The following is a 72,089-nucleotide window of genomic DNA, read 5'->3' as shown; positions in this document are numbered from 1 at the left end:
TCACACCTACTAGAATGGTAACCACTAAAAAACCCAGGAAATTACAAGTGTTGGAGAAGATATGGAGAAATGGGGATAATCACTCAGTGCTAGTGGAAATGTGTAATGGTGCCACCAGCAATGAATGAGTGTTCCAATTTCTCCACATCCACTCCAATACTTGTTATATTTCTGGTGTTCCTTTTTTTTTTATCACAGCCATTCTAATGGATATGAAACAGTATCTCATTCTCATTTTTATTTGCATCTCAGTGATAGCTGGTGTTGTTGAGCATCTTTTCATGTGCTAACCATTTGAATATCTTCTTTGTAGAAATGTCTGTTCAAGGCCCTGGCTCATTTTTAATTGAGTGTTTGTCTTTCTTGTTATTAAGTTGAAGTATTTCTTAACATATTCTAGATATTAATCCTTTATCAGATATGTGACTTCCAAATACTTTCTCCTATTGTATAATTTTCATGAGAAAGTCCTTGGGCCAAAAGTTTTAAATTTTGATGAGGTCCCATTATCTATGTTTTCTTTTGTTCCTTATGCTTTGGGTATAAAGTCTAAGAAACCATTGCCTAACACAAGGTCCTGAAGATGCTTCCCAACAATTTTCTTCTAGGAGTTTTATAGTTCTGGCTCTTACATTTAGGTCTTCCACCCATTTTTAGTTGATTTTTTATAAGACGTGAGGTAGAGGTTCTTCTCTCTCTCTCTCTCTCTCTCTCTCTCTCTCTCTCTCTCTCTCTCTCTCTCTCTCTCTCTCTCTCCCTCTCTCTTTGCAAATGGAGATCCAGTTTTCCCAGCACTATTTGTTGAACAAGCTATTCTTTTCCAGTGGAGTGGTCTTTGTCCAATTGCCAAAAATCAGAAGGCCACGAATGTGAGGGTTGATTTCTGAGCTCTCAATTCAATTCCTTTGGTCTATATGTTGCCCTTGTGGCAGTACCAAGATGTTTTGATTACTATGGCTTTCTAATAAGCTTTAAAATTGGGAACTGTGAATGTCCTAACTTCATTTTCAAGATGGATTTAGCTTTTTAGGGCCTCTTTTCCTTTTATGCGAGTTTGATGATTAGCTTTTCCATTTCTGCAAGGAAGGTTGTTGGAAACGTTATTCAGGTTATGTTGAATCTTTAAATTGCTTCGGGTAGTAGAGACATTTTAATGATATATAATCTTTCAATCCATGGACACAGAATGAATTTACATTCTTTTAGGTCTCCTTTGATTTCTTTTAGTTTTCTCTATACCAGTCCTTTACATCCTTGGTTATATTTATTCTTAGATATATGATTCTTCTAGTTGCCATTTTGAATGAATTTTTAAAAATTTCTTCATCTAATTGTTCGTTGCTTGTGTATGTAAATACTGCTGATGTGCAGATTGTGCCGGTTTGAAGCTATTATGCACAGAGAAGCCATGTCCTTTAATCCTCTTTCAGTATGGCTGGGTGGGACATTTTCAATTGTTCCGTGGAGATGTGTTTCCACAGATTCAAGGTAGGGTTGCTTACTGGAGCCCTTTAAGAGGGAATCATTGTGGAAAAAGCTCAAAGCCAACAGAGTTAACAGAACCAAGAGAACCACACAGCCAGAGATCTTACAAGAAGCAGAAGGAGAACACCCTGGGGGAATCTTTATGAAATAAGAAGCCAGAAGAGAAAGCTAGCAGATGTCACCATATGCCTTTCTAGCTGACATAGGTGTTTTGTACCCATCCACCTTTCTTGAATGCAGGTATCTTTCCTTGGGTGCCTTAGTTTGGACATTTTCATGGTCTTAGAACTGTAAACTTGCAACTTAATAAATTCCCTTTTTAAAAAGGTTTCTGGTATATTGCATTCTGGCAGCTTACAAACTAAAACACAGGTGTTGATCACGTACCCCACCACTTTGTTGAATTCATTTATTGGCTCTAGGAGCTTTATTGTGGATTTTTAAAGAGTTTTTGATATACAATTATGTCAATTACAATTAGGGAAAATTTTACTTCTTCCCTTCCAATTTGGATGAAAGAAATTTTTATTTCTTTTCCTTTCCTAATTGCTCTGGCAAGGACTTCCTGAACAATGTTGAATAACAGTGGTTACAGTGGGCAGCATTGTCATGTTCCTGATCTTAAATGGAATGCTTTCAGTCCTTCATCATTAAATAGAATGCTAGCTGTGGGATTTTCTTATAAGCCTTTTATCATGTTGAGGAAGTTTCCTTCTATTCCTAGTGGTCTAAGTGTTTATATAAAGAAGAGGTGCTAGATCTTATCAAATGCCTTTTCTGCATCATTTGAGATGATCATGTTTTTTTTCTCTTCATTGTGTTAATGTGGTATATTATATTAATTGATTTATTTTTATTTTTTTTATTAACGGAAACAAAAAAAAAAGAAATTAACACAACATTTAGAAATCATACCGTTCTACATATGCACTCAGTAATTCTTAACATCATCACATAGATGCATGATCATTGTTTCTTAGTACATTTGCATTGGTTTAGAGGAACTAGCAACACAACAGAAAAAGATATAAAATGTTAATATAAAGAAAAGAAATAAAAGTAGTAATAACAGTAAAAAACAACAACAACAAACAAACCAACAAGCAAACAAAAACAAAAAAAACCCTATAGCTCAGATGCAGCTTCATTCAGTGTTTTAACATGATTACTTTACAATTAGGTATTATTGTGCTGTCCATTTTTGAGTTTTTGTATCTAGTCCTGTTGCACAGTCTGTATCCCTTCAGCTTCAATTACCCATTGTCTTACCCTGTTTCTAACTCCTGCTGAACTCTGTTACCAATGACATATTTCAAGTTTATTCTCGAATGTCCGTTCACATCAGTGGGACCATACAGTATTTGTCCTTTAGTTTTTGGCTGGATTCACTCAGCATAATATTCTCTAGGTCCATCCATGTTATTACATGGTTCATAAGTTTATCTTGTCTTAAAGCTGCATAATATTCCATCGTATGTATATACCACAGTTTGTTTAGCCACTCTTCTGTTGATGGAGATTTTGGCTGTTTCCCATCTCTTTGCAATTGTAAATAACGCTGCTATAAACATTGGTGTGCAAATGTCCGTTTGTGTCTTTGCCCTTAAGTCCTTTGAGTAGATACCTAGCAATGGTATTGCTGGGTTGTATGGCAATTCTATATTCAGCTTTTTGAGGAACCGCCAAACTGCCTTCCACAGTGGTTGCACCCTTTGACATTCCCACCAACAGTGGATAAGTGTGCCTCTTTCTCCGCATCCTCTCCAGCACTTGTCATTTTCTGTTTTGTTGATAATGGCCATTCTGGTGGGTGTGAGATGATATCTCATTGTGGTTTTGATTTGCATTTCTCTAATGGCCAGGGACATTGAGCATCTCTTCATGTGCCTCTTGGCCACCGTATTTCTTCTTCTGGTAGGTGTCTGTTCAAGTCTTTTTCCCATTTTGTAATTGGGTTGGCTATCTTTTTGTTGTTGAGTTGAACAATCTTTTTATAAATTCTGGATACTAGACCTTTATCTGATATGTCGTTTCCAAATATTGTCTCCCATTGTAAAGGCTGTCTTTCTACTTTCTTGATGAAGTTCTTTGATGCACAAAAGTGTTTAATTTTGAGGAGCTCCCATTTATTTATTTCTTTCTTCAGTGCTCTTGCTTTAGGTTTAAGGTCCATAAAACCGCCTCCAGTTGTAAGATTCGTAAGATATCTCCCTACATTTTCCTCTAACTGTTTTATGGTCTTAGACCTAATGTTTAGATCTTTGATCCATTTTGAGTTAATTTTTGTATAAGGTGTGAGATACGGGTCTTCTTTCATTCTTTTACTTATGGATATCCAGTTCTCTATGCACCATTTATTGAAGAGACTGTTCTGTCCCAGGTGAGTTGGCTTGACTGCCTTATCAAAGTTCAAATGTCCACAGATGAGAGGGTCTATATCTGAGCACTCTATTCGATTCCATTGGTCGATATATCTATCTTTATGCCAATACCATGCTGTTTTGACCACTGTGGCTTCATAATATGCCTTAAAGTCCGGCATCGCTAGACCTCCAGCTTCGTTTTTTTTCCTCAAGATGTTTTTAGCAATTCGGGGCAACCTGCCCTTCCAGATAAATTTGCTTATTGGTTTTTCTAATTCTGAAAAATAAGTTGTTGGGATTTTGATTGGTATTGCATTGAATCTGTAGATGAGTTTAGGTAGGATTGACATCTTAATTATATTTAGTCTTCCAATCCATGAACACGGTATGCCCTTCCATCTATTTAGGTCTTCTGTGATTTCTTTTAGCAGTTTTTTGTAGTTTTCTTTATATAGGTTTTTTGTCTCTTTGGTTAAATTTATTCCTAGGTATTTTATTCTTTTAGTTGCGATTGTAAATGGGATTCGTTTCTTGATTTCCGCCTCAGCTTGTTCATTACTAGTGTATAGAAAAGCTACAGATTTTTGGATGTTGATCTTGTAGCCTGCTGCTTTGCTGTACTCATTTATTAGCTCTAGTAATTTTGTTGTGGATTTTTCTGGGTTTTCTACGTATAGTATCATATTGTCTGCAAACAGTGATAGTTTTACCTCTTCCTTTCCAATTTTGATGCCTTGTATTTCTTTTTCTTGCCTAATTGCTCTGGCTAGAACTTCCAACACAATGTTGAATAATAGTGGTGATAGTGGACATCCTTGTCTTGTTCCTGATCTTAGGGGGAAAGTTTTCAATTTTTCCCCATTGAGGATGATATTAGCTGTGGGTTTTTCATATATTCCCTCTATCATTTTAAGGAAGTTCCCTTGTATTCCTATCTTTTGAAGTGTTTTCAGCAGGAAAGGATGTTGAATCTTGTCAAATGCCTTCTCTGCATCAATTGAGATGATCATGTGATTTTTCTGCTTTGATTTGTTGATATGGTGTATTACATTAATTGATTTTCTTATGTTAAACCATCCTTGCATACCTGGGATGAATCCTACTTGGTCATGATGTATAATTCTTTTAATGTGTTGTTGGATACGATTTGCTAGAATTTTATTGAGGATTTTTGCATCTGTATTCATTAGAGAGATTGGTCTGTAGTTTTCTTTTTTTGTAATATCTTTGCCTGGTTTTGGTATGAGGGTGATGTTGGCTTCATAGAATGAATTAGGTAGTTTTCCCTCCACTTCGATTATGTTGAAGAGTTTGAGGAGAGTAGGTACTAATTCTTTCTGGAATGTTTGATAGAATTCACATGTGAAGCCATCTGGTCCTGGACTTTTCTTTTTAGGGAGCTTTTGAATAACTAATTCAATCTCTTTACTTGTGATTGGTTTGTTGAGGTCATCTATTTCTTCTTGAGTCAAAGTTGGTTGTTCATGTCTTTCCAGGAACCTGTCCATTTCTTCTAAATTGTTGTATTTATTAGCGTAAAGTTGTTCATAGTATCCTGTTATTACCTCCTTTATTTCTGTGAGGTCAGTAGTTATGTCTCCTCTTTCATTTCTAATCTTATTTATTTGCATCCTCTCTCTTCTTCTTTTTGTCAATCTTGCTAAGGGCCCATCAATCTTATTGATTTTCTCATAGAACCAACTTCTGGTCTTATTGATTTTCTCTATTGTTTTCATGTTTTCAATTTCATTTATTTCTGCTCTAATCTTTGTTATTTCTTTCCTTTTGCTTGCTTTGGGATTAGTTTGCTGTTCTTTCTGCAGTTCTTCCAAGTGGACAGTTAATTCCTGCATTTTTGCCTTTTCTTCTTTTCTGATAAAGGCATTTAGGGCAATAAATTTCCCTCTTAGCACTGCCTTTGCTGCGTCCCATAAGTTTTGATATGTTGTGTCTTCATTTTCATTTGCCTCTAGGTATTTACTAATTTCTCTTGCAATTTCTTCTTTGACCCACTTGTTGTTTAAGAGTGTGTTGTTGAGCCTCCATGTATTTATGAATTTTCTGGCACTCCACCTATTATTGATTTCCAACTTCATTCCTTTATGATCTGAGAAAGTGTTGTGTATGATTTCAATCTTTTTAAATTTGTTAAGACTTGCTTTGTGACCCAGCATATGGTCTATCTTTGAGAATGATCCATGAGCACTTGAAAAAAAGGTGTATCCTGCTGTTGTGGGATGTAATGTCCTATAAATGTCTGTTAAGTCAAGCTCATTTATAGTAATATTCAGGTTCTCTATTTCTTTATTGATCCTCTGTCTAGATGTTCTGTCCATTGATGAGAGTGGTGAATTGAAGTCTCCAACTATTATGGTATATGTGTCTATTTCCCTTTTCAGTGTTTGCAGTGTATTCCTCACGTATTTTGGGGCATTCTGGTTCGGAGTGTAAATATTTATGATTATTATGTCTTCTTGCTTAATTGTTCCTTTTAATAGTATGTAGTGTCCTTCTTTGTCTCTTTTAACTGTTTTACATTTGAAGTCTAATTTGTTGGATATTAGTATAGCCACTCCTGCTATTTTCTGGTTGTTATTTGCATGAAATATCTTTTCCCAACCTTTCACTTTCAACCTATATTTATCTTTGGGTCTAAGATGTGTTTCCTGTAGACAGCATATAGAAGGATCCTGTTTTTTAATCCATTCTGCCAGTCTATGTCTTTTGATTGGGGAATTCAGTCCATTAACATTTAGAGTTATTACTGTTTGGATAATATTTTCCTCTGCCATTTTGCCTTTTGTATTATATATATCATATCTGACTTTCTTTCTTTCTACACTTTTCTCCATGTCTCTCTCTTCTGTCTTTTTGTATCTGACTCTAGTGCTTCCTTTAGTATTTCTTGCAGAGCTGGTCTCTTGGTCACAAATTCTCTCAGTGACTTTTTGTTTGAGAATGTTTTAATTTCTCCCTCATTTTTGAAGGACAATTTTGCTGGATATAGGAGTCTTGGCTGGCAGTTTTTCTCTTTTAGTAACTTAAATATATCATCCCACTGTCTTCTAGCTTCCATGGTTTCTGCTCAGAAATCTACACATAGTCTTATTGGGTTTCCCTTGTATGTGACAGATTGTTTTTCTCTCGCTGCTTTCAAGATCCTTTCTTTCTCTTTGACCGCTGACATTCTAACTAGTAAGTGTCTTGGGGAATGCCTATTTGTGTCTAATCTCTTTGGGGTGCGCTGCACTTCTTGGATCTGTAATTTTAGGTCTTTCATAAGAGTTGGGAAATTTTCAGTGATAATTTCTTCCATTAGTTTTTCTCCTCCTTTTCCCTTCTCTTCTCCTTCTGGGACACCCACTACACGTATATTTGTACGGTTCACATTGTCCTTGAGTTCCCTGATACCTTGTTCAAATTTTTCCATTCTTTTCCAGATAGTTTCTGTTTCTTTTTGGAATTCAGATGTTTCATCCTCCAAATCACTAATTCTATCTTCTGTCTCTTTAAATCTGTCATTGTAGGTATCCATTGTTTTTTCCATCTTTTCTACTTTATCTTTCACTTCCATAAGTTCTGTGATTTGTTTTTTCAGTTTTTCTATTTCTTCTTTATGTTCAGCCCATGTCTTCTTCATGTCCTCCCTCAATTTATCGATTTCGTTTTTGAAGAGGTTTTCCATTTCTGTTCGTATATTCAGCATTAGTTGTTTCAGCTCCTGTATCTCATTTGAACTATTGGTTTCTTCGTTTGACTGGGCCATATGTTCAATTTTCTGAGCGTGATCCGTTATCTTCTGCTGGCGTCTGGGCATTTAGTCAGATTTCCCTGGGTGTTCGACCCCACAGGTTGAAAGATTTTTCTGTGCAATCTCTGGGTTCTGTTTTTCTTATCCTGCCCAGTAGGTGGCACTCGTGGCACACGTTTGTCTATGGGTTCCACCAGTGAAAGTTGCTGTGGGTCCTTTAACTCTGGAAAATTCTCGCCGTAGGGGAGGTTCGGCAGCCGAAGCGTCTTGGAAGAATGCCAGCCGGCCTGGGGTTCCGAATGCGGGGAGGGTCGCCGGCTGCCGCAGCACGGGAGAGCGTCCGGCTGAATTAGCTAGTCGGCCGGGGGCGCCAAGCGTGGCGGGAGGGCGCCAGCTGTCGGAGCCCGGGAGAGTGCACTGTTCCCAGCCGGACGGGGGAGTCACGTGTTTGGAAGGGATCCCCCGGTCACTGTTCTCCGCAGTCTGGGGATTTCCGACCCAACTATCTCAGTTGGTCCGGGGGACCTTGCGTGGTGGGGGCACCAGTCGCCGCAGCCTAAGGGGACCGCCTGTCCAATTCTACCAGCTGGCCTGGGAAGGTGGAAGGGAGGGACTCTGGTCGCTTGCCGTCCCACCCAGGAAAGCCCGTGCCCCTTGGTGATCTCACCGGAGCTGGTTCTCCCAGATAGTCAGCCATTCCAGGATGGGGTACGCCGTCCCTTTGATCTCCCTCGTGGCTCCGGGAGCTGCTCTGTATTATCTCCACTCCCCCAGTAGCTGTTCTGTAGGAGGAAAGGTGAGGGCGGCAAGGCTGTCGAGGCTGGTAGCGGAGGAGCCGGTGAAGGCGGGGGAAGAGGGCACCGTGGTGATTGGAGAGCCGCCGGAGCAGGAGGGGAAAGAGGGGGGAGAAGGAGGGCAGGTGGGTCGGCTGCTGCGGGGCGTGGGTGCCGCGCCGCGGACCGGCGGAGAAAGAGGGGGGAGAAGCAGGGCGGGCAGGTCGGCTGCTGCGGGTGGGCTCCGCGCGGTGGGCTGCGGAGAAAGAGAGGGGAGAAGGAGCGTGGGCGGGTCGGCTGCTGCGGGGCGTGGGCGCCGCGCAGCGGGCCGGCGGAGAAAGACTATTAATTGATTTTTTTGTGCTGAACCAGCCTTGTACATCAGGGACAAATCCCATTTGGTCCTGGTGTACAGGTGTGTAATTTGTTTTATTGTGTTGTTGGTTTGCTAGTATTTTGTTGAGTATTTTTGTATCCATCTGTGTAAGAAATATTAATCTGAAGTTTTCTTTGCTTATAGTATCTTTATCTTTCACATAAGGGTGATGTTGACTTCATACAATGAATTGGGAAGTGTTACTTAATCTTCAATTTTTGGGAAGTGTTTGTGCAGAATTAGAGCTGAGTCTTCTTGGAATGTTTAGTAGAATTTCCCTGTGACGTCATCTGGTTCTGGGCCTTTCTTTTTTTGTTATTAATTCAATTTATTTACCAGCAATTGGTTTGTTAAGATCTTCTATTGTTTATTTTTCTTTGAAGGGACTATTGGTAGAAATCTAAAGATACCTTCAACAAGGCTTTAGATAGAAATAATGCATATGTTATTGTAAACCGGAAGAAAGGTATCTTCCCGTTTTTAAAGTGTGTTAAAGTGGCAGAAAATCTGGCAAAGTTGAGTACTACTGTTGGATGGAAGTTAAAATTTAAAGGTGATGACCCGAGATACTTAGCTGAGGAAATTTCCAAACTAAATGTGTAAAATGCAATCATAGGTGGACCACAGTGACACAATCAGCTAAGGGGAGTATCTTTTGCAATGAGTGATGTTTAATCTAATTACAGGAAGGCTTTTAAGAAAGATTCAGAAAAGACAATCACTCTTCCTTCTTCAGCTAGCCCACCAGCCTCTCCTGAGCATTCACTGAGGACCTTCATGGGAGCTGCCAGCTTGCCTCCTGCCCTATGACGTTGGACTCTTATCTCTTCACTGTTATGTGAGACACTTTGATACATTTTATATTTACAGATATCTCCTGCTGATTCTGTTTCTTTGCAGAACCCTAGCTAATATGGTCTGCTTGGTTTCTTTTAAAATTTTCTACCTCCTTACTAAAATGCTTCTATTGCTCATTCATTGTCTGCCTATTATATTTTAGATCTTTTTCTTTGTTTTCTTTCATCTCCTTGATCATTTTTTTAGATTATTTTTTATAAGAGTTTGTTTGGTTTGCCCACATTTGGGTCTTCTTTGTTGGTATTTTATGGATTTTTATCCTCTTTCTTCATATGGACCATCATGTTCTATTTATTTATTTGTCTTATGCTCCTTTGTTGCTCAGTATACATTTTACTCTTTTAAAATATTAACTCTGGGCTTTATTCTCTGAGATGTCTGTGTCTTGTTTTTGTAACCAGTTGTGATAAGACAGAGATTTTATTGCACTTCAGCCCTCCTATCAGGAAAGTCTGCCCAAGGTTAATGCAGTGTACAGGGTTTTCCCCACCTTATGGGGCCAATTTCCTGTCCTGGGCTTTTGCTTGTTCATTGCTTTGGAGTTTCCCTATTTACAGGAGTTTGGTTGTCACCTCTGCTTTCTATATTCTCATAGACCTCCCTTTCCTAGGTGTGTGAAGCCCACAGGCCTTTGCCCCAGACTTTCTGCCTCTATAGTTTATTATACTTCTTTCATGATCTCAACTTCCTTTTGCCTGCTGACAAATGCTGGAAGAAGAGACATGCTGGAAATGACCCACCGGGGCTCATACCAGCTCCACACTGTCCTGAGGAGGGAATCAGGAATGGAAATGATGCTAAGAGCTTATTCTACAGCTCTCCAAAGGTGAGCTTTCTTGTCTTTCCCAGCAGATGCAGCCCTTCAACTAACTATGCCCCACAGTCCTGAGAAAGTGTAGCATCCTTAAGTCTCTACCCTGCTGCCCCTGTCCAAGTGATCTGAACCAGTGGTGGCCGCAGCAATTGGCTGGGTGGGCTGAAACAATGGCTACCCTCAGAGCCCTCACCCTACCCCAACCTACCACAATCCAAAGATGCTAATCAAAATCTGGGATCGCTTGTCTGCCATGCCCATACCTGGTCTTTGGGAAGAGGATTTCTATGTCCCTTTCTGTCACCAGTGAATTAACCAGGGGCTGGACCCCAGTGATAACCAGCCATGAGAGTGAGGGTAGGCACCAGTAGCCTCCACATGAAGAGAGCAATTAACTGTTATTTGTCATAACTTATTAACCTCTTCTTCCCCTCTTTCCTGGATGCTGTGCATGTTCTTCTGGCCTCTAGAACTTCAAAATAGTTTTTTCAGACAGTTCTTTCTAATTTAGTAGTTGTTCTCATGGAAGAACTGAGGAGTTCCTTACACCAGGAGTTCCCTATACTGCCATCTTTCCCACAAACCCTTTCCTCCTAGCTTCTTTTTCACAGCATGTGAGCTAAGAAGAATTTTTATGTTTTAAAAGAGTTGTAGGAAGACAAAGCAGGAAGCAAAGGAGAAGAAGTAGGAAGAAGAGGAGAAGGAGAAAGAGCAGAAATGGGAATGGTGTGTGGTCTGTGAAGCCTAAAATATTTTCTATCTGACTCTTTACAGAAACAATTTAATGATTCCTGGCAGAACCACACCAGAAGAAATATTCTGTCATTTAATTATATGTCCTTAGTGAGATATAGCTTGTGATAAAAGAACTACAAAAAATTAAACCATTTTTAGTAATCTTATTTTTTGTGTTAACAGTGGTATTGCTATTCTGAACATTTTTATAATAAGAGAAATAATAAAGGTATAGATCAAGGAGGTAAGAAAATTATATAATCTTGAACTTGATTAGGACTTTCACGATAACTTCATTTTATATTTTCACTCACCGTTTTTCCAGCTTCCTGAGAACAATAACCACTCAGTAGCCTAAATGAATACACTGTCCATGCCCCAGGTTGGGAAGAATCAATATAGTTAAGTTATCCTTTCTCCCCAAGTTGATCTAAGATTCAATGTGAATCCATTCAAACAGCAGGAAGTTTTCAGAGATTTATAAGAAATTTCTAAAAGGTATATATAAATGTGAAGGGACAAATATAGCCAAATAAATTTTGAGGAAGACAAAGTCAGAGGATTTACACCACTTGTGACAGTTTTTCAGAACAGTAATGACAAATACCACACAATGGTTTGGCTAAAACAACAAGCAGTTATTGTCTCACTGTTTTGAAGGCTTAGAGTCCAAAGTCAGGTTGTCTGCAAGGCCATGTTTTCTCCCAGTCACTAGTGATCTCTCTCTCTCTTCTCTGACTCCTTCTGGTTTTTAATGACTGTGCCAAAATTTCTTTTCTTTGTAAGGCTTACAGGCATATGGATCAAGGCCCAACCTGATTCAATTTTACCTCACACAAACTGATTATCAAAGATTTTATTGACGAATGACATGACATCTGTTCTAGTTTGCTAGCTGCCAGAATGCAATATACCAGAAACAGAATGGCTTTTAAAAGGGGTAATTTAATAAGTTGCTGGTTTATAGTTCTAAGGGTGTGAAAATGTCCCAATTGAAGCAAGTTTATAGAAATGTCCAATCAAAGGCATCCAGGGAAAGATACCTTGGTTCAAGAAGGCCAATGAAGTTCAGGGTTCCTCTCTCATCTGGAAAGGCACATAGCAAACACGGCATCATCCGCCAACTTCTTCTTCTGGCTTCCTGTTTCATGAAGCTCCCCGGGAGGCATTTTCCTTCTTCATCTCCAAAGGTCGCTGGCTGGTGGACTCTGCTTCTCGTGGCTATGTTGTTCTGCTCTGCTCTCTCTGAATCTCTTTCATTCTCCAAAATGTTTCCTCTTTTATAGGACTCCAGAAACTTATCAAGACCCACCCGAATGGGTGGAGACATGTCTTCACCTAATCCAATTTAACAACCGCTCTTGATTATGTCACACCTCCAGGGAGATGATCTAATTACAGTTTCAAACATCCAATGCTGAATAGGGATTAGAAGAAACAGCTGCCTTACAAAATGGGATTAGGATTAAAACATGGCTTTTCTAGGGTCCATACATCATTTTCAAACCAGCACAACACCTTAAGTAATTATAATGTCTTCAGAGGTCCTATTTATAAATTAGCTCACATCCACAGGAATTTGTATCAAGATATGAACATGTCTTTGGCAGCATATATGATTCAACCCCCAACAACCCTCTTCAAAATATATATAATATATCGTGATATAAAGCTATAATAATCAAGAAAGACTGGTGTTGATATAAGGAAATACAAATAAATCAATGGAAGAAAATAAGAGAGTCCAGAAATAGATCCACACATGAATGGTTCTATGATTTTCAACCAGGGTGTGAAGGTAAGTCGAGGTGGAAAAGGTATTCTCTTCAACAAATGGTGTTAGAACAACTATATGTCCATTTGGAAAAAATGAACCTTAACTCTTACCTCACACTGAATATAAAAATTAACTCCGAATGTTATCATAAACCTAAATTTAAGAACCAAAACCATAAACTTCTGGAAGGCAACATAGGAGAAAAATCTTTGCCGCCTTGGAGTAGACAAAGATTTATTTTAATAGAAAACAAAATGTATAAACTGTAAAAGAGAAAAACTGATAAATTGGGCTTCTTCAAAATTAAAAATGTCTGCTGTTAGAAAGACACCAAAAAGAAAGATAAACGAAAGTCAGAATTTTGGAGAAAATGTTCTCTCAGCACTCATTTGATAAAAGACTTGTATTCAGGATATATAAAGAACTCTTCCAACTCAATAATAATAAGACAAACCATCCGATATATTTAAAATGAGCAATAGATTTGAACAGGCATTTCACTAAGGAATATAATAAATGACAAATAAGCACATTTAAAAATCTATAAATAATCCAGATGTCCTTCATCGGGTGAATGGTTTAGCAAACAATGGTACATCCATAACATGGACTGCTACTCACCAATAAAAGGGAATGAATTATTGATATATGTAACAACATACATGGGTGAATGGATGAATCTGCAGGGAATTATGCTGAGTAAAAAAAAGCCAAACCCTAAAGGTCACATACCAAATGTTTCCTTTTGCACATCATTCTTGAAATGACAAATTGTAGAACTGGAAAACCAATTAGTGGTTGACAAGCATCAGGGACTAAGAGGGGGGTGGGTTGTGGCTATAAAAGCAACAGGAAGCTTCCTTGTGACGATGGAACTGTTTTGTATCTTGACTGTATCAAAGTCAATACCCTTTCAAATATCGTACTACAGGTTTGCAAGAAGTTATCATGGAGGAAACCCGATAAGGGATACACAGTATCTCTAAATAACATTTTTGAAATTGCATGTTGCTTTTGCTGAAGCTGCCGGAAAACAATATACCAGAAATGGAACAGCTTTTCAAAAGGAATTTAATAGTTACAAGTTTATAGTTCTAAGGCCATGAAAAAGTCCAAATTAAAACACCAACAAGAGGTTACTTCACTCAAGAAAGGTTGATGCCATCTGGAACACTTCTACCAGCTGGGAAGGCACATGACTGGTATCTGCCAGCAGCCGGTGTGGTTGCTTCCAGATTCTGATGCCAGTGGTTTCCTCTCTAAGTATCTGTGGGCCTTCACTTAGCTCCTCTGGGACACAACTCCAGGTCTTCACTTGCTTAACATCTCATGGGAAGGCACATGGTGATGTCTGCTGGGCTTTGCTGATGTCTGGGCATCTGCTCTCTTTATTGGCACTTCAAGCATCTCCAAACATCCGTGTCTCTATCAGCTCAGAAGCAACTGTTCTCTAAGTGTTTACATCTGAGGTTTCTCCAAAATGCTCCCCCTTTTAAAGACTCCAGTAAACTAATTAAGACCCACCTTCAATGAATGGAGTCACCTCTCCTCCATCTAGTCAAAAGTTCAAACCCACAATTGGGTGTGCCACATCTCCATGAAGATAATCTAATCAAAGGTGACTACCCTAAAGGAAAACAGCCGCTCCCCACAAGATTGGATCAGGCTTAAAACATGGCTCTTTTGGGGTACTTAGTAGTTTCAAACTGGCACACATTTGAATCCAGAATTATCTCAAATGTAACGTTTAATTTTAAAAGATGGCAATTAAAGGGGGGAAGCAAGCATTTTTCTGCCTTTTCTATATAAATGGTTTCTCAATGTAACCACATTGTTGACACAGGGAAATTTTCTTTCTAAACACATTCCAGCTAACAGACAAAGAAAACATGGTGAAATTAGAATATTATCATTTGTAATCATTTGTGAAATAACAGATCTTGGCATTGTCATCAATGCTGCCAACATCCCATACAGGAAGATGTTACGTCATTATGAGCCTTCTCGAAAAACCACCTCTGAAGTGGTTTTGCCAACAACATCAAACCTGAATCTGATCAATCAGCTAGACTTAACTACCAACACTAAACTCTCTAGGTCAAAAGATCCATTTGTTCTTCAACAACAATGACAACAAGAACAAAACTTGCAATGTAAAAACATTACAGAAAGAGGGAAAGGTAAATCAAAAGATACCCAAAAGATCTAGCAGCCATCACAATGCCTGGATTGGTTCCAGATCCAGATTCAAAACAGATAGTAGAAGCAAGAACTGTTTCATAATTTTAAAAGTATCCATATGACAATTGCAGAAATATGAATAATCACCTGATGCTTGATGTCATCTAGGGTTTATTATTAATAATTTAGGTATGAAAATTGTATTGTAGTTATAATTCACAGAGCAAGTCCTTTTGTTTATACAGATTGAGATATTTATAGATAAAATCATAGACACCTGAGGGTTGCTTCAAAATAATCTGGGTATGGGAAGTAAGTGGTGATAGAGATGAACTAATATTGGCCATGAGTAGGTAATTATTGAAGCTGGGTAATGGGTACATAGCGGTTTGTTGTATTATTCTCTCTACTTTTTTATGCAATTGAAATCAATTTCTAAGAACAAATAAATAATCCATTCTATCCCATATTGGTCTCTGCTGGAACAATATCATTTGAGCAGCTTGACTGTTCTGGGATGTACTGTGCAGTACATGAGACTCTTCATCTATCTCATTGGAGATATGATTGAGCATAGAATCCTCAGGAGTCAAGAAATCCATTCTCAAAAGTAGAGGGATCCATTATGCCCATTTATAACTTATGCTTTAAAGTTAATGTAAAATAACATATGAGTGACAAGAGCCCCATAAAGAGAATATGTCTCTGTACAGTTATCATCTCTGCTTACCTATTCAATAACTTTTAAATATGACTAGAGATTTAGGGCATTCTCCTGAGGCATTGTAATGAAGGATTTTTTTCCTGAATCAATCCCTTTATTTCAAGGAATAATTAGAGACAAAAGAGAGTGTTTCTGTCTTCACCAGCACTAAAAAAACCACACACACACCCCAGTAAAAACCAACACCCTACTTTGCACATCAGTGGGAATAAGACAAAGGGATACACGGCCCCCAAATTTCTTAAGTTCAGAAAGAAGTCAAGGTTTCTACAGAGGAGCAGGGAAAGTAGATCTTCCTCTATCTTCTGATGCTCACAGCAAAAGGATTAAGACATCAGAGTCAGTTCTTAAGACTTCTTTGAAGAGAGGGATGAAGGGAAGTTATGGCAAACTTTCCATGAAGTCTTAAAAGTTTTGAAAGAAAGAACAATGAACTCTATACAAAGCAGACTGACCAGGATGTATGGAGTCCAAGTGGGCAGGGAGCAGAAAAAGCAGAAATGTCTGAAATTTCAGGCAGTTGCACCACCTTGTCCTTTGTCTGAGTATGGCCTGGTACTACCCATAGGCCTCTGGACCTGAAGATACCAGTCAAGGGGCAACCGATTTGCCAAAAGGCATATCTGCCCTCTTCTCCAGGCACTAGCTCCTCTTCCATGCATTAGGGACTCATGTTGCTGTTTAACAGGCAAGGAGATATTTCTGATTCCATACCTGGCTTTGTCCCCTGGGCTACTCTAGCACGATGGTGACCTTTTCTCTTTCCTTTCTATTTCACCCACACTTACATCATTAAATTAGAAGCAGAGAAGAACTTTTAGGACTATGTCCTCACCCTGGGTCCCTGAAGTCAGGACTATCCAAGCAATCTTGGCATCCCAAAATATGGAGAAGTGTGGATTTTATCACTGACAACAGGTTAAGAGACCTTGTTGACACTGGATCTTGGGAGGACGGAATTCATTCTGTGTTTCTACAACTGTGAGCTTATTCCTGCCATTCCTTTCAGGGCAGATAAGCAGGAATGCATAGTGTGCAGAAAAGTTCCCTGAAAGCCCAGTCAAGCCACAGGGTAGCTATGAACAGTAGACAGGGTAGTTCATGCTGGGGAGCCCAGGTTTACCCAGATCTAATTCTCTATCACTTTCTTTAATGACAATTGGACCCAACAGGACCATTCAAAATCATTTTTCTCTCTTCAGTTATCCTTCAGTTCCATCCAAAGGGTCAGATTAGGGCATAATTAAGTCAATTGCTTTCTGAAAGGCGATCACCATAACCATAGCAGAAAGTGAAAGCAAGACCAACTCACACTGCAGGGATTGTTAGCCTGTCAGCCTCAAGGCTCATGGGGACAAAGAATCAGAAAAGATAGATGGTTTGAGTTGTTCATTTATTCACTCATTTATTCTTCCATCATGTATATGTGTGTGTGTGTGTGTATAAATCTATTATGAATCAGAGAGTAGGAAGTAGAAACAGAGCAGTGAATAGGGCAAACTCATTCCTTGCCTTCATGAGGCCTGCACTTAGTAGAGAAACCATAATCAATCATCATACTAATAAATATGCTGCAACAGATAGAGGAAGGTAATGAGATGAAATGAGAAACAGTACAAGAGACTTATTTTATGTTTGGGAAACAGGAAGGTCTTTTTGAAGCTGAGACTAGTGGGATGAACAGGAGTTAGGTAGGAAAAGAGGCAGATGTGTCTTTTAAGCAGGCCTTCAAACAAACTGCTCCCTTCATTGGGAGCTGAAACGAGGACAGCGTGGCCAAAGACCATTAGGTGAGAAGGAGACAGGCATATAAAAAGACCTGAAAAGGGTCCAGGGTCCAGAGATGGGGTCTAATAATTTGATAGAGAACATGGAAGATGACATAAGGATATCTAAGTCTGGAACCACTGGCCAGATTTTTTTCATGGGAACTCATCGTGATTTTGTAGGGGCTGGGATTAGTAGTTATGTTTTCCTGCCTATACTGGGAAGGTATGATCCCTGAACCTCAGAAAAAAAAAAAAATTATGGAACTAGGGAAGGGAGATGAAAATGAGGAAGAAATTGGTCAAAGACTTTGAAGACCAAAACCCCTGGAATATTTCTCAACCAAGATGCCAAAATAGGCTTTTATACCATTTTCCAACAGCACTGGAGCCAGTATATGAGTCACTCCAGATCCATTCAATAATTCCAGTTTCCTGAGTTTTGGCCACTTTCTATGGCTGTGCTCCCACAGATGTAAAGCTCCAGCAATCACTGCCTGTCACTTTATTGTCTTATACTCAGTCTCCCTTAGGGAATGTAGTAGGCTGGCACATGGCCTCCAGTGCATTTTCTGTGGCAGAAGCTGAGCAATTCTGGTGCCATAGTTCAATTCAATTCATCTGTATTCATGGAGGCTTTGGCATCCTCAAAGTGTCCCGGGGGTGGCAATAAATTCAACCTGGACATTAGTGGTCCATGAGGTAGACTTTGACCAATGAGAAAGAGGGGATGGAAAAAAGTAAGCAGATGTATTTCTTGACTTTCCTCCCCTAAGATAGACTGTTTACAGATACAGTGTCGTCACATGTTCTTCCTGGAGATATCCCATATGACTAAGCAACCAGCTGGATTTCTTGAAAAAACTTTGCCAACTTGGTAGCATATCACCTTATATTTGTCTTCTTTCCTTCTATTTGGTTTTCTAAAGCTGCCAGAAAGCAATATACCAGAATTGGGTTGGCTTTTACAGTGGAATTTTATTAGCTTTCAAATTTACAGTTCTAAGACTGTGAAAATTGTCCCAATTAAGGCATCAACAGGATGATGATCTTCTTTGAAGGCATCTGGGATTCCTCTGTCACCTAGGAAGGCACATGGCTGGCATCTGTAGGTCCTTCTCCCAGGGTCCCACTCCTTTCAGCTTCCATGTGTCCTTACTTGCTTCCCAGGCTTTTCTCTTTTAGCTCTCTCTGAGCTCTCTGAGTGTTTCTCTCTTTTTAACCTCATAAAGGACTCCAGTAAAGGAATAAGACCCACCTTGAATGGGTTGAGTCACATCTCAATTGAAACAACCTAATCAAAAGATCTTACCCACAATAGGTCTGCACCCACAAAAGTGGATTAAAAGAACATGGCTTTTTCTGGGGTACATAATAGCTTCAAAACAACACGGCTTTTGAACTGCTTCCCTCTATCCTTCACTATTGCTTGCTGGAATTGCACCACCTAATATAGTGCTTCTATTCAGCTTTGCCGTGGGTTGTTTTGGGGGCTAAGACAAGGTCATTTATCTACTGCCTTTCTAGGTAGTGTGTTGAGAAGGGGTCTGAGCTGGACCCTAGACCTGGTGAACAAGTATGCTGTGTCCAAGGTCTATCAGTATTTATCATCTCTGAACTATATCCTCTCCATGCTCGATATCTACTTAACATCAATGGCTCCTGAAAACACAGGAGAGCACAGATGAGATGAACTCAAATTCCAAACTGCAATGTCACAAGAGGAAACATTTGGTGCTCAAAACATTACAGCTAAGAGTAAATTAGGTGTTAGCTTCACATGGAGAAGTCACTTTGTGGGCCTCAGCATGCACTATGATAGAGGTTGAAAGCAAAGACATTGACAACAGTTTTATTTCAGTTATTGTGTGTCAGGCACTGTACTAAGATCTTCAGGATTCATCTCATTCAATCATCATGACAACACTTTAATACATGCTCTATTATAAAACCTCATTGTAGAGATAAGGAAATAGACTCAGAGAGGTCGACTGTGTAGCCCAAAGCTACACAGCTAAGAAGTATAAGAGTCAGGCTTTGAGCCAAGGTGGTCTGGGTCCATGGCTCAAACCCCTTAGCAGAGCACTGTAGTGCTTAGTGGAGCTCTCTGTTAGAAGACAGTCCCTGACTTACTAGCATAGATGAGCTTTGTTCATATTTTGTGCCTGTTCTTCGGAAGCTAATGACAAAAAGGGGGAAAAATCTTCCTGCAGCTTGTCCCTTCCATGACTCTTGGGGTCATAACCTTGATGCCGACCAAAGTAGAGAATGAGCACCAGGCTTCCTTAAGTGCTGTTCTTTTCTTATTTTAGAAATTAAAGAGCTATTACTTCCAATTTCCATTAGAAAGTTTCCTGTATTCTAGATCATACACCTTTAGACATTTTATTACCCTTTTCCGAAGTTCAACAGATTTGATTCCTACAGACTTTTCATTAACATTGGCTCCAGTGGAAGAGAAAAGCTTAATAGAGAGTAACTTTAGGCATCTGTAAGGAGGAACTCTTTAAACATCCTCTACAAATATAGGCTCGTAATTGTCATTTTAATACAAAGACATTAGCAATTTCGCATCATCAAAATCTCCAGAGCATGGTCAACTGGCCAGGTTACTGATAGATGAGACTTCATATAGGAAGGACTTAAATGGTTAATTCCTTACTTCTCTTGTTGCTTATAAACATGGGATTCTGACTAGCAGTTGTATCCTCTATGAGAGATTCAACTTACAATTTAAGAGCTTTTGCTGCACAACCATTGCAAAACAATTACATAAAGATTAATTAGCAAATTCCCGAAACAGTAGTAAACAGCAAAGTAGTTTAATTAAAATCATTATCCCCAAAATCTGAACTTTAATAACAGCTGTAGCCTAGGGAGGAAAGAGAGGCAAGAAGACACAGTGTGAGAGAAAGGGGAGAATGTCCTTCTACACTTATGCATTTGGCCTGCCGAAGCTTCCACATCTGCTACCACGGTTCCTCTTGAGAACTCTTGTGACCACTTAGCCGTGCATGGTCCCAAGTTCCTATTCTCCTCCTCTATGGTTTGGCCTTGAGATTCACTGCAGACAAATTGTTAAAATCAATCTGTTTCCAATAAGAGAGGCCTTTAATCTTCAAAAGTGGGGTGCCAGAGAGGGAGGCAGCAGGTGGTGCAAACAATAAGATTTTCTAGTGGGGAATTCATAAAATTTGGAATTGCCAGAAAACATCTGTAATAATGACTCTCATCTTTCAGAAGACACTGATGAATTTTACCTCAACCCACATCCTTTATCAAACTCTGAATTAATTATTTGCCAATCAAATGAAATGTAACAATAACAACTATTTAGTGAGCACAAACATTTGCCAGGCCCATTTCCTTTATGAGCTCAAATTGTCACAAGAATCTCACAAAGCCACATTACCTTTATTCTTAAGCAGAAGTAACTTGCTTAGCCTAGGACATGGGGAGCCTGGAATTAATGCCTGTTTTTACCACCTCCAAAGCTCATTTGTTTTCCTCTGTACCACACAGATCCTCCTGGTAGTGCAACAAGGGTAAACAGTGAAGCCATTTAAGGTAGAGACTTTCGTCACTCTGTGAGCCTGGTGTGATTAACAATGTAGGCTTGACAATGATTTATTTGCCCACAGGACTCCATCAGTAGATGAGTCCCAATTCAGAGACACTTGCTTTCAACCAGGACAGTCAATGTCTATGCAACTCCATGCTGAGCACCTGCAATTATGAAGGTGTTTGGCTGCCTCCTATTTATCCCTTTGGTGAGGGAGGGATACTCTTCAATAAATAGTACAAGATGGTCAAACACATGATACCCAACACTAGACAGATGAAATCAAACAGAAGTTTATTAATCACAATGCTCACAGCCCATAAAAGAAGACACTGCATGTCATTAAAGGCCACATGGGGGTTGCACTAGGGGAATAGAGGGAGCTAATAGGGACTGCGATGCAGCTTGTGTGGTAACAAGATGATGAGAAACCCCTGGTTCCAATGGGAGGATGTTATTGGCTTATCTGAACAATTTTGCAAGCTGGTGGGGAGGTAAAGCCCATTAAGTTGAGAACCAGGTGGAGTGGGGCTGGTCCAGCTGATAAGGGAACTACCTAGTAGGGAGCTTTTCCTATTGGATGAAGAGCACATCTGGTGAGAGCAGGAGAATTCACAGTCAGACCTTTGGAATATGTGAAGTTCAAAGATGTCAAGGAGGCATATGAAATTTTAGGCCTGGGTCTGGGCCTGGAGTCCCTCAGAAGCAAGCAAAGAACTGTCCCAACCTCTATCCCTAATTTAGATATTTTGTCATAGGCGTGTGGCTGAGAAGTGCTTCTGGCTCACTGTACCCATCCTATCCCACCCTGCCTAATCCTCTCAAGTGTTCAAAGACTGACATATTTATTTATCTTTTTCCTAATACAAGGCACTGCTCCACACCAGCAGAGTCAGACTGTCTGCCTGCAGCCTAGCTTTTTATTCCGCTGCACTGTAGAAATTATGCAAATCACAGCTATTAGTGTAACCGCTTTTGCAGATTTCAGAAGGAAAAGGGAAAACACACACACACATCACCACAGAATTGCTGTGCTTGGTTAAAAGACCATGAATTTCCCCATTCTTCTCATTCACTCTCTTGTCAATATGATACTTATGTATCTAAAGCCTGTTTTTAGTCATATGAATATCTATAAAAGAGACATCAGTCAGCAGAAACCTCTGGAACTGCAATCATGAAGGAGAATAAGGGAAAAGCCCAACTCAAGCCAGGATGGAGGGAAAGAGAAAAGAAGGCTGACATGCAGGATGCTGCCCCAGAAGGCCTAGGTGGGGATTTGCTTTAGAGGACCTCAGGGAGGGCTGACTGGATGCTGGTCAAATTTAGCCCCAAATCCACTCTGAGCACCTCTGTTGTTCTTCAAAAGTGCTTTGATTTCATTTTTGTTCATGTTGCTCACTAGACTGGGAGCTTCCCAAAGGCGAGAACTGTGTAAATTTGCTGCATTCCTTCCATGGCTGTGAGCCATGTGCAGGCAGAGGCTGGTGTCTGCAGAGGGTGCAGTGAAATCCAGCACCCGCAAGAGCCATCTATTCAATGCAACCGTGGTGGTCCCAGTCCCTCTGAAAGACTGAGCCCCATGTATCAGTCAAGGACATGAAGGAAACAGATGGCATAACAACCTCAAAGGGTCTAATAAAGTGAGATTTTACAAAGGTTTAGGTGGAGCTGTTAGCACACATGCCTAAAGGGATGAAGGAAATAATGGCTCCCAATTCTCAGGAGGATGTAGACACGGCTCTCTTAAGAGAAGCAGTGATCCTCAGTTGAGGGACTCAGTTAGTGAGAAAGAAGCAATAGGAGTAAATGCTCTGATGCTCTTCTCCCATGTCCCTCTGCTCTTCTACTGGGGGCTCCCCATTAGTAGACAGAGAGCAAGGAAGACGGTTGATACCATCTTATAGCTCACCTCCTGAGGCATAAAGCAAGGTGCAGAAGCTTCTATGGGTCAGTTTCTGCACAGGAACACTTGGATCTCCTGTGTCAAGTGAAGAAAACACAGTCTCAGGAGCACATAGCAGACAACTCTGGTGCCAGGTGTCATATCCCTTCAACTCACCTTTAATGAGAGCTGCAGCTAAAATGGACAATTCCATGACATCTTGTTCACCTAGCACTGGGGTTGTCCCATTTCAAGGTCTTCCCACTTTCTGACCTTGTCCTTTGCCCAATTTCATGGAAGACCTCTAGATTTATATTTAGGAGAAGCACAGAAGGGTGGGGTTAACACCTCTGGGGTAAAGATCAAACAAGAGAAAATGAGAGATGGTGGACAAATTATCATGCTTCCCATCTTTCAGGTGGACAAGTCTAGAGGACATTCTGTTCACATCTTGCTATGTCCTGGTGGAACCAAACCTGTTTTTCACAGTAACAACCTTATTAATGTGTCCTCCTTGTCTCACTTTCCTCATACCTTCATTCTGGATTCCTGCAGTCATCTCCAAAATAAATGACCCGCACCCAAGATATCATCTGAGGCTCTGTTTTGGAGAACTCAACTAAGACAGACTGACTATCCAATAAAATGGCACTTAAGACAATTGATTATCTAGATAAAGAAATATGGATTTAGATTGTTATCTTATACTATACACAAAAATCAATTCCTGATGAATTAGACTTTAATGTAAAAGACCAAGAATTGAAATGCTTAGGAACATATATTTGTAACCTTGTAGTAGGGAAGGATTTCTTAAATAAGACATGAAAACTGCTAACCATGAAATACTCATAATTAAGAATTTCTGTTTATCAGAAGACACTACACAGAAATAAAAGACAAATCACAAAATAGGGAAGGTATTTGCAACACATAAAACAAGTTTAAAGGATTATTATTCAAAATGTCTCAAGACAAACCAATAAGGGAAAAGAATGTATTTTAAATAAGGTAGGAATGCAGTCACAGAAGAGGATATACACATTACCATAAAAAGATTCCCAACCAAATTATGAATCAGGAAAATGCAAATTAAAACCACAAAGCAATTGTCAGGAAAGGCAATAAAACACGGTAGTTGAAAGAAAAGCCTAAATGGTTGGTGGTTTACACATCCTGGCTACCTCACTAGGCCGCATGTTATAGTGCTCTCATGCATAAACTTGGGATAACAGTAGTTTCTGCCTGCAGTATAATGCTTTATCAACAGTAAACATGAAGATTATTTCCTGAAACAATCCTTCATCTCCTCATAGATCACATCATTGCTGTTTAACAGGAGTACAACAATGCAGGTCTTTATTCTGTGTGACCCCAAAATACTGCCTTTTAGCAAAACTTGGGTAACCTGTACAGGAAGGAGCAGTTTTTTAAGCAGTAGATGTATTTACTATACTGCAGCCTTAAATGCAGAAGAATGTTTTAGCTGTATGCAAAAGTCATCATGATCCAAGATAACTGGAACTAAATTTTATATTTAATCCAGAGTGACTCCAAGGGCTGCTGCTATGGGACTACAGGAGAAATCCTGGGAAAAAGGTAGGATTCAGGATTTTACATCTTTATCACTTGCATCCGCACAAAAGGGCTCCCAGGGCCCACAGCATGTAGAGGGGAGTACTGACAGGAATATCGTCAGGCCATTCTGCAGTGGCCAACTATTAAGACTCCCCCAGCGAGGTGGCATCCTGACAACAGAAATGAGCAGCTAGGTCCCTAGTGGTCTCTAAAGGACTTAAAAGTGAAAGTATATTTATGGCCTAATAAAATTCTGGCAAAGACATTCATATGGACATTAAAATCCTCAACATCAAAGGAACCCTGTGAAAGGAAGGAACACTGGCCTTGGGGTCTGGATTTCAGCTCTACCTACTTATTGCTGGGGTACTCTGTGACAGCTTCCTCATTTCTAAATTAAGGAGATCATCTCTGTGCACTTCATGGGGTTGTATTGAGGCTTCACGGAAGCAGCCAATAGATACTGGAACATGTGATAAATGATCTATGTACATTTTTTGATTCAGTCCAAAAACAGCTGTATAAAAGAAGCCCCCAGGCACTGAAGGTCTGCAGATTTAGCCTGGGTTAAAGCTGATACTCAGACCCAGACCCAATTAAATCATGTTTGATCAAGAACACTGCAAACTGGATAAAATCAGAAGACTGTTTCCAAAGTTAGTTTCAAGTGCACCGCTAAGAACAGGCTTCACTGTTAGGAATAAAACAAAGCAGCGTTCCTTGAAGTTTTGAGATGGAGCCCAAGTAAATCTGCATGTGTGAGGAAGGGGCATGGCCAGAGGGAGAAGTGTTCTCTTCAGCTGCTCAGCCTGTCATTTTTGCACCAAAGGCAATACAAGTTTGGAAGACATACATGCCTTTAAGAGCTCCTCATAGAATCCATAAAAGCAGGGGTACTTCTTCCAGGCTCAGTGGCCCAGAGAGGGGATTTCCCACCGTGAAAAGTTCACCTTTCAGAGCAAACACTGGCTATTGCTCTGTGTTCTCTCAGACCTCAGTTGAGAGCCATAAGCCTGCAACTCTTGGGCCTCTATCCCACCCTAACGCCCATGGTTCAGAAGCAAAAGATAGTCAAGTTCAAAGGCAGAGTTTCATGCTTACCCTGAGAGAGCTAAAAGAAAAAAATCACCAAAGGAAGTATGTGCCTTTGGCTTCCAACAACAGCAGTGCAGATCTGAAACAGTTAATAAAGTGAAGTCCCAAATGTCTCTAGGGATAATAATCATAACCAACTTAATCCTTATAAATCAGTTACTACATGCCTGGTACTGTTTTAAGCATTTCACATGTTTTAATTAATTTACTTCTCCCAACAATCGTATAAAGTGCTATTTTTATCCTGGTTTGTCTTATGGAGAAAGTAAGGCACAGAGAGATTTTGTATTTATCCAACATTGCAAAACTAGCAAGTGCCAGAGTTGAGAATTCAACATAAATAATCTGGCTCCACAGCCCCTTATCTAAGATGGCAGAGTCTCTGTACATCACCTACTTCCATATGCCTGAGTAATGGGAAAATTGGGGAGGCTGATTCCACTTGTATTCATTGTGAATATAGAGTATCTGTCAAAATTGTAACAATTCAATTTAACATAACAAACATCTATGTGCAACTTGCTGGCATATCAGGTATTGTGGAAATAATGAGCAAGATACAGATATTGCCCGCAAGAGATTTAGAAGAACTTCTGGAGTTAGGTGTCCTAAATGACAACAGGATGACTCTAGGAGTCCTACTGAGAGAGAGGGCACCCCTGGGTCCCAGGCCCCAGGCCTCCAGAGTCCAGCCCAATCCCTAACTTTCATAGCTACAAAGAAACCTACAGTCAAGGTGAAAGGCCAAGGATCTCCAAGGACAAGGTTCTCTACTTTAAGATGGGGTTGCTCATGTGACTCCAAGCATACCACCACCAATCAAGCACCATGCTGATGGCTGAGTATGGCTCCGAAAAGGCTAAGAAAGCCTCCTGGAGGTGAAAACTGAAGAGACACTCTGATAGAAGGACATTATCATGGTGAGAAAGAGAGGGATGGGAGGACAGGAGGGAAGGAACAAGAGGAATGAAGAAGCATCCATTTTGAGAAGAGCATCTGAGACTGGCCAACTTGATCATTCATTTATTCAGTTAGTCAACTCTTTACTATCTACTAGGTTCTGAGCTCTGGGAATCTCGTAGTAAAAATAAAAAACAAGCAAACGAAAGAGTCAAGTTCCCTGCTTTCATGTAGCTAACATGCTAGAAAAGAAAATAGACAATAAGTGGTCATTCTTTGTATCCAGCTTGCCAGAGTCCTGTCTGCCTGCCCACCTACTCCTTTCTGTGGATATGGTCAAAGACTGTAACTCTCAGACTGCAATACAGCAAGAGGTAGAAATACAGGCAGCAGCACAGCCGATATTTAGACACCAAAGAGAATGTGTTACAAATCGGGAAAGAAAAGGATAGCATCAATAATACATACTGCTAAGAAGTGAGCACTAATCATGTACTATGCTATGCAAAGAAAAATTCCAACTTCATCCTACATACCTTACTTCCTAGCAGATGCAAAAAGTTTACCACTACCAAGCATACAATAAGCAACAGATTATTAGTTCCATCAGTTAAAAAGCTATTCTGACCAGGGCTTCTGGCTGAGATGGGAAAGCTAACACAGGAATCCTCCTTCTGGTGAAGACTGGAATTTAGCCAGTCTGTCCTGATACCACTGTGCTGGTCAGATGAGGCCTGATTCCATTCTGATTTTTTGGAACCTGTGCCATAATGGTTGATAAATGTTTTGAATATCACTCTGGTTTTATATTCCCAGATTTTCATGGAAATGGTCAGTGAAATTAATAAAGGTGGGGATCAAAATGAGCATCAGAAACTGATCATATACCTCTGCTATAATTTTAAAGGAAAATCTATTATTAGCAAGATATAGGACTCGATTTTATAAAGCATTTGGGCTGAACCCATGAACCTTTATGCTAAGAAAGCTCTGAATGTGAGAAGCAAGGAATCCTAGGAAGGACTCACTACTACACTCCTTCTAACTCCAAGAAGCAAGGAAAGACTGTGGAGTTTCAAGGACATATTCCCAGACTGAGGGTTGAAGAGTTTAGGAAATTGCAGTAGTGAGCACCCAACCTCACCTCATAGCAGAAATTGAGAGGGAAAATTGTTGGACCAATAAAAAGATACTGTAGTATAAAGAGAGGAAAATTAAAAGAAATAGCCTATCTGTAAAATACATTTGGTGCAAAAAAACATTTTTTTTCCTAAAAGACATTGGTACTGTGAAATAAGAATAAGAAAACTTGAAGAAGAGGCATCTGAGCATAGAGCAAAGTCCAAAGTGAGTGTTCAGTAAAGATTTATTGAATAAATGAATGAACAAATTGCCCAATCCCAGGTACTCTTCTCAAAATTGGTGTTTCTTCATTCATCCTTTTCTTTTCTTCCTTCTTTCCCTCCTCCCATGAATGTTATTTTTTCTTTCTCTCCATGATACACTCTTTCGCAGTGTCTCCTCAGTTCTCACAGCCAGGAGACCTTCCTACTTTGCTCTGACTCTGACCTAAAAGACTCCTAGTTTGTGATCTCCAAGTTTCTCCTCTGACATCCCCCTGTCCAGCCACTCCTGCTTCCTTTACCTGCCATTATCTCAAACACTGGATTTTGGGTACCAGAGAGGGGAAAACATAAATTTAGCACTTTTTCCCACTTTGAATCCTTAGGTATGAGGATTATATTGAGGCCCAAGGTCAGGAATGTCATGTTTAATTAAGGTGCCCTAAGCAAACATCTGTGAAGCAAAGGAAGAAAGGAAAGCCATCTTGTCCTGAGGTTCCATATTTCTGACCCATCTGTGTGATGCTATTTTAGTATTACATCTCTCAGGGGCAACTGAGAGAAAAGAAAACAGACATGAGAAGCCAGCCCATAAGTTTCAATCTTCAAATAGAAGGAACTTAGAAGGTTAAAACAAAATAGATGATATAGGAAGAATATTGAAAATATGAGATATTTTATGTCTTCAATTTTAAAATAAAGCAGATGACATAGAAGCAACATTGAAAACTTTTCTGAGCTGAAGGTTACTCCACTGACTGAAAGGGTGGACTGAGCACCCAACAATTGGGTAAGAAGAGGCCACTACCTCACTTAGGAGGGCAAGTATGTGCCACCTCCATGGCCAGCTTGCCTTGAGAGACCCTGGAAACCTCGGGCGTGGTCTCTGCGACGAAATAGGGCTGTGGGCAGCTCAGTGCCTGCGATGGAAACTCAGAAAGGAGGGCTGCTATCAGCTATGTGCCACGTTCCAGAAAAAGCAACATTTTAGAACCTCAAACAAGAAAAAAATGTCCATAAACTTGTGGACAGGATAAAAAGATTTTTAAGGAAACGGAAATCCTCCTGGCCTCAGGAGTCTCTGCAACACTGAATGCCGAGAGGCAGTGAGGTCATCTTCCAAGAACTGGGAGGGAAAGATGTAGTCAAGCTGCCAGGTAGTGTCCTGCTGTCCAAGGAGTAAAGAAAGTTACACAAGACAAGCCTGTGGCAAGCAAGAGGAATAATAGAGATAAAGTGAGAAATTAACAAATGTGGAAAAGAAAACATGAACATTGTTAAGTTTGAAAGCTGACCCAATTGAGTTTATTGAGAAAACCCAATAAAATAGAAAACTTTAACAAATTAAATGAAGAAAAAATAAATAAAACTGTAAATAAGAGGACATAACATATCTCCTAAAAATAATTATAACTATGAGAATATTATGCATAGCTTTATGCTAATAAATTTCATCAACATGTAAAAATGTAATATTTTAAAAATTTATTTATTAATTAAAAAATAAAGAAACAAAATAAAACAACATACATAATCAGTAATTCACAATATCATCACTTAGTTGCATATTCATCATTTCTTAGAACATTTGCATTAATTCAGAAAGAGAAATAAAAAAGACAATAGAAAAAGAAATAAAACAAACACAGAAAAGAAAAAAAGATTATTACATTAAATGTAATATTTAATGCAAATAATATATTAAGAAAAATAGCTCGAAAGGAAGGTATAACTCGAAATGGACCTATAAGCACAGATGTAATAAAAAAGTGCTGTCAGCCCACTGCCTTGGAAATTAATTGGGGGCTATAGGACTTCACTGGTAGATGTATTCCATCTTATAAAATCTCTAGAAGAATATAAAACAACATGAAAGGCTACTCAATTTATTTCATGAAGAAATTCTATTAGTCAAATTTGACAAAAATGGTGCAAGACTTTGATTTGCCAGCACTTGCCAAAATATAATAGTGGGGGGGGGGGGTAATTTTCTAAGCATAATGACAAAGCAAAAAAATCACAAAGATCAAGACAGATGAATGAACTTAAGTAAAAATCTAAACCCTCTTCATATCAGAAAACACTATAGTGAAATTGAAAGGGAAATAACAAACCAAAAATCATTTGTTAAGCCAGAAACAAAAGAGCAAATATTGTATGGTCTCATTTAGAAAACACTCATAAGAAAACAGAGGCCTAGATTGTAATCTTTTATTGCAGTCACATTTAGTCTGGAGTGGTAATTGTTATTTCTGGATTTTGAGAGGTTATTTATGTACGTATAACATGATGTTTAGAAATAAGAATGAAGTTGATCAGGTTGAGATTAAAGTAATTCAAAATACTGGGGTAAGGTAAGGCATTATCTATATTTTAGCACCTCACCTACTTTTTGAGACCAAAAGAAGAAAAGTTTATTTCATTCAGATTCTAAATTTTGCTGTAGCATGTAATCTAACTCAACCTGTTTGGATAGATCATTTAAACAATACAAACACAGGGAGCCCAGAATAAGAATGAGAGCTTTTAATCCATATAGCTTAATGTAATGCCTGGATACATCCCAGAATATATTACAAGATAATCAAAAGGTATTGGCAAAACCTCTTGAAGTATGGGAGAAAAGGTATTGAACTACTAAACTTTATCACCAGGGAAGCACCAGATACTATGTCAAACATTAGGGACACTCAAATCAATGGGCCAAGCCCTTGATCTTGAGGCTTCCTTTTGTGAAGCTTATAAAAATAGTGGAGAAGCTTAGCCTACCTATAGGTATGCCTAAGAATTATATGCAGAGGACCTCTTTTGTTGCTTAGATTTGGCCTCTCTCTCTCTAAGCCCAACTCTGCAAATAAAACCATTGCCCTCCCTCCTATGTGGGACATGACACTCAGGGATGAAAGTCTCCCTGGCAGCATGGGAGATGACTCCCAGGGATGAGCCTGTTCCTGACACTGTGGGATCAACAATGCCATCCTGATCAAAAGGGGGATAAGAAGTGTAACAAATAAGGTATCAGTGGCTGAGCGAGTTCAGATAGAGTTGAGAGGCTACCCTGGAGCTCACTCTTATGCAAAATGCAGTTACACATTGCTACCTATCATAACTTGCCAAACCCCAACCAAAACCATTCCAGTCAATCCTAAAGAACACCTAGGGCATGATATAAGATTCTACAAATGTTCCACGCACTAGGATAATGTTTCAGAAACCTACAACCTCCAGATGGGTCCCCAGATGAGATAAGTCCTGAAATGCAGAGGGCCAGCCTTTCCAGAACATCAGCTAGCTCCATCCCCCATTCCATATTATTGACAGCCACTTCCAAAGTGAAAATTTAGAATGGGCATAGTCCAAATACCCCTGAAGAGTGGGATAAAAATCAAAGGCGATGGTGGCATTTATACAGAGAAGGTAGGTTTTAACAAATGAATATGATTGCTAAATCATTATATTGATATTTATTTTAGTTTTCAGTATCTTAGAGTAGCTAAAAGTAAAAACCTAAAATTGTGGAATTGTAACCCATACCAAATCTGAAATCTGTTCTACAACTAACTGCTGCAATGTGCTTTGAAATGTATTGCTTTTTTGTATATATGTTATTTTTCATAAAAAAGAAAAAAGTCTGTTGTAGTGATAAATGCACAGCTATATGATGATATTGTGAACCACTGATTGTACTCTTTGGATTATTACATGGTATGTGAATATATATTAACAAAAAAAATAATAGTTTTAAAAAAACAAAGGAGAAGGTGAAGTTATAAAAGCGAAGATAGGATTTAACAAGTATGATTCCTGAATCATCATATCGATATTTTTTTTAATCTCCAGTGTCCTGGAGCAACCAGAAGGAAAACCCTAAACTTGTGGAACTATAACCCATACCAAACTTTGAACCCTGTTCTATAACTGATTGTTGTGGTGTGCTTTGAAATTTATTGATTTTTTGTATATATGGTATTTTTCACAATAAAAAGTAAAAATAAATTAATCATTTGTAAGAAATAAAGGATTAATTTATTTTTAAACAGTTTTGTTCACACACCATACAATCCATACAAAATGTACAATCAATGCCTTTTGGTGTAACTGCAGAGTAATATATTTCAAAGGATTAGTTTTTAACATATAAAAAATCTTCTAACAACTACAAAAATATTATGTGACTGGGGCAGGGTATGATCACCTGCCACCTCTCCCTATATCCCATAAATTAACCCTGTGATCAGGAGTGTGTTAGTCTGGCACCTAGGATGGGATGAGAAATATGTGCTAATTCCCTTCTTGGGTTTTACCTTGAGGTAAAACACATCTACTAGCAGATAACTGTCTGCAGAACATTTCTTTCCATGTTGTATAGGTATATATAATATTAATTAATTAATAACAACTTGTTACTAATTAATAACAGCTAAGTATATATAAATAGTCACTGGAGATATCCTGGCTAAAGTATATTCATTTTATGGCACCTGGTTCACCCCTGCTGATACATCTACTTCTGGCAGTGAAGAAGCAGGCTCCTTCCACTATGATTAAAGAATGGTGCAATGTACGCATAGACCATGTTCCTGCATTGGCTGCAGATTGAGACCTGCTGACCTTGGGGGACCAATGCCCATTATGGAAGCTAACCTTGATCTGTCTTCCCTAATCCAGTGCTTATGTGAGTCATGATTTTGTTGGCAACCCTGCCATCTGCAAACTATAAAGTGGGTTTGGACCCTAGTACTACTGTTACTGGTGGTAGACCTCCATATGGTGAGACCCCCTCCATACCGTAAGACCCCTCCATACTGTAAGACCCCTCATTGATTGCTGGGTCAAGGAGCAGGACACTGACAATAATGGAAACAGACATTAAGGGACAATTTGTACAAGAAACACAGATAGGCAGTAAACCTGGAAAATTAGAAGGGTTCAAGCTCATTAGCAGGCAAAGAATTACAAATTAAATAAGAATGTCATCTTTTTTTTTTGGCCTATGAATTGGCAAAGATGTAATGGTTCTCTGCCATGCACTGATAATGGAAATATAAATTGCTGCGACATTTTTGGAAAACGATGTGGCAATACTTAGCAAGAGCTATAAATTACTTTGACCTAGTAATTCCGCTGCTAGGAGTCTATTCTAAAGAAATGATCATAGATGAAGAGTAAAATAGATCCGCAGGAAATCCTTCCCTAGCAAGGTCCATCTCATGTGGCTTCCCTTTGGGTTTTCCTCCAAACTCATGGGCCTGTTCCAACCTCTTCTCCCTAATCTTTAATGTTGGGGACTCTAGGACTCAATACCTGAGGCTACTTTTTTGTCCACACTCCCTTCCTAAGGGATTTCATATTATCCTATTGTTTTAAAAACCACCTGCACCCTGATGACTTCCAAATTTATGTATCCAGTCTCAGCTTCTCCTCTGAGCTCCAGTCTTGCAAAACCATCTGCTCAGTATTTGAATATCTAATAAACATCTCCAACTTAACAGGTTCCAAACTAAACTCCTATTTCTTAACCCCATCCCCCCATCCCCACCTATGTTTTATCTGTTTCATTAAAGGTTGCTACTTAGTTGCTGAGACCAGGGGAAAAAGGAAAAAAAGCAAAACACAAAAAACGGTCTTAACTGATTTCTCCCTTTTACTTACACTTCACCTCCAAGCCACCAATGAGTCCAGACTGCTCTCTCTTCAAAATAAATCCTGAATATATCCACTCCTTATCAACTCTAATGTTCTTGCCCACACCATGACTTCATCTCTAACCCAAATACTTCTCTGAGCTCCTAACTGGCCTTCCTGTTACACTCTAACCAGCTACCCCCAGCCAGGCTATTCTGTCTTTATCCAGAGGGATCTACTTAAAAGCAAGTCAGACCACATGACTTCCAAGCTGAAAACTCTCCAGTAGTTTCTTCCACACTTAGAATAAATCTAAGTCCTTGGATTGGCCCACAAGACCTTCATTACATAGTCTTTGCTCGATTTACCAAAATGCTCCTAAAACATGCTCTCTCCACCCACCATACTGTCCTTGATGTTTTTTTCCCACCTTGGGGCATTTGCTCTTGCCTGGAACAGTCCTTTCTGAGAATTGGTCTCTTGTACGCTTCATCTGGGAGGACACTGCTTGCTACTCCAGGAATTTGCATCTCTCCCTTTTGCCCATTTCCATTATCCTCAACTCCTTTGCTCCATTTTATTTTTGATCATAATACTGACCACAACCTGAAATTTTATATTTTACTTACTTACTTTTAATTATATATTTATTTATTTTTTCACATGGGCAGGTACCGGGAATTGAACCTGGGACTCCAGCATGGCAGGCAAGAATTCTGCCACTGAACCACTGTCACACCACCCATATATTCATTTTAGATTGTCTTTCTCAGCTCCCTGAAGATGGGATCCCATCAGTTGTCCTCACAGTTGGAGGCCAGTACCTGGTACAGAGTACACAGCAAATAGTTGTTTAATGAAACCAGCAATAATGAAAACCAAAAATAACCTTAATGACCAAAAGTAGTGCAATAATTTTTAAGAAATATGGAGAAATCACTAAAACCATGTCTTCAAAACTGTTTGAAGTAAAGGAAAAATTTCACTCTTTTACAAATAATGTAAAGTGGGAAAAAAACAAGGTGCAAAATATTTTGGTTACCATGAAACTACAATGATAACCTAAAAAATGGGAGAAAATATTTGGAAACCACATATCTGATAAAGGTTTACTATCCAGAATACAGAAATAAGTCCTCCAACTTAATAACAAAAAGACCAACAGCCCAATTAAAAAATGAGCCAAAGGGCAGGCTATGGTGGTGCAGCAGGCAGACTTCTTGCCTGTCATGCTGGAGACCTGGGTTTGATTCCCGGTGCCTGCCCATGCAGGAAAAAAAAAGCCAAAGACTTGAATAGACCTCTCTCCAAAGAAGATATAAAAATGCCAGAGAACACATGAAAAAGATGCTCAACATCATTAGCTATCAGAGAAATGCAAATCCAAACTACAATGAGATGCATTTGACACCCATTAGAATGACCGTTACAAAAGACAAACAGAAAATAACAAATATTGAGAGGTTGGGAAGAAATAGAAACACTTTCATTGCTAGTGGCAATGTAAAATGGTGCAGCTGCTGTGGAAGAGACTTGATTTCTCCTCAGAAAGCTAAGTACCGAAGTACCATATGACCCACCAATCCCAGTACTTGGTATATACCAAAAGAATTGAAAGCAGGGGCATGAACAGGTATTTGCACACTGACATTCATAATAGTATTATTTACAATTGTTAAAAAACTCAAATGCCCATTAACTGAGAATGGATAAATTAAATAAATAAAATGGAATAAACAATGGAATATTATTCAGCCTTAAAAAGAAATGAAGTTCTGATACATTTGACAACATAGGTGAATCTTAAGAACATAATGTTGATAGAAATAAGCCAGATACAAAAGGACAAATACTGTATGATTTCAGTGATTTGAAACAATTACAATAAGACTAGAGTCAGAATCTAGAATATAGATTATCAGGGGTGGGGTGGGGATAAGGAATTGGAAGTTAAGGCTTAATATGTATAGAGTTTCCAGTTGGAATGATGGAAATCTTTTGGTAATGTATAGTGGTATTGGTAATATAATATTGTGAATGCAACTAACAACACTGAAATATATATCTGACTATAATTAAAAGGGGAATGTTAGATTATTTATAAAGTAACAGAATAAAAATTTAAAAAACAGCCATGGAACTACTCTACACAAACAGTGAAGCCTAGGTAAAATTGTAGACTTTAATTAACAGAACAATTATAAAAATTTGCTATCATCAATTGTAACAAATGTTCCACAGCAATGCACAGCTTTAGTGGTGGGGCAGTTATAAGAATCTTGTATTTTGTGCATGATTGTGTAAACCCAAAACTTCTCTAGTAAAATATATATATATTTTAAAATACCAATATATATGAAAATTATATATTTTGGTCAACCTAATTTTGTGAAGATATCCAGCTAGATATCCAAAAATAAAGAAATTCACTAAAATAGCAATGATGGTTATAGCTGTGTAATGGAACAACAGGTGGCTTTATTATTTATACTTTTGGATTTCTCAAGTCTTATTAAAATAAATATACATTGATAACATGGTTTTTAAAAATTATGGACTATGAAGAATGAAAAAGGATTCCTACTAGAGGTGTGTGTTATTCAAGGGAGATTTAAATTGCAACCTAAGAGCCCAGGGGAAGCCTGGGGATCTGGCCTGGTGATCACCGGTTGTTGAAGAGGAAGGATGAAGGGAGGAGTGAAAAGAACTCTAGAGCTTACAGCCTGGAAGTGGTAGGTATTTGACAAAGAGAAGGGGAGTGAGAAAGGAGCACGAGGAAGGGATGCTTGGGGCTAGGTGCTGGCACAAGAGCTTTCCAGCATTCTTACTATTGATCACAGCACTTAAAGAAAGCCAAACTGGAACCAAAGATGCACATCATTGGTGCTTGGCGAATGAACATGCAAATGAATGTATAAATGAAAGGATAAAAGAATAAAAGTGTGGCCTGTAATAGATGACAATCCAGAAAACGAGTGTAGCAGAACAAAGCAAATGCAGTGCTTCCGTGCCTCCCTTATGACTGACCTCCAGGACCTTACAATCAGCATTTGTGCAAACGCTGCCTCACCTACTGTTCACAAAGAGGCAACAAATGACTGTGACCTTTCCTGAATCCCTTTTAGCTAAAAATAGCATACTCACAGGGTTGAAAAAGAGGCCTTTTGTGCCCGGTAGGTAACTTCATGAAGAGGAGGAGAAAAGGAGGAGGAGAAGGAAGGTGGGCTTTGGAAATGCAGGTTAGATTCCTGAACCCTGGACCATTAGGAAAGTTTCCTAGAAGGTGGACTGTGTTGTTTCTGAAAAGTAAAATAATTCTCTGGGGTAGGGGAAAGGTAAGCAGAAGAAATTATACTTCTGAGAGTTGAGGACAGGCTGAAGCTATGGACCTTTTCAATAAATATTAAGGTGACTTGGTAGCCCAGGCCCTGAGTATGTTTCAAGGGTTAAGGGTTGGGCAGAGAGGGCCAACCAGACAGTCACAGTGCTGGCTTCCATTTACTGACAGGCCAGTTCTTTCTGAGAGCCATGTGGCAAGGAGGAATGATGGAGGCAGAAAATAAGAAGAAATGGAAGAGAAAGGAACAATGAAATGAGGAGAGAAAGAGTGGGGGGGGGGAATCATAGTATCGCTTAAAAGAGATGTAGAGGGCAGTTCCCAAATTATACAGGGTGCCTCTCATGTAAGCCCAAAAATCTCTATGGGGTAAATGGGATTTTCTGCCCCATTTTGCAGATAAGAACTGAGATTCTGGAGAGGAAAGATGGATCACATGGCTGTACAGGACAGAGCCAGCATCTGACATCCCACAGAACCCCAAGTACGTAGATGTGGACAGGAATGGGCTATGAAGATCTGGAGAGCATTCAAAATAGCTCAGAGAGCAGAGCAGGCACCAGGAAGGTCACAGCCTAACCAGGTAGTGTGTATCATCTGTGCAGTTCTGCAGGGTTGAAGTGTTTGTGCCTATGGGTGGGTGGGTGAGCCCCACAGTTTCCAGAGCACTCTGCAGCCTCTGAGCAGAAATTGCCACGAAAACTCACGATTTAGAGGGTGATCTGTGCAGATATCTAAAAGACATTATCTCCCAACTCCGAGGCAACCAGCTAGGACTTCAGAAAATACCCAATCAGCTGAGCTTGCTGTTTTGACAAACCCCTGTTTGACAGAAAAATAGGCTGTCCCTGGTAGTATGTAAAGAACAAAAGTCTTCATGAATATGCATAGTCTTCTTTCCCGAGACAATCACTGCAGTAGTTACTGGAGCAGCACAGACTGGGTAGGAAGATAGCTTATCCTTGAAACTCTTCTACCTCCCTGGAGGGAGTTTGTGGATGGTTAGGATCATTTTCTGGGAATCCAGGACCTGGTCCTTAGAGCTGGCCAGACCCACATAGGCCTTGAAACTGCAGTATCTCCCTTGTCTCCACCACGCCATGGTTGGAACAGAAAAGTAGAGCCCAGAGAGGAGAAGCAGCTTTCCTAAGATCACAAAACAAACACTGCCAGTGATGCCACCTCATCAGCCAGGCCAGGCAACGCCCACATTATAGGCCTCCGGGGAGGACATGAAAGTTGACCAGAGTTCTGAGCAGCTCACAGGCATTCAGAAGCCCTTACAGGGTATGACCTTCCCTAGCCCAGCACTGGGGTGGAGGGGTATTCCAGTTTGCTAGCTGCTGGAATGCAATATACTAGAAATGGAATGGCTTTTAAAAAGGGGGAATTTAAGAAGTTGCAAGTTTACATTTCTAAGGCTGAGAAAATATTCCAATTAAAGCAAGTCAATAGAAATGTCCAATCTACGGCATCCAGGGAGAGATACCTTGATTCAAGAAGGCCAGTGAAGTTCATGGTGTCTCTCTCAAGTGGAAGGGCACATGCTGAACATAGTCACAGTTTCTCTCTCAGCTGGAAGGGCACTTGGTGAACGCAGAATCATCTTCTAGCTCCCTTTCCAGATCCCCGGAAAGTGTTTTCCTTCTTCATCTCTAAAAGTCACTGGCTGGTGGACTCTTTGCTTTATTGTTCTGCAGCCTTCTGTTATCCTTCTCTGCTCTCTCTGAATCTCCGGCTTTCTCCAAAATGTTTCCCCTTTTATAGGATTCCAGTAAAGTAATCAAGACCCATCTAGAATGGGTGGAGACACGTCTCCACCTAATCCAGATTAACAAACATTCTTGATTGAGTCACATCTCCAGGGAGGTGATTTAATTACAGTTTCAAACATGCAGTACTGGATCGGGATTAGAAGAAATGGCTGCCTTTACAAAATGGGATTAGGATTAAAACATGGCTTTTCTAGGATACACACATCCTTTCAAACCAGCACAAGGGGGCAGCAATATTCCATGGGAAAAAAAAAACTTTGATGGCACTTTCCTTAAGCACCTGCTTCTGCCTCTTAGGTGCCCAGCCCCTTTCAGGTTGTCTGCAATATCTTTCCATAGGAAGGAAAAGATCGGACAACACAGTCATGCTAAACTATGAGTGACTATGTGTATCATCCTTCCCAGGTGGATTCTTTCCTTTAAGCAGAGGACTCTAGAGAGGGCAGCAATTGATGCAATGGGACAAATCAGATTTGGGATTAGGCTTTCCACAGACCATACAAAGCACACCTCTGTCTACCCAGGAATGACTGTTCAAAGCCCAAGATAGCTTTGGCAATAGCTGCATGTGTCTGAACCTTCATGTAGCCTCCTTATCTCAGTCAAAAGGAGCAAGGCAGGCATGACCCCAGTTCAACACAGGCAGCTGGACATTTTCTAAAGAAAGTCAAGTATGTTCAGACAGCTGAATCCAGCGGACGTCAGCATCTGTTGCCCTATGCACTGAAGTCTGCAGAGAGTATTGGGAGGGCTGGGTAGGCAGTAACATGCTTGCTTGTCATGCTTCTCACTTTAAAGAAACAGAGGAGAGTGGGTTCCCTTTGAAGGGCTGGGCACAAATGAGGTCACTAGAAGCAGCAATCACCATTTCATCCTGCTTTTGAGAGGGGCTGAGGTAAAAGGCTGGCTAAAAGGCTAAGTCATGCTGAGCACAAGGGCCACTCATTTGCAGCCTGCTGTGAAGTGGAAATTGAAGTTCACTTTTCTGGAGCAAATGGCACTTTACCGACTCAAGGACAGGAAAAATCACTTGGAGTTCATAGGCATTTCAGACCCAGAGAAGATACATGGCAAACACTTACGTGAGGCGGTTTGGCACCATGACACCCTACAGACATGTGGCTGAAGCCCACTATATCATTTTTTTTCTTCTCTCTTAGCCTCAGTTTCTTCCTCTGAAAGTGAATGTTAAGAATATCTAGCTGTAAATAGATATTTCTCTAAAGATATACAAATGCCCAATGAACACTAGCCATTCTGGAAATACAAATTAAAATTACAATGAGATACCATTCCATACCCACAAGGATAGCTATTATTAAAAAAAAAAAGGAAATTAACAAGTGTTAATGTGGAGAGATTGGAACTCTAATGCACTGTTTGTGATAATGTAAAATGCTGTGGCCACTGTGGAAAGCAATATTGTGGTTGCTCAAAGAGTTAACTACAAAATTACCATATGACCTGGCAATTCTATTTCTAGGCATATACCCAAAAAGAGTGAAAATGGGGTTGCAAACAGATACTTGAACACCAATGTTTATAGTAGCATTATTCATAATAGGCAAAAGATGTAAACAACCCAAGTGTCCATCAACAAATGAATAGATAAAATGTAGCACAAACTCACAAGGGAATAGCATTCTGCCATAAGAGATAATGAAGTATGAAACATGCTACAACATGGATGAAACTGGAAAACATTATGCTCAATGAAACAAGCAAGGCACATAAGGAGTCAAATTATATGAGATCATGTACAAGAGATGACTAGAAATAGCAAATTCAGAGACATAGAAAGCAGATTAGAGATTAGTGGGGGCGGATGAAGGTGAAGAGGGAAGAGGAGCAGGGGAAGCATTTGCTTATTTAAAAAAAGAGCACAAGGCTCTCTACTTCACAGAATTATGGAAGAGATTAAATGTGATAATGGCACAAACTGTTTTCGTACAGTGCATCCTGTAAACGATCACTTCTTTATGGTGGAGGTTGTGGATTTTGTCGCTGTTACTGAGCTAGGCACGGGGTATACTAAGATGAAAAGTCCTCAGGAAACCTGGAGACTTCCAGAGGAGAAACACCAACAAATAAATATCATGAAATAGGACCATGGCTGGCGCAGAGGGATTATCAAATTACAATGGAGAAAAGGGGAAGGAACTTTGCAGCTTCTGCATGGAGCCTTAAAGGTTAAATAAATTTCCCATGAGAACAAATGGAAAGGACATTTCAGGCAAAGGGAATCTCACAGACCACAGCCCAGGATCATCCCTCTGAAATCCCATCTCAGGGCTTTGGAATTTGCAATCCCTTAATGCTTCAGCTACAACCCCACAGGCCTGCCAAGACCCCTCTCAAATAGGCCTCACAGGGTTTTTCCTGGTATCCCAAATGGCCTCTGACCTGCCTCTCTAAAAAAGGGGCAATACAGTGACCACATAGAATGGGATAAATAAAAAACAGGAAGCAGCTTGGAGATTCCTTTGATTCCAGGAATGGGGCAGAAAAAATACAAGATGAGCCCTGGAACATCTTATGGTACCCAGCAAAAAGCAAGCACTAAAGCAACAAAAATCTAAACTGACATAAAATGAAAATATATGTCTGTGTGTATGTGCATGTGTGTATGTGTGATTTTAAAAGGGCACAGGAACCAAGCTGAAAGAGCTCCCAATGTCCAAAATTGGAATAATTTAAGAAAAATAAATAACTTCAGTTTAAGGTTATATCCCAAAGAATAATGTAAACATCCATGAGTTCATACTCAATAAATGCATATTTGAATAAATAAATGACATTTCTTCCTGAAGAAGAATTCTAATTAATTCATATAGAAGAAATGGACCTACTGATAGATACTAAAATGAATGGGCAAAAGTTTAAGCAGAAACAGGATATCTACATAATTTCAAAGTAGCTCCCTTCAAATATTTAGTAAGTTCAAACGGAAAAAGAGTAGCTTTACAGTGGAGAATCCTGGTAGACAATACTTCAGCCAAGTGATCAAGTATCATCAGGAATAACACATATCAGCATCACACACCCCCTGGTATGAGACACAGAGAAAGACATGTCACGCCGTGTTATTCCTTCCCAATAAAGCAAAGCCTCGATCTAATTAGGAAAAAACATCAGAAAAATTCAAATAGAGGGACACTCCACAAAATGACTTACCAATACTCTTTCAAAAACAACAAGAAAAGACTAAGCACTGTCACAGATTAGAGGAAATGAAGGCGACATGTTACCAAAATACGATGTGAGGGTCTGGATCAGATCCTAGAACAGAAAAAGATCACAGGAAAATTGCAAAATCCGAGTTCTGTACTTATCTTAACAGCATGCTCTAAGGTTAATGTCCAGAATTGTGATAAATGTTCCATGGCTATGTAAAATGTTAACATACAGGGAAGCTTGGCGAAGAGTATAAATGAACTCCTTACTATTTTTACAACTCTTTGGTAAGCTTAAAATTATTTCAACATTTTAAAATATATTAACCTTATAATTTTTTTTTTAAATTATAATGAAAAGAGGAGGAGAGATAAGTCATATAATTGTGGACAATTCTGTTTGCCATTCTACTTCGCACGCTTGAGATAAGAGTGTGAATCTGCTTTGGTAGGGCAAGAACCTCATGTATTGTGTCCCTGACACAAAGGCCAATCTGGATCTCCAAAGAAGAGTCAGTGAACAGTTTAGTCACAAGAAGGAAAATCAGTTGTCTGGATGCATGGTTTCCAACAAGGGATCTGTCAGGCAATTTTGGCCAGTGCCTCACCTGCCAAGTTTGAATCTTAGTGCTGTATTAAACGTGACTCCACACCATCTCTGGGTGTCCCTTTTCTTTCTCCCTCAATTCTTTGCCTAAATCTGGAACTCAGGCTTGGAAATGGACTATGAAAATCATGAACATGCTCTGCCTGTCCCCTCTCCTCTCTGGTCCCACGTTTTCCCCACTTCTGTCCACTGACACACCCTGACACTTTCAGCTATTTGCCGCTACACTGTTAATGCCCAGTGAGGATGTTTTCCTAAGCCACCTCCTTACCAGTCAGGAACTAAGAGGGCCATATTCTGTTCTTTCTTCTCTGGCTGAGATAGGTGTTTTTGTCCTGTTTGGGCAGAGGCTGCAGAGAGAAAAGTGGAACCGACTTGGAGTCCTGTTCCTACATGCTCTTAAGAGCCAAAGTCAAGAGGCTACTCAACCAGCCCCAATAACCACCAGCCCCAATGACACCAGCCCTCTTCACTGTGGCCAGACTTCCAAAACCAGACTAAATACAACATCTGCTCAACAGGTGCAGGGCTTTGGGATGCAAAGCACATGGGTCAGAGCCCAGGGGAGTTGGGAGTTTGCAGAACCCAACAGTTCCAATAGCAGCACAAAGCTGTGACATCTTTAGGGCTGTCAACCACACAGGGTCCCTCATCAGGAGAGAGCAAAGTCATCATTTTGAAAAACTGGCCTGCTTTCTGCCTGTGCCACTTAGCTGGCCATATGGTTTGTAAAGGAAACTTATGATCTCTCCTTCATCCCAGTCAGTCTTACTGTAGGCACAGGATTTGGTGACAGCAACAGCTGGTTCCTTCTAACAGAGCCATGGGTATACTGGCTGTATATCTGGATGGCGGGGACAAGTCTTGAGAGTATGGTGGGGAAGAAAGTTAGCAGGCAGGTGTCTCTTAGCCCCTTAGGGTCCAGGAAGCCACCCTCCACCCTGGAATCCTCCAGCCAGAGGCATCTCCAGAGCATTATTTTGTCAGTGGAAAGAAATTTCCTTGCCATGGAGGTTGTACTTAACATTTAAGGCTTCCTCTCTCCTAGGTGAGCCTTGAGAGACTTCCTTAAAATCCCACTGCTGGGACTGAAAGGTGAAAAGATAGAATATTTTCTGATCAAGGACAGGTGTAAAAATTAAGCTAAAAGGTTATTCACAACAGGAAAATACCTTTAAAGGGACTGGCAAATTAATGTGCAATGCACATTTGTTTCTTACTGCCCAGCACCCATTTCTTCTTCATTCAGAAAATTGAACTGAGAATGGGGGGACTGTAGTAATGGAATACAAAGAGAATTCTGGATACTCTCCATGTGATTTCACCTATCCTCAATTACAGAGGTCCTTAATTGACTGTCACTTCACGAATCACATCTCCCAGGCCACGGGTTTAGTGGATTGTATAGTGTTTCTCAAAAAGGCACTCCCTGTTACCTATACCCCCCCTTACCTATGAATGTTGTGAACTTATTTGGAAGTAGGGACTTTGCAAATGTAATAAAGTTAAGGATCTTGAGATGAGATCATCCTGGATTTACAATGGGCATTAAATCCAACGACTGGTGTTCTTATAAGAGAAAGGAGAGGGAGATTTGAGACACAAAGACACAGAGGAAAAGGCCATGTGAAGACAGAGGCAGATATTGGAATGGTGCATCTATAAGTCAAGGACCCTGAAGGATTGCCGACAGGCACCAGTAGGAGAGGGTCATGGAATAGACCCAATGCTGCCAACACCTTAATTTTGAAATTCTGGCTCCTAGAACTGTGAGAGAATAAATTTCTATTGTTTTAAGCCACCAAATTTGTGGTAATTCAGTACAGCAGCATTAGGAAGCTAACATAATGGGTGAGCAAGCTAATCTGATAAGAATAAAACCCAGAACTTTTTACCTAGAATGCTGGGAAATATTTGTCCTCCCGCTGCTGGGCTACCACAAGGATGTTGTAACTTCAGAAATCATGATTGGCACCAGGAGAGAAACTTGTCTGAATTGATGCACAGAAGAGTGAACCTCGGAGCTGGAATTCTGATGATACTTTGAATCTCTGGGTCAAACAACACCTTAAGCTAATCCAACTCCTGAATATGTATCATTTGCATAGATTTCTTTTTTTGTCAGTGTGGGTTGGGTATTCTAATTTGTGCAACTGAAAGAATTGTTCATCCATACAATGGACTATAACACAAAGTTTCCCCATTGATTATCTCTAGGTGGTATGACCCTAAAAGTATTGTTTTATAACTTCCTGTTCCAGGTCTGAATTCTCTAATTTTTCTCCAAGTATAAACAGTAAAGGATCAGTAAATATCAGTAAAGAGTTAACTCAGCAGACTTGGGTTGCTCAAGCCCTGTCCATTCCACAGAAAAGTCTGCATTCAGGATTGGCCCTTGACTAGCTCCTGGAAGATGCTCTCTAGCCACTGGAATATTCTGCCTGATAAGAATGTTTTTGTATGCCTAGGGCATTGGGTCACACTGTATAATGAACATCTATTTGTGCTCTAGGATAAGGTAGAGGGTGGAGTCTGAGTAGCTGAAATCAGTCATGAGAGTACTACATGCCTATGTGACTACATGACTTACCCCAATAAAATCCCAGGACACTAAGGCTCAGGTAAGCTGCCCTGCTTGACAAACACTTCTCACATGTTGTCACACATTATTGCTGGAAGAATTAAGCATGTTCTCATGAGACCCCACTGGGAGAGGATTCGTGGAAGCTTAAGCTTAGTTCCTCCTGGACTTCACCCATGCATGTTTTCCTCTTGCTGATTTTAATCTATAGTCTTTTGCTTTAATAAACTATAACCATGAGTATAAAAATTTTTCTGAGTCTTGTGACTCCTTCTAGTGAATCATGGAGCCTGAGGTTGATCTTGGACACTCCCAGCACAACTATATTTTAGGAATGAAAAATAAAGTTATTTTAAAGTTTTAAATAATATTATTTATTTTCCATACTGTGGTACCCTCAAAATCAGGAGAAGTTCCAGCCTGAAAACTCTAGTGTCTCTGATCTGCATGGTCCTTGCCTGCTAAAGCCCAGAGCAACCTTTTTTGGAATTCTAAAACCTTCTCTAATACTGATTCATCAATTATAAAACACACACTCAGCAGGGTACACAGGAGACTCTGCAAAAGTTACTGATAATATTGTTACTGGAGCTCCACTCTAATGGAGCTCTGTCCCCAGGTTTGGAGTTTTATTGCAAGAAGGAATTCAGGGTTGAGACAAGCAGTTAAGTGAGGATGAGTTTGCTAACATGAAAAGAAAATACATGCTCAAGAGGTAAGTGCAGGTGTGCTCAAGGGAAAAATACATCCCATGTTGCTTGGTACATGGGTTTTTTGGGAGTGAGCTGTGAGTGAGACTTGGGGACTGGAATTTTCCATACCTCCCCTTCCCCTTGTTTTTCTCCTTTGTTCATTTTAACTTAAGCAACCAACTGTTTTAGGAAGCTGCTGTGCATGATTTGTATTTGAGGAACATATCTTGTTTTGCTCGTGTGCTCCAGGTTTCAGGAAGATGATTGTCCTCTCCAAATGCCCTGCCTTTATCTGGTCATGAAGACACCTCAAGGTCTGCTTAGGCCTTTTCCTACATCTAAGTTAGATGTAGGAAACATCAGGGCTACATGTTCAGTCATGTGTGTTTTTTTAGACTCCCCATTTGCAAGGGAAATCCTAGACTTATTTAGGTAGTTCCTATATATTTTTTTCAACATATAATGGTGAGTAAACAATAAGCACTTAACCAGTGCTCCTGGGTTGTTTGATGAAGCAGACCATGCAAAAGCTGTAATCACTGGGGAGTTGGGGGGATCTCCAAGAGCATCTAGATTAGAATTTACAAACCAAATCTGCCAAGAGATATTAATAGATACTATCTTAAAATAGACACCCCCCCTCCCACAAGCAGACTATGAAAGAAAGATTTGTGTGATAAGTGGTATATTTGGCAGAAGATCCAAGAAAACACCAGTAGGGATGTGGGAAACTGAGAGAAGAGAAGGAAGCTGTAAAAATAAATTTAGTTTTCACACAAAATGGCACAGAATTGGAGGAAGAAACTTACTAAACAAAAGGCTGCAAAACCAGCCTAAACTGGTTTCACAGTCAGGGAAAGGAGAAAGCATGAAATAAGCTTAGGGATTGGCACCAGTTCCTTATATAGGAAAAATTAAATAGGGCTAGGGTCTCTGGAAGGTGGAGAATGGGACTCATGTGAGTTAGTTAGACCTTTCAGGTAGGCTGCAACCTCTGGAGTATCCATCCCATGGAGAAACAGGGGAGGGATCTGCATGCCAAGCTTAGGGAGTAAATGTGATGCTTCCTGTCACTTGGCACACCAACCACCACATTTTGGTTGTGTGCCCATTCTTGCAAGATTGTAAATAAATTATGTTCTTCTCCACAATCAGGTGAGTGTTTGTTCTCTTTCAGATATGGCTTACTTTTCAACAGAAGCCAAAACAAGGTAAGTTCAATCCCCTGGGACCTCTGAAAACTAGTGGAAAGCAGTGTTTATCAACCCATGGAACACATCAGAATCACTTGGGGGGATTGTTAAAACAGAGTGTAGGCTGTACCCCCAGAGTTCCTGGCTTGGTAGTCTCCCAGGTGACACAGATGCTCCTGGTCCAAGGGCCACACTTTGAGAACCACAAATGCAGATTGGGATAATGCACATCAGAGTTGACCATCCTCCACTTCCATCACAAGGAGCTGAAAGTAACTCCCAGGGGCAGGACCTTCAGTACTTGGGGCCTGCTTCTGCATGGATGGAGAGAAACCCTCGGACAGAGTCTAGCACTTGCAATAGAACACCATGAGCATGCACGGGAATGGTTAGTGCTAAGGGCTTTAGGCAGGATACTTGTAGTGCCTGCTATGGTATCCACCCCAGAAGAAGACTCTTCTGGTCAAAAAAGATAGAGAAACTCTCCACTCTATATCCTGTTTTGGAAAACTTTAATGTTCATTCCATAGTAAAGGTTCTGAAAAGTCCTGAACTAAAGAAATACATTGAATTCAGTATTTACAAAATTTATTTGAATCTCTGTTAAAAAGGAGAAAATTTGGGAGTTGCTGTTCTACACCAGGGGTTAGCAACTAGGACACGCAAGTCAAACATGATCATCCATTTATTTTTATAAATAAAGTTTTATTGGAAAATATAAAATGTGGAAAATAGCCATGTTCACTTACATATTATCTAAAACTGCACACTATCAGAGTAGAGTTGAGTGGTTAGAACAGAGGCTTTATGGACCACAAAGCTTGAAATATTTACAATTTTACCAGTTGTAGAAATGTCCATCTACCTATGTTCTAAACTGACCTCTGCCTCCCCACTTTTTTTATATGCTATATGGCGAGTTCACATTTCATTCTTTTTCCATGTGAGTATCTTGTTATTGCAGCACCATTTGTTGATTTTGTTTGTTTTTTATTTGTTTGTTTTGGGGGAGAAATGCATGGACCAGAAATCAAATCTGGGTCTCCTGCATAGTAGGTGAGAATTCTACCACTGAACTACCCTTGCACCCCCCTTCCTCCCCATTTTATAGACAGTTTAACTGTGACCCAGAAAGGTCTTGCTCAAGGTCACTGAGCAGAAGGTGGCAAAGTTGGGATAAGAACATTGGGTTCCTGATTCTGAGCACTTCCTACTTCTCACAAAGCTCTGCCTCATGGTTTCTCTTCCTTAATGTCCTGATCTTTTTCCTCCTGGCTCATGAGTGGGAGTGATGATGGAGTCTCCAGGAAAAAATCCTCATGCCTCTGTTGTATTTCCTATATGCCACTGGATGAGTCACTCACCAAGTCTTTATGATGGGCCACGCCTATTCCAGGCAATGAAGATATGCCCTCAGGAAACAAGAACTAGTAATGTTTCCATCTTGCATGGAGCTTATTTGAGTAAGGGAGAAAGAAATCATCTTTAAAAAAAATGTGTATTTTCTGAGCTGAGTGCTTGAGAGGCTACTCTGAAATCAATGGCCACGGGAGCACTCTGAGAGAGACATGACATTCGAGCTGAGACATGAATTACAGAGCTAAAACACGTTGGGAAGGCATGAGGGGAAAGCACAACAGGCAGGAGAAAGGGCAAATCTGATGACTCAAAAGAGAAGCATTCTTAAGACTTGAGTCTAGAGGAAGGGAAGAGAGATGACATTTGAGGCAAGGGCCAGGCTATAGTAGGGCCTAGCAGACCATGTTAAGGAATTTGGATTGTGTTATGAGATGGGAAGGTTGTAAATACTGGAAACAATTTCCAGGAAGTAGGCACTGAACTTTTGATAAATGTGTAAGGTTCTCTAAGACACTTATGTTCACAAAGGCTTAGATTACCCAAGAAAGAGCATGTTCCTCAGCTGGGCAGATGCACCCAGGGACGGGTTAGATACATGCACATCCACACCATATATGAAGAACATACACTCTCCTTGGCATTCCCATACATCCCCAAGTCAGCCCCCACCCCTTACTTCTATTATCCTGGCTTTGATTGCAAAGAGCATCCCCCTTTTACTTCCAACAGTGTTTCAGTGTGAATGATAAATTATATGATCACCTTAATTAAAGCACTTGCTTCCAAGTAATTTAAGCGTTGTCTCATGAGGCCCAGTACTCCAGGGTTGATGGTTTATCCTACCTTGAAATATGAATTCCTTATAATTAATAGAAGCCATCACATATTTATGCCTTGTTTCTATACATCTACTATATATTCTCAGAGGGCAGGACCCATGAGTTTATCAGTTCATTCATATAAAGAGCAGCTGCCTTGTCTAATATGAAAATAATACATAGGCTTTAGCACATTACTGCTCATATGATCTTTACAACATAGTGCCAGGAGGGTTAGGAGTCATTTCCCCATTTATGAATGGAATAGACCAAATGACTTGCCAAGGTCTCACAGGCCCTACGTACCCTAATTAGAGCTCAAACCTGGGAGCCTGGCTCCACAACAAGGCATCTTCCTATGCCACCATCCCATAGCCTATGGCTGGGTTGACCTACCTTCTAGGGCAAGCACTGAAAGCCTAATAAGACAGAGGAGAAGCACAATAACCTTTCCTGTCTGGGATTTGCAAACATAAAGTACCCTGTAACCGCTGAATAATAACAGCCATTGGCATCAGCAGTGATCAGCACATACTCAGGCTGTTGACGGTGCAGAGACTTTTATGACTATCTACTAATGCATGTCGGGTCAGATATAATACCCTGTAATGTCAGAGCTTATCAGTCTCTTTCAAGGCAGTCAGGCACAGCACATGCAGCCAGGGCACTCTTGGCACACATCCAAGCCCAAGCTGTCAGAGCCTCTCAAAAGAGGATTTTCTGAACACTAGCCCCTGGGCAGTTAGTTGCACAGAGAAGATGTAGGTCTCCCCAGGGGCTGGTGAGCTGAGGCACACAACTGTACCTTCACCAGTGCCTGCTAATTTGTAGTTCTGTTAGGGTCAGAGAAACAGCTCGGCTCAGGTAGACTCCAGGGACTGGAGAGTCTTTCACCTTCCCTGGAGCTGGGGCCTCCCTCCCTCCTTAAACTGTCTCTGAGCTGAGGCTGCCAAATCTGGTTCCTGCACTGGCTCAGACTTGAGCCATCTGGGTAGGGCATGTCTTCTAATAGAAGACACCTAAGAAACCTGGGTTCAAATCCTTCCATGGGCCAGTCCTCAGTCCCTCTGAGCCTCAGACTCCTCCCCTGTGAACCCTGGTGAGGGTGAGTGACCACCTTATAAGACTGCCATGCCCACTGTGCTAGTTTGAAAGGATTTATGTACCCTAGAAAAGCCATGTTTTAATCCTAATCAATCTTGTGGGAGTAACCATTTCTTCTAATCCTTATTCAGTACTAAGGATTGGCCACTTGATTAGATTATCTCCATGGAGATGTGACTCAATCAAGTGTGGGTATTAAACTTGATTAGGTGGTGATGTGTCTCCACCCATTCTATGTGAGTCTTAATTAGTTTACTGGGATTCTATAAAAGAGGAGGCATTTTTGTAGAGAATGCTTTTTTTGAGAATGGCAAGAAAGCCATAGCAGAGCTGAGAAGAGCCATAAGGCTGAGAGAACCAAGGAGTCCACCAGCCAGTGACCTTTGGAGATTCTGAGAGAGCAGAGAAGGATGACATAATGACGACAGCAATGTAGAAGAGCCCACCAGCCAGTGACCTTTGGAGATGAGGAGAATGCCCCTGGGGGAGCTTCATGAGGTCTGGAGAAGAAGCTAGCAGATGATGCTGAGTTTGCTATGTGCCTTTCCAGATGAGAGAGAAACCCTGAACTTCATCAGCCTTCTTGAATCAGGATATCTTTCCTTGGATGCCTTAGATTGGACGTTTCTATAGACTTGCTTTAATTGGGACATTTTCATGGCCTTAGAACTGTAAACTTGTAACTTATTAAATTCCCGTTTTTAGAAAGCCACTCCATTTCTGGTATCTTGCATTCTGGCAGCTAGCAAACTAGAATACCCATGAAATGCCCACATTCTTGTGCACAGTTCATGTTCAGGATATGTTAATGGCTGCTCTCATTAGCATCATCATCACCAGTACCTTCCACCTTATAGGCTATAGCTCCAAAACAGTGAGAGGTGGGTATGGAGGGGATGGCCTCCTGCCTTCAGGGTCTCCTTTGGGTCTCGAGGAGAGAGGGCAAAGCACAAATGATAACTAACACACTTCCTGGAAAGTCCTTCCCTTTGTCTGATACTACTTCTGGTTTTGTTCACAAGGCAATTAGTCAAGCAATTTGGTTAGTCAGTAAATTGAATTAGGAAGCCTAGAAAAACTGATATTCCAGCTGCTTCCTTACCCTACTCTGAGCAGGAGCTGTTTATTAGTATCAATGGGGAACACATCCAGGCCTAATGCCTTCAATTCCCTCTTTCTAATTCTCTTTTTTTTTTTTTAACTTTTTATTAGGAAAATTTTCAAATGCCATTAAAAATATAGAAAATTATATGATATATCCCCATGTTATGCATCACTCATTTTCAACAGTTAACATCATTTTGCCATTCTTTTCTTCATCTATCCCATCCATACAGTTTAAAAGCAAATCCTCTAAAAAAACAAATAAGGGGAGATAAAGGGTAAAAACCGGGCAGATTGAAATACTGTGGTTCAATGAGAGGCAGGGATAAAGTATAGGCAATGTAGGAGTTCTTTTTTTTCTTTTTATTTCTTTTTCTGGAGTGATGCAAATGTTCTAAAAATCATCATGGTGAAGAACATACAACTATGCAATGCTATTGTGAGCCATTGATTATATAATACGGTTGGACTGTTTGTGAATATTTCTCTATAAAATATTTTAAAAAACCAAATCCTCAATATCATGTCTTTTCACCCATAAATAAATCCTTGTTGGGGCACCAACCATTCTTGGTGCAGGATGAGAGAAGCAGAGAGAAAGATGGGAGAGCTGTTCAAGAACTTGGATAACTGGTCCTCTTGAAGGGGCCCCTAGCCAAAGACCTCAGAGTCTCATCTTTACACACACTGCAAAGTACAAATAACAGGTAGAGGGCAAAGAGTTAGAGGCAGAACAAGGAGAAAGCCTATCTTGGAATCTAGGGATACAGATGTTAAGGACAGCAGAGTGATTCCTCAAAACAAAAAGTGCATGAACATGTCTGAGAACAGTTCAAGATGTAAGCCCCTGACACTGCCGTGGAGGGCACCATGGAGCCCCTGTGGCTGGTGGTACATCCATGCTGGATCCCATGAGCGGAGGACAAAACATAACCAGCCCTGGGAGTCTCTGGCACAGTGAGCAAGAAGATAGAAGCAGCTTCCCCAAAGTTGACTCCTCCTGCCAAATGCAAACCTTGTTATCTCTACACAGAAGGCAGCTTATGGAAGGAACCAATTAAATGAATGGCTGGCACCCTGACAGTGTACGATTAAAATGTGGCAAAAAGTTTTCTGAAAAGTGTCTTCAAATCAAGGAAACAAGGTGTTCCCATTTTACAGATGAGAAAGATAAGCCTCAGAGAAGTATAGAAAATTGGTGAGGATAACTCAGCTAGGAAGTGACAGAGATGGGGTCTAATTCAGGGGATTCCCTTTCTTCTTCATCCTTTCTTCCCAGTGGGAGGGGAGATCCCAAGAATCGGGAGAATTATTTCTGATAGGAACCATTTTTGGGTGACTGATTCATTGTTTTGGGTTTCATAGAAGGCAGTGCTGAGAATACTGAGTCAGTATTTCTTGCTAATTTCCTGCAAGGCAGAGAGGAAGGGAATGTTAAAAGCTCAGATATGCAAATGAACATTTGGACTGATTTCCCCTAGTGTCTTGGCCTCTAGGAGAATTCTTTATTCCCTGCAGAAATGCATTCTTGTTTCTGCTTAACAGGTGAAAAAAGAGGCAAGATTTTCTCCAGGCAACCAAGCCTAGGATTAGAAATCTCCGTGGAAAATGCAGTTTTCTGGAAATAAATGTTGGCTAAACAAGGATAATGTTGATTAAACAAATGTTTCACTCACACAAGAGAAAGAAGAAAGAATTCTCAAGCTCCAAATTGTGAGGGCTAATAGGAATCTTCTAAGTTCATCGCTCAACTTTCTTCTACCCAGCGCCACATCTTAGATAAGGTCTGGGTCAATTTCAAAAGGGTACCCCTAGATGTGAGTGGAAAAGTGGGCAGCTGTCTCTCCTCCAAGATAGGAAAACAACTGTAAAGCATGTAGTTTAGACCTGAAGCCCTTTTTCTGGGCCCTATGGAGGGAACGGAAGATGCAAGCGCCATAGTTCCTACCCTCATGGGGCTCCATGAAGAGGAGAGTGACTGGGGAATTCTAGGGGAATTCCTAACACTTTGAGTGCCCTGGGACCCTGATGGAACTTTTCATCTTAAATGAAAACCTCAGGCCTTAGCTCTATATGCCCACCAGTTTTGCTAAGTCAACATATTTCCAATCCATAGTAAGCCTAGACTAGACTGTTTCAATATACTTCGCATCTCCTCCTTTTCTCCTGTGAGGTGCTCCATTCCCAGGCCCTCACACACGTCACCTCTCAGGGTGGACGCCCGCACACTCATGGCTAGCTCCTGGCAGTTGGCTGCCTAGCCCAGGCCAAGGCTCTTCAAGTCTTCAGAGTTACTGTTCATCTGGCAATTAACTGTCTGACAGACACCTAAGGGTGAGGAATATTGTTTGAATCCTTTGATAAAGGCTGGTGTGCCTCAGCACTATCTCTTTGTGTTTTCAATCATCCTGACACAGCAGAGGCAGCCAGAGAGTGATGTGTATGTTAATGATGTCCTCAGAGGAAGGCCGAAAGAATACAGCTACCAGAGCCTCAGGTTGAGTTTCCTAGTCACTGCCTGTAACTGGGTCACTATTTTTAGTCAGAACCTCCAGTCAGAAATGTCAAACAGGGAAAATGAATGTGAATATGGCTGAGAGGAAAGAACTGGAGGCACCTCTGTTAGCAACTCACCAGGGACCCCTGCTACAGGCCTCAGCTTTCCCTCCTGAATGAGCAGAGGGTTGGTTATCTTTTTGGTCTGACTTTCTGTGGATTAAAGACTATGGAAGATTGTCATCCCTAAGAGCACCAAGGGAGAGGATCAAGCCCATGAAGCTGACCACCTGCTGGAGAAGTTCTTGCAGGTGTCTTCAACTCTAAAGTTTATACCAAGTTCTCACACATTCTGCCCATAAAAAAGCAGAAAAGGAAAGTACCCAGCCAGGCCACATCTGGCAGAGTTAGAGTCCAATGTCAGCCCATAAGGTGAAAATAATAAAGTCAGAGCTGCCCCTAGGAAGGTGCCTTGTCTTCCTACCACTTCTTCACCAGTACTCCCCTCCAGCTGCAGAACTGCCACTGTGTTTTCAGTTAAACACCTGATTCTTGTATCAGCTTGACTTTAGGGACACACTATATGAAGAACTTGGTATCTTAAAAGCCTAGCAATCCTCACATCATAAAAGACGCCAGTAAGAAAGGCAGAAGAGATACAGAGGAACAAAGAGACAAGGAAACTCAGAATGGCTGATTAACAAGACTCCTGACAGATTTCCAGCTCTCAGTTCCCATCCTTCATGAGGAACCAACTTCTATCTTCCATCTTGGAGTATTTATTCAATCAATATTTACTGGGTGTTACCATATTCTAGGCCTGGTTATATAGCAATCTTGCCCTCCTGGTGATCCCCTTCTTGTGGTTTCTGTAAGATACATCCATTCCTTTAAAAAAATCTTCCTTACTGGAGTGAGCACAAAGGGGTATCTCTTTCCTGAACCCAAGAGATCCCTCAGTAAGACCAGGTTGTTATGGATTTTCCCATGTTATGAATAAAGACCCAGAGATTGGAAAGAGGTGAAATAGGGGTCTAAGTTCACACAGTGGTTGAGCTGGAATTTGAAGGCAAGACATTCTATCCAACCCAACCATGTCAAGCCCAAGTACTTCCCACTGCTCCATTGCCTCCAAGGGATGTAGGCATTCAATCTGCCCAAGGATATCAGGGTTCTGCACCCAGAAGTAACCCCCTGGAGTCAACAGAAAAAACCCCAAAGGATGCACACAAGGAAAGGTCTATACATAGCAACACATTCTCAGGGGCATTCACATACTCTTTGACACTGGATCTTCCCCATAGAACCAAGGAGCCATAGAACAAGCTCATTTGTACAGTTGGGGAAACCTTGAACTCAGAGCAGCCATGTGACCTGCCTGAGGTCACAGAGCTAATGAAGATGGAACCAAGACTCCACCCAGGACTCCACGCCCATTCACTTTTCACTACACAGCAATGACTTGACTTATCACCAAACATTTTTTTTCATCCCATCATATGACCCCTTCCTCCCCCTAGGCTGTTTGCAATTTCTCCTCAACCTAGTCTCTACCCACAGATTGTCACCCAGCTTCTCCAAGTTTTCCCAACCCCTACCCATCTCCACTGATGTCTGGCTCCTCCCTGTCCTCCTCATTCTCTCAATTTGTCCCAAACCAGATTTTTTTTATCTGGCCCCATCACTGAAACCACTCTATCCAAGTGCTTCCTGTTGTAATAAGCATCACCATCACTAACCCAATTGGTCAGGCTCAACCTTGAAGTCAGCCTTTACTCCAATCTACTTCAATCCATTAGCAACATGTCAATATCACCTTCAACATTTTATCCAATCCAACCACTTCCCTTGCTGAGACTAGGGCCCAGTTTTATCCAAAGCAGATGACTTGAAAAGGTTTCCTGTCTGGTCTTTTTGCTCACCATCTTGTGGCCCTAGGGTCTATTTTAGAAACAGCAACCAGAGGGAACCCTGCAAATCCTTTGAATTAAAGCCAAACTGGAATCTGATGTAGAGAAAACTCTAGGATGGTATTCTCTCAGTATAGTTCAAAGATCAGCTCAGCAGAATCACTCCAGGACCCTTGTTAAAATGCAGATTGCCAGCCCCCAATTCTAACCCACTATATCAGGGTTGCTAGGGAAAGGACTGGGGAATTATCATTTACTGGCTTCCCACATGATTTTTATGCAATTAAATGCTGAGAACCATTGAGAATTCTGACAAGATGAAGAGAAAGGTTCTTAGAAGACACAGGCTGAGAGCTGCCTGCTGCTAAATAGAGCCACAGACTGAGAAGTAGCTAAGGGTCAGAACCCTAGAGTCAAAGACCTGACTTTGCCACTTCCTGTCTGTAAAGCCTCAGGCAGGCCTCTTCTATGGAACCATAGGTGTTTAGTCTGAACTTGAGATAGTGACACCTGCCTGGAAGGGCTGTTGAGAAGATTAATACCTTTACAGTTTACCCAGCATTTAGCGCAGGTGCTAAATGCCTCACAAATATGGGGTATTATGGTAATTAGTGATGTGTCTTCCTGAGAACATCACAGTTATTTTCTAGATGATGGATTTACATAACTTGAAAGCCAAATGGGCTCTCTGTGTGGGATGTTCATCTGATTCACAAGTAGCATTATTCTCCAGCTGCCTATCCCCCTCCTAACATACACATATACCTAATTTTCTCTCTCTGTCTCCCTCTCTATTTTTCTCTCTCTCTTTCTCACACATACACACTCACACACATTCACACACCAGGCCACATCAACATTCATGGATGCTCTCCTCTTTCAGTCTTCCAGGGCTGGTCACTGTCTTTTTCCACAAGGAATTCTTTTGCCTGGATCACGTCTTATGTTTTGAAATACACCACAAGTCTCAGTTCATATGCTCCTTCTTCCACAAAGTTTCCCAATATTAGCCTTTCATCCATCCAAGAAGAATCTATTATTGCCTTCCCCAGGACTCTTACAAACTGTTACCCTGAGTTAACTGTGCCAGTATGGGAGTCTGTTCCCCACTGACCAAGGAAGCCCTGAAAGCATAGGTCTATCTTAATCCCTCCTGGGTTCCCACAGAAGGAAGGGCTTGGCAAGTGTCTAATGGGTAAATCAAAGGTTGGCTCATATGCTGTCTTCTTGCCAATTCGGTTAGGAATCAGAGAAAATTCTACCTTCCCTTTTCTGGGTTTTCCTAACTGTTGTTAGTCACACTATCTAATTGGGAATTTGCTGGCTTAGTTGTAGTGATAATAGGTCCCTCTAGGTTAGCTCCAATAAACAATTGTCTTTATGGAGAGAGGTAGCGTGGAGATCATTATTATTAATCAACTTTTTAAGGTATGTATGATTTACATATAATCAATTGCATCCATTTGACGTGTACAATTTAAAGATTTTGACAGATGCAAATACCCTTGAAATCACTGCCACCATCAAGGTAACAAACAATTCCATCAACTCTATAAGAATCTTCATGCCCTAAATTGCATTCTTTTAGTGACAGAATTAGCATCTCCTGGGAGAGACAGCTTGAAGCAAGGAAAAAAGCAAAAAAAAAAAAAAAAAAAAACCAAGACATAAATGAAACAAAATTGAGGCCAGGCTAAAACAACAACAACAAAATCAATGATGGGACCAATCAGGAGAAGGCATTAAGAACAAAAGATGGCTTTAACTTACTCCACTCCATTGCAGGTCCTTCCTGGTGCAGTCTTCAGCTACCTCCTCCAAGAAGTGAATCTGCTGCTGGAATTTGAAATCCAGTGACTCAGTTGAAGAAGACTGCAACCATGTGGGATGATGCTAAGCAAGATGGAATCAGAGAGGAAGTGCTCAAGATGTCCATGGGAGAAATCTTCCAGTGCACACAGCTGTTGCACAGTGAGATCAAGATCATGAAAAGCAAAGTGTTATGAACCACCTACTAACTCCAAGCCATGAAGGATAAGATCAAAGAAAACAGTGAGAAAATCAAAGTGAACCAGACCCTGCCATATCTTGTCTCCAACATCATCGAGCTGTTGGATATCAATCCTAATGACCATGAGGAAGATGGTGCCAACATTGACCTGGACTCCCAGAGGAAGGGCAAATGTGCAGTGATCAAAACCTCCACACAACAAACATACATTTTTGCCTGTGATTGGGTTGGTGGATGCTGAAAAGCTGAAGCCTGGAGACCTGGGGAGCATGAACAAAGACTCCTATCTGATCCTGGAGATCCTGCCCACAGAGTATGACTCACAAGTAAAGGCCATGGAGGTCGATGGGAGGCCCACAGAGCAATACAGTGACACTGGGGCCTGGACAAGCAGATCCAGGAGCTTGTGGGAAGCCAATGAACTACAAGGAGAAGTTTGAGAATTTGGGGATCCTGCTTCCAAAAGGAGTACTGATGTATGGACCTGTGGGCATGGGGAAGAGACTGCTGGCCCGGGCTTGTACTGCACAACCCAAGGCCATCTGGTGCAGATGTTCATTAGGGATGGCACCAAGCTGGTCCAGATGTTCACTGGGGATGGCACCAGACTGGTCTGGGGTGCCTTCCCTCTAGCCAAAGAGAAAGCTCCATCCATTGTCTTCATCGATGATCCATCAGCACCAAATGTTTTGACAGTGAGAAAGCTGGGGACTGGGAGGTGCAGAAGACAATGCTAGAGCTTCTGAATCAGATGGATGGGTTCCAATCCAAAACCCAAATGAAGATAATTGCAGCCATTAACAGGGTGGACATTCTGGACCTCATCCCTCTCAGTTCAGGCCACCTGGACTGCAAGATTGAGTTTCCAATGCTAAACGAGGAGGCCCAAGCCAGAACATTGCAGATCCACTCCCAAAAGATGAACATCACTCCTGATGTGAACTACCAGGAGCTGGCCCGTTGCACAAATGACTTCAATGGCCCAATGCAAGGCCATGTGTGTGGAGGTGGGCATGACTGTGCTGCACCAGGGTTCCACAGAGCTTGCCCACGAGGACCACAAGGACGGCATCCTGGAGGTGTGGGCCAAGAAAAAAGCCAACCTACAATACTACTTCTAGCAGGGCCACCCACAGGCCTGCACTCCGATGTCATACTAGTTAAAATTAGTAATAAAAGATAGTTTCAGGCTTTAAAAAAAAACCCAAAAGCAACGATGGGGTGACACAGTACAGAGAAAGAGTGCACTTGCTTAAGTAGTTTGCTGTTTAGTGGCAGGGTTTAATTTAAAGCCCAGATATCCTCACTCTCCAAACTACTTGCTATACCAAAGACTCGGAAGGGCCTTGTGACGACAAGAATGCATGTGTGAAAGTCCCTGGCAAACTCCTACACGTATAATATGAAATACCAGCAATAGTATTTGCCCCCTGCCCTGTAGCTCAGTCCAGGAAATTCATTATTACACAAAGACAGTCTTAGGAATTTTCTTACCAAGGCAGTACCAAAGCTTTTAAACACGTAGACGTTAAAAGCCAAGCAGGGAAAAACAATCACGTCTTGAAAGGGAATTCATCTCTTTAACTGTATTGTTTGAATTTTTTATGAGACAGAATCCATGTGTTACTTGAACTAAAAGTGAATTAAAAAGTCAAACTAAGTGATAATTAAACAAAACAGCTGCACTATCACACATTGTGTCCCCAAGGGCTAGCTCAGAGTTAATACACTTGGACTGTGAGTGTGGACTTGGGGTCAAGACATCAGCTTGAGGTCCAGTTCCATCCCTCCTAAGGTATTTAACCTCTTTCTGATCCAGTTTCCTCAAAAAAATAAAAATAAAAACACTGATCTCATAGAATTAACTGAGTGAGTGAATGTCAAGCACTTAGCACCATGCCCAGTGCTGAGTCAAAAGTAATATCTATTAAACATTTGCTATGTTACCCTCTGCTACCAAGTAATTGTGCTGGGATTCAGCCTGGGGAATCCTGATTCTAGTGCCTGGTTCTTTACCACTATGCTAAGTACTGTCATGGACGGGAGTTCAACAGACACTAGTTCCTTTGGGGGTGATGAGCTTTATGATTCAGTGAGACCTCATTCTACCTGTGAGGTCTGCATTGAGGAAGGTATGAAACCAAGCAGCAGCAAGTACTGACAGATATCAACTCAATATGCAAGGGGTGGGAGGCCACAGAATGATGCATGGACTACAGGGAGGTGAATTTTAGCCCAAGGGATGTGTTTTCCAGCCTTGAGTAGACTGTTAGGGACTTAACTAACCCTTTTGGAAAACATATTCATAGCTTAGAAAGGCCTGTGGGTTTGTTTTAATCGCTTCTGAAAGCTATGCTAGACTTTCACAGCGCAGGATCCCCAGTTTAGCCTAATAAAAAAAAGTAATTACATCATATTAAAGATAATTTGATTGTTACTGAGATGCTAATTGAGTTGAAACACTTATTGTAACAGACACATCAGATTGGCAAGGAGGAAGCTCAGCTTAAATACAAACAGTGTTGATAGTAGAATTAAAAGATTGTCAATGCAGTTAATCCAATAGCAATTATTTTCTGAGCATAAATTCCTGAGTAGCGAGGATACAATTATATCTACAAACAGTCATAAGAAAATAATTACACCACACTCACCCGAAGCAACAGTCCATAAAAGCCCTGATAATGCTCGCCATGAGAAGCATGGGCTCTTCTTTCTATGAGAAACATAGCGCAGACACTAATGCTACAGAAGTTTCCCTCATAACTTAAGTCATTGACGTGCAGCCCTGTTTTGGATGCTCTTTCCAGAGAGCTGTCCACTGTTTCCACCTGACACCACTCCCCTGGGCTGACCCTGAGCACAGGTACCTTCCTAACAGTGACCCCTCCCTAGCAGACCCACACTCACACCTTCCATCTTCATACCACAATCTCCCATTCCCCAGCTCACCCCACTGCACCTTGACCTGGTATTTAATTTCTCACTCTTTGTCCCTCCTACACTGACAGCCTACCTCAACAGTCCATAGCTCATGATCCACCATATCTATCCTCTCTCAGGAAGACCGTTGAGCTTCTTGCCCCTCATCTTTCTGTCACAGCCAACCAACCAAGTCCTAATCCTACATCAGTCAAAACCTGCCTCCTCTTGTGTACTAGGACTGCAGAGTGATGCTGGAGATTGATAGGTTTCTCAACAGGAGAGAGGAAAGAGGCCAAAACTCAATCAAAGGAATTTTATTGTGAAGCTATGTGCAGGTGGGCTGACATCTGAGCAGGGGAAGGGGTATAGCTTACATAGTATGGTTGGCAGGGGTAGGGAAAGGAAAGTGGTGGATTTTCATTGCCTAGTTTGGGAGTGAGAAATTGGCAGTCTAACTGGCAACCACTAGTAACCACTGAAGAAGGAGGTTGGATAAGGGGAGCTATCCAAGGAATACAGCTGCTGGAGGATAGATGCAAGGACAGTCGTGGGACTACCATGCATGTGGGGGCAGGTTTGGGTTTGCAAGGGCTCATGGAAGTTATGGATGGGGGGGAGGTTAGCTTAACATGGATAAGCCACACCTGGGCCCTCTGAGGTGCCCGGGCATCTTGCTACATTCTTGTCCTCTCTTATTTTTCTCAGCTGCTAGTGCTATCTCTTTCACCTCCCCAACCACTGACCCCACCTCCCATGCTCATTTTCCTTCCCCACACTATTCAACAAGAATTCTCAATTCCTAATCCACAGACAAAATGGAATACAATATAGGCTCCTGATGGGAATTTCTGTGACTTTCTGACTCCAAACCCCAGGACACCTGCAAATTTATAAACCTCTTCTCCTTGTGTTTGGTCTCAAAGCAGTGTGCCCCAGTTTAGAAGTGTTTTTAATCTTAATCCATATTCATGTGGGTAGGAAACCATTGTAAATAGGGCCTCTGGAAGTTGTAATTTTGGGGTAAATTGTTGCCCAACTAAATGAGTTTGTGTCTTAATCTGGATTACTGAAATCCTTTATAAAGAAATTCATGCATAGTCAAAGAAAGCCACAAGGAGGAGCCAGAAACCAGAAGTTAATGGACTCTAGGCAAGAAAGGAAAGTACATCAACATGTGATGCGAGGCAGAGATGCAAGCCAAGGAACCCTAAGGATCACAGGTAGCCAGCACCAGAATCTTCCAGATTTTGGGGAAGTCCACCTCAACTTTGGGTTTTTCATAGCCTCAAAACTGTGAGCCAGTAAATTCCTGTTATTTAGGCAGAACCATGGTGCGGTATTTGCCATTGCAGATTGGAAAACTGAGAAACCCTGAAGAAGGTCAGAAAAAACTGGGAGAGTCATTACCCAATGATGCAAAGCTGACCCCTGTGCAAATCTACACTCAAGTGAAGGATAAAGAGAGGGAAGTTTGGGTGGATGCATTCTAGACTACGTAGTCTGGGGAGTGTTCATTCATTGAGGAGCCCTCTAGCTAAAGAAGCCATCAGAATTCCAAAAGTTCCATTTTGGAGTCCCCAAGAACTAATCTGCCTTAGTGCCCCTGCCAGGCTCAGACACTGCTGGAGCACCTCCTGGGAAGGTGGCTTTGGTGCAAATGCAGCTCAGAGCTCAGTAGCTTAGGTCAACACCTAAGTTGGAGATCTGCCAAGCATATTCCCTTGGCCACCACAGTGGCCAAACCCTGCTGACACATGAGGCTTCCTGAGGGAACTTCTTGGGATGCATGCTTGCCCATATGCTGAAATCTGACAAATAAGTTTCTGTGATCACTGACCCTTCTTCTCCTTCACCAAAGGGCCAATGCTCCTGGGCTCAAGGAGAACCAAGCTCAGTCAAGCACAGACAAAGCATAACTTTTATTTTTCAGTGGAGGGAAGTGCAAGGGATAGATGGACACTGACTGTAGCTGAGGGGTCAGGTTGAGAGAAGCAGTCTCATCAGGGATGCTTGCTACCTTGAAGCAGTTTTTAATCTTTCTATCATTTTCCAGATTGGTACTTTTCAAAGCTTATCATATGAATATGATATGAATCACTATAAAAGCTTATTCAAACACAGATTTCTCAGTCCCGTGCCCAAAGACTCATGGAGGCTGAGAGTTTGCTTCTCTAATAAACTCTTAGGAGTTGCTGATATTGCCAGCCCAGAGACCATGCTACTCACAGTGTACTTTTGGTAAAAGCAACATTTGATTCCCATGCATAAAACTGGCTGTTTTCAAAGGAACAGGCCTCCTAGGGGAAGGAAACCAATACCTTGGGGTGAGTGCCCAAAGATATCCTGTTTGCCTTGAGGAATGATTACTACCACCCTGTCCTTCACCTCAGCCCATATGGCCTGCTGGCTCACTTTGCAGATGCTCCACTGATGGGAAGGAATGGGAAGAGGCATTAAGCCCACTCAAAGATGGAAGAAACCAAACGCCAAGTCTGTCTGCTTATTCACCTCCTGTGGCCACGCTCAGTCTTGCCTCCTACTGAGGGTTACAGGAGTTCACAAGGAAAAGACATTCCCTAGTCAATGGGGTTGTCACCAAAGTCTTTATGAAAGATGCCAGACCCAAAGGAATTCACGTGGTTGGAGGTAAGGTAAGGGGGTAATTGAGACCAGAAACAACTGTTTCCCAAGGCACAACCAAGTCATAGTGACGAAGGTGTTCACCCTGGTATTGTGAAGTCAATACTGGAAGAAGAGAGAACAACTGGTTAACAAGGTGCCAGATTATGGAGAATCTAGAATAAGGAGTCTGCCCTTTTCCCTGCAAATGGTGAGAACCTGTAAATGAGGGGCACAAGAAAAGCCATATGGAAAGGCCAGAGCTGGGGTAGCGAACAAGACAGGATTGAAGTCTCACACCAGAATGGAGCTGAACCAAAAATTAAGGTCATGAAAGAATGAATAGAGAAGGAAGCAGAAATGAGGACTGTGCAGGTCTGGATAGGTATTCAGAGAACACAGCTCTGATTTGATAATGAAAGTCAAGGAGAAAATACAATTTGCAGTTAATTTCTCAGGAGTGGACATGCCCTTATTCTGTTCTTCAACATCACTCCATGTGCAAGAAAAGAAATTTAGAAAAGTGATTATTTTCACTCAAGAGTCACCTTTTTAGAAAATAACATGCTTGATATTTTCCTTTCAGGTCTAAGGAGGGACCCTCTTTGCTCAAATCAGGCAGCCACTGGGAAGGGGCCTCCTATTTCAGCTCAGCCCGTCAGTGCCCAACTACTCAGGAGAGTGGCTGTAATTCAGTCCCAGGTCTTATGGTGTCCTTCCTCCAAGATTCCTCCTGAGGTGATGTGGAAGCAGACCCACGGACCCCTAGGGGCTGGGGAGGTGCAACCAAACCAGGATGGTTAAGTAGACAGAAGGTCTCAGCGGGCCCCGAACTTCATGCTGACCTACAATATCTCAGTAATGAGCAGCTGGGACAAAGGATACCTGGAAGTTGAATCCTCTGGCTTTCAGCCTTTATCATTTCCTTCATGTAACAGACAAAGGCACAACCAATGATAGAGAGGGAAGAGGGATTGGATCACCTTTAGTAGAAAACAGTTCATTTAGCACATTCTGGCACTATTGCAGCTCCAAAAGGTCTGTAATAATGTGTATGCTATGGTAAATATGAAATCTGTAAGAGGGTGTCTGAGGAATTGTGCCCGGAGATGTGGAATGGAATGTGTAGGGACAGGTCTGCTGATTTTTCTATGCACAGAGTTGGGGGCTGGCTCTCTTGTCTCTGAGCCTCCTTCTACACATGCCCCACTTGTCATCCTCAGTGCCTGCTCAGTAGCCCAAACAGAGATGCCAACAGACCTCAAAGAAGGCTGCATCCCCAAGCCCCTGAGAGGCTCTGTGAGACCCATATTTAGATACCTGCTTATTTCTCACTCCACTATGTTAGCCCATAAGTCTTGGGACTCTCACCCCAGCTCAGTGTTGGAGTTCTGGACTTGGAAGCTGCCATCCTTGTCACCCTACTAAGACCCACATTCCAATCTGGAGAACTTAAAAATATCTAAGTCATTAGACTAAATCAAATAGATGTTACTTTTGGTGTGTTTGTGATTACTTTATAATTAACTAATGGGCTTTGTAGCAGTCACTTTTATGTGCATCTAATGGCTATATAATGAGATTGTGTATTCTGTGGCTATATTATGTCAGGATGGTAGAGCTGGTGAACTCTGAGGATGTATCTTGTCACCTCTGGCAGCCAAGAATCCATATGCTCAGCAGCAGGGACTAGTGGAGGACCTTACATGTCTGACATGTTCCCCAAATACATGCCGCAAATCACTGAGTCATGAAATGTACAGCGACTCCACCTGGCAGAAAAAGCAACAATGATTGCCCTTTATGAAGTGTTAAGGACTGAATTATCCCTCCTTCTCCGCACCGAGCCCCCCTCAAAGATATGTTCAAGTCCTGTCTTCTGTTCTGTGTTGTGGCCTTATTTGGAAATAAGATCTTTCAGAATATACTTAGTTAAAGTGAGGTCAAACTGCATTAAGGTGGGCACTACTCCAATGTAGCTAGTGTCCTTATAACAAGGGAAGAGGAGATGTCAGACAGACATCAGAGAAAGGCCATGTAAAGATAGAGTAGGCAGAGACTGAAGTCATGCATCTACAAGCTAAGGAATACCAAGGATTGCTGGCAAACACCAGAAGCTACAAGAGGTAAGGAAAGAATCTTTCCCTATAGATTTCAGTTGTAACATGGCCCCGCTGATGCCATGAGTTCAGATTTCTAGCCTCCAGATTGTGAAAGAATATGTTTTTCAGACACCCGGTTTACAGTAGTTTGTATGACTAGGCACTGTGCTAAGAACCTCCTACATTTCAATCCTGCAGAAGAAGAAACTAAAGGAAGATTAAAGTAACGAAAAGATTAAATGACTTGCCCAAAGACACAAAGTCTATGAATGGCAGAGCTCAGATTCAGCCTTAGCCTGTCACACACTGGATCCAGTGAATATATTCACTTCAGAGGACTCATTCATTTATTCAACAAAGATTTGTGAGCCTTCTCTGTGCCAGGCTCTGGCTGAGGCTCTTGGGTATAAAGGAATGTTTTGGTTTGCCAGGCTATGACAAATAGCCAATAGTTTGACTTAAAGAATAAGTGGCTATTGGCTCATGGTTCTGAGGCTAGAAGTCCAAAATCAAGATATCAGCAAGACTTGCTTTCTCCCAGAGTCATAGTGTTCATGTGCTGGTTTCTAGCAATCCTTGGGATTCTTTGGTTTGTTTCTGTTTCTCCCATCACAATGTGATGTCCTCTCCATTCAGGTTTCTGTTACTTCTCTTTATAAGCCTCCAGTAACCCAGATTAAGACCCACTCTCATTCAGTTGGGCCACATCTTAACTAAGATAACATATTCAAGAGGTCCTAGTAACAATGTGTTCACACCCACATGATCTTAACCCAGCCTGTGGTAAAGCAAAATGCATTTGGGGTTCAGCCATCTCTGGGTTGTCTTCCTGCTCAGTCTGGACCCTGAGAGACCACTGCAGGCTGGAGAGAGGTGCCAGCAGTAGGCCAGGGCACCCTACTGCTATCTCTGAATGAGGCAAATATGAAATGAATCAAGGCCTTGAGGTAAATTATCAGGCAGGAACTGTGGAAAATGAAGGTGTTCATAATTGGATTTTGCTAATAATTTTAAATGCTCCTTTCACAGGCTAGTGCATTCCTGTGCAGTTCCTGTGAAACAAAGCCATCAGCACCACCTTTCCTCTCCTGGATGACCCGAGGAGAGCTGCCAGCTAGCTGGTGGTAGCATTGCATTCACATTTGCAGTCTCTCCCTCTCCCACTCCTTCTCCTTCTCCTTCTCTCTCTCCTTCTCTTGCTCTCCCTCTCTACATCAGAGGATTTTAGTCCCAGGTCATGTAGTTAATGAGTGCCAGCCTCCTGCCATGGGGTATTCACACCCAGAGGGTCTGAAGAAAAACAACCTGGGTTCAAACTTGGCTGTGCCAATAGCAAGTTTGAGTGACCTCAGGGAATTTACTTGGCCACTCTGAATCTCAACCTTTCCATCTAGAAGATGAAGATAATAAACATATTCACTTCAGAGGACTCATTCATTTATTCAACAAAGATTTGTGAGCTTTCTCTGTGCCAGGCTCTGGCTGAGGCTCTTGGGTATAAGGGAATGTTTTGGTTTGCCAGGCTATGACAAATAGCCAATAGTTTGACTTAAAGAATAAGTGGCTATTGGCTCATGGTTCTGAGGCTAGAAGTCCAAAATCAAGATATCAGCAAGACTTGCTTTCTCCCAGAGTCATAGTGCTCTAGTGCTGGTTTCTAGCAATCCTTGGGGTTCTTTGGTTTGTTTCTGTTTCTCCCATCACAATGTGATCTCCTCTCCATTCAGGTTTCTGTTACTTCTCTTTATAAGCCTCCAGTAACCCAGATTAAGACCCACTCTCATTCACTTGGGCCACATCTTAACTAAGATAACATATTCAAGAGGTCCTAGTAACAATGTGTTCACACCCACAGGAATATGGATTGAGATTAAGAATATGTCTAAATTGGGCTACATAATTCAAATTACCACACCAAGAAAGCCCCTACTCTCTGGAGACAGACACCAAACAAATAACTGAAGGATGAGTAGGGCTCAGAAGCAAAATGAAGCAGAGTGGAGAGGTGGAGGGTGACCATTCTCTGGGAAAGCATCTCTAATGCAGCAGAGAATATTGGCCTGCAGTTGCTGGGGTCAGCCTGAGAATTCAGCCAGCATGGAGGAAGACTGAGCCAAGAGATGGAGGGAAAGGACTGGAATCCTGATTACTCCATTTAAGCCCTTTATTCAACTATGTCTCAAGGGATATCTATCCCCCTGATCTTTGCAGTTCTCTGAGTTAAGGAGCCCCACTTTCATTTCTTAAATCAGAATTGGGTTTCTGCCATAGACATCTGAGAGATACAACCGACAAGTGCAACTGGTTAAAGCTGTCTTATTTGTTTATTTTTCTCTTTATTTAGAGGGGTAAACATTTCAACTTGCAATCTCAAGTAGTAGCAATGCATATGTGAAGATGGGAGGAGGAGTTGAAAGGCTGAAAGATGAGTAGATATCTCTATCCGTTGGAGAGGCAGGTGGGGGATTCTGATGTGGTTACAGACCCATCAATACCTCAGCCCACTTTTTGTGAGAGCAGTTGGCACCACTTTGCATCTAGGGACCCCTTTATTAATTGCACCTTTTTATCTAAAATTCAGCTCCTTCATTTAAAATTATTAAACTATCAGGCAATCTGACAATAAAAGTAATGCTTTCATAGTGTCTGTGTTGTAACAATTCCTCATATGTTTTCAGGGCAATATATTTATTCCTTTGACTATTGAGCAAGGATGTCAGAGCAACATAATTAATGAGGCCCTCCCCAGCCTTCCACAGCCAGTGATGGGGCTAGGAGAGGGAAAGCAAAGCCTTATTCTATCTGGAATAGATTAGTAGTAATTTCATTCCATTTTGACCAGTCATGATCATTACTCTGTCACGAGTCTCAAGTCCTAGAGAGGCTCAAAGCTTGACTAAGTAGAGTGACAACATCAGAGCCTCCAGGATGCAAACATCCCATCCAGTGCCACCCTGGAAATCTGCTTCTGTTCTGCAGTCTGCTAATGAGTAGGGAATAATATTCCATTGGCCTTAAAAACTTTTTACATAAGCATAAAATATCTCCCATTTAGTCCCTCAGTGTGTGAAAGTTAAATTTCATTCCTTTATATCCTATTCACAATGTGAAGCCTCAAAATCAAACAATAGAGTTCTGTCTCTCCTAGGACTCCAGCTTTCCTGTGCTAGGCTGGTTGTACAGTACAACCTGTTTGGGAGGAAGCACTTGACTGGCAGTTTGTACCCAGAGCCACCCAAAAGAGTCTCAGTACAACACCCTAGGTACCTGTGCTGGTCTGAAAGGATTATGTACCCTAGAAAACCATGTTTTAATCCTGATCTATCTTGTGGAGGCAGCTGTTTCTTTTAAACCCTATCCAAGTACTGTAGGTTGGAAACTTGATTAAATTATCTCCATGGAGATGTGACTCGCCCAATTGTAGATATCAACCTTCAATTAGAGGAAGATAGGACTCCACCCATTCCAGGTGGTACTTCATTAATTTACTGGAATCCTTTAAAAGAGGAAACATTTTGGAAAATGCTGCAGAGCCCACTCAGCCAGAGTCCTTTGGACATGAAGAAGAAATCTTCCCCCAGGGGAGCTTCATGAAACAAGAAGCTTGGAGAGAAAGCTAGCAGATGTCGCCATGTTCACCATGTGACTTTCCAGTTGATAGAGAAACCCTGAACTTCATCAGCCATTCTTGTGTGAAGGAAACCTCTTGTTGGTGCCTTAATTTAGACATTTTGATAGATTTGCTTTAATTGGGACATTTTCATGGCTTTAGAACTGTAAACTTGCAACTTAATAAATTCCCTCTTTTAAAAAACCATACCATTTCTGGTATATGGCATTCCTGCAGCTAGCAAACTAGAACAGTATCCAATACCTTCTCCCATCATGGTGGCCTGGAGGCAGAGTCAAGGTGGGAGCTCCTGTATATATAATATTATTATATTATATTATATTATATTATATTATATTATATTATATTATATTATATTATATTGTATTGTATTGTATTGTATTGTATTATGTTATATTATATTATATTATATTATATTATATTGTATTGTATTGTGTTGTGTTGTGTTGTGTTGTGTTGTGTTATATTATATTATATTATATTATATTATATTATATTATATTATATTATATTATATTATATTATATTATATTATATTATATTATATTATATTATATTATATTATATTATATTATATTATATTATATTATATTATATTATATTATATTATATTATATTATATTATATTATATTATATTATATTATATTATATTATATTATATTATATTATATTATATTATATTATGTAATATTATATAATACTCCCAGGTGAGTGCTGAGGAAAATGCAATGAAAGACATTGGTTCTCCATGGTGACAAGAAACAGTGAACGAGTAGAAGAGCAGGAAAAGCTTCCTGTACTAGTTTTGTATAGGAAAACTCAGATAGTGGGGGACTGTTAGAAGGACAAGGAAGCCAAGGTGCAGAGTTGCACATGCACATCAGTCCAAAGTGGGAGAAACACAGAGGATGACTGGACAGATACATCTGTTAAAAAATATGTGGGGACACAGGGCAGGAAAGGATTATAGCCTTGGGATGTGTCTTAGTTTGCCAGACTACTACGACACATACCGCAGGGTAGATTGGCTTAAACAACAAGCACTTATTAGCTCACAGTTATGTAGACCAGAAGTTCAAAATTAAGACATCAGCGTGGTCATGCTTTCTTCCTGAAGTCTGTAGCATTCTGGCACTAGCCTGCTGCAATGCTTGGCTTGCATCTCTGCCTCCCTTCACCTGATGATCTTTTCCCTTTGTGTCTGCTCTTCAGGGTTTCAAATTTTATCTGGCTTCTGTCTCCTTTGTCTTCTGGCTTCCATTTTTTTCTCTTTATAAGGCCTCCAACAATATGGATTAAGAACCAACTTAATTAAATTGGTCACACCTTAACAAAAATAGCATTTTCGAAAGGTCCTATTTACAAATGATTTCATACCCACAGGGATGCAGATTAAGATTAAGAACATGACTTTTGTAGGGGTATGGAGTACACAAATCAATCCACCACAGGGTGTGATGGCTCCAAGAGCATCCCACCCCATCCATTTCAGGATACCCTCCTCTTTGCCAATCTTTTCTAGACTGGAAGTGATGAGAGGTGCACGCTGAACTACAGATACAGTTAGTTGTGCAGAAGACAATCCCCTGCATTTCTTCTTTTTATTCGAAATTAAATCTGGGAGGGGGAAAGATTGCAGCATGTTAAAAAAAAGTTGCATTTCAAAATTATGCTGATCAGAATGAAAATGGTCTTTGGGGCTTTAAGGGACCCCAATAGGCAGGACCTAGTACAAGCTTTATTTCATTTTGACTCCATTTTTGTGGAGGGGAGGGCACAAATAACTTTTTTTTAATTTGTGTAACATTAAAAAACAAGATCTTGGCCATTGCAACTGTGCTAAGCAATCCAAGAAGCCTCTGAGGTTGGAGTTGCTACCTTCCTATTTGGAGGCTAAGCCTTCTAAAGGTCTAGAGACATTCCCCATAAAGGGGGTGGGCCACATTCCAGTCTCCTAGATCTCTAGCTAGGAGGTAACAGTGCTGTGACGTCTGGAGACCTGAGACGATCTCACCGTTCCAAATCTGCAAGCCCCCACTGACAGTGTTTGACTTAGGACCCACTGTACATGCCATGATTGTGGAGGCAGGGAATTGCAGAAGGGATACTAGCTAGAAAGCTGGGCAGTCCAGCTCCAAGCCTGCCAGGCCTTACCTGAGTCTCCTTTCCCCAACAGCCCAATCTTCAGGGCTCAGCCTGCCAATGGCCCCAGGAAACTTCTTTCTGATAAGTAGCACAACAGGGGTATAGGGATTCTAGAAATACTGGATTCTAGAAATCATCCTTGGAGCTCAGTCAGCTTCCTACTGACCCAGATACACCTTCTTATCTCTTCCTGAAATTAAGTAGTCCTATCAGTTTTAAATGTATTCACTTAGTATTCACTCAGCCTACAGAAAAGCAGTCCATGATTTTTTTCATGTTAATCTAAATTAAATCTACAAATGGAAAGAGGGCCTTGTGTGAAAAGAAACCTGCCCCATCCAGCTGCTGGCCATGTGTGAGCATGAGCAAGTGCTCCGAGTTGAGTAGCTGGACCATGAAATGTGTGTGTCCGTGCTCACAGACTGCTGATTCTGTGCCTGTGCAGGTGATTGTGGACAGAACCCGGGCTGCAATCTTCTACCTATCACTAGGGAGGTCCTTGTTCTGGATGTTACGTGTTTAAAAATAGTCTAGTAGCATTAGGAGTAAGAAAGCAAAAAAGCAAGAGAGGTGCATCCCTTCCTCCCCCCAACTACCACCCTACTCACCCCCTGCACCATACTCCAGAAAAAACATGTCCTTTAATCCTCATTCAGTATTTCTGGGTGGGAGCTTTTTGATTGCTTCCATGGAGATGTAACCCACCCAATTATGAGTGACCTTTTGATTAGATGGTTTCCATGCAGATGTGTCTCTACCCATTCAAGGTGGGGCTGCTTACTGGGGCCCTTTAAGAGGGAACTCTTTTGGAAAAAGCTTGAGAGCCAGCGGAACTGACAGAGTCAACAGAACAGACAGAGCCCTGGGGAAGCCATTGAAGAAGCCTGGAGAAAAAACTAGCATATATTACCATGT

General features: G+C 41.0%; 1 pseudogene; it reads left to right on the top strand.

Moving 5' to 3' along the window:
• Positions 1 to 57,587: 57,587 nt before the first annotated feature.
• LOC143658420 (26S proteasome regulatory subunit 6A pseudogene) lies at positions 57,588 to 58,872 on the top strand (annotated as a pseudogene).
• Positions 58,873 to 72,089: the final 13,217 nt, after the last annotated feature.

Source organism: Tamandua tetradactyla, chromosome 16, assembly GCF_023851605.1.
Source record: "Tamandua tetradactyla isolate mTamTet1 chromosome 16, mTamTet1.pri, whole genome shotgun sequence".
NCBI classification, from domain to species: Eukaryota; Metazoa; Chordata; class Mammalia; order Pilosa; family Myrmecophagidae; genus Tamandua; species Tamandua tetradactyla.
This window is presented reverse-complemented; position numbering and strand designations above follow the sequence as displayed.